A 72,089-nucleotide genomic window follows, 5' to 3' on the forward strand; every position below is an offset into this window, starting at 1 on the left:
GAATACTACACACTACAGCCCATTTTGTTATAAATACAGATTCAATTGTAAAAAAAGTCACATGTTTACTATACATGTGGAAATGGGCCAAAAAGATTCAGACAAATGTTTCGGTTCGTTTTTGGCTGACTTGTTTTCCGGCAACAAATTACGTTCCTTGCCTATTCAGTGCCGACTTAAATTGATTTCTTGCTCTCATTCACACTCATGTTTTTTCTAGAAGAGCAAAGATGAAGAACAAGAAGATCTGGAAGTGGTCAGCAAAGAAGGTAGGGAAACAGAGAGCTTGAGAGAAAGAATGAAAATGTGAGAGAGTGAGTGGGAGAGAGTGAATGTGGGCCTATTGTAGCTTTTTGCTTTGGTTTTGTCCGATTTGTGGGGTCTGGCCTTGTTTCCATGGCTTTGTATGAATCACAAAAGTTTCCAAAATTCAGTTAAGTCTAATGTTCACTATACTGAAACGTATTACCAAAGAAAAATAGCTGAAATATTTGTAGCCGTAATAATACTCAGTTGTCACGTAAACATTTTGTTCGATTCCAAGTACCATTGCCCAGTGCATTTATAATAAGAGAGAGCGCTATATTTTGTCCTTGTGTAGGATTACAAAAGGTGTATGCCTTTTGATTAGCCAATCTTTATTTGTTATGTAAACATCTATAACATTGCAATCTAATATAATTCACTTATTTCAATTCATTTTTATCATTTTTTTTCTTTACATGGCTAACACTGTTGAATTATATACCTATAATAATTTATTATGCTGATACATGTAGACATACAGTATGATACCTCAATATAGAATAAAATGTAATTACCCGATATGATGGGCCACAAATATTTACAGAACCTCAGTAATCTGAATTTAGCCAGCTGAAGTGTATAAATATCTTCACAGTGACATATTCGTAATGAAAGGATTGGTTGAGATGTACATTTAATAATTCCCAGTGATCATGTCCCGTTCACCAGCTGCAGTTTGAGAAAATGATATGCTTAAAGTATCTGGAGGTGGATAACTATTAAGTATGCATGACTCATAATGTGCTCTTAACTTAGTAATTAGGGGTTTACTTTATGACTAGTAACTTTAAAGTTTAGAATTACTATACAGTATTTATGACTTTATTAATTGGAACTAGCAGCTCCCTGAGGGTTTTTTTTCTTTAAAAAAGCGCATAAAACGGTATACTTCATGCTCACATACCAGTAGTAGACAATTAATACATTAACAAAATATTGTGTAATTACTTTCATATGTATTCACTATGTTTTAAAAAAAATAATTAATACTTGCCTTAGGGAGAAGCTGCAGCACAGAATCAATGGTAATGGCTTGCCACACATGCACACAGTTTTTTTTTTTTTTAATCTCCAGCGCTATAACTAACTATATTAGCAGTAATTATATCATATGTAAGGAGAGTTGTGTGACTGAACTGCAGAATCCCCCCCATACATTTGCAAGGGGGGAGGTGGCTTCTCGACTATGTTACGCATTAAAGGGCATATGATGGCTGGGGTTTCCCTTTTATATATATTTATATATGAATACTGTATGAATCAGTAGGTTTCGTTAAGAAGCACTAAGCAAACCAAAAAATGAATAATTAAGTAAATGGAAGTGTGAGATATACTAAAATTGGCACTAACATGTTAAATTGTTGTGCTTCTGACAAAAATATTTATATGATTGAATGTTATTTCTATACACATAATCTATGTTTTTTTCCTTCACTACCAAAATTATTCATATAAAATATATGCACTTTTAAAAACTAAGAAGCAAGGCCCCCTAGACTTTAGGAAAGGGGGAATATGACTGCTGGCCCAGGTCAAAAATTCAGGCAGGCCAGCCGTCCCTTCATTGGTTAGTGGATGCAAGGACTGCATACACTTCACACCCTCCCTCCCTGTTGAGCTTAGGCCTAACAGCTGGAGGGTTGTTAGTGTGTCATGTTATTTTGTACTGGCATGGTGAGTTAATAAAGCTGTGACCAACGCACTTAGGCACATTGATGGCTCCTGTCGTTATTTATTGTGGGTGAATGGATTGGGAATTAGGACTCTAGACCTAAGCGGTCATGGATCTATCCATGCTATAAAGCATTTTAGCACAGCCAATATAAACAAAATAAATACTGTTTTTCTTATACTAGAACATTGTAATCCTATCTAACTTATTTATATCGACAAACAAAATCTAAATTTAATTTGGTCTTCTTAGAAATCCTAAAAATACATTAGTTAATATATATCTAGATTTTTACATAAGAAGATGGTATTCTCAAGTGTGTAAAAAGCAAATTAGATATATCTATACTTTGTACTGTAACATTAATTAGGGCTCAGGACACGCTTATTTTCATTAACATACTAATGGCCACTAGCCACACAGCGTCTCCAGTCAGATTTTCAATATCACTTTAGTTCACCTTCAATAGTTTTTGCTGTAAGTTATTGATTACCCATAGTATTTGTGGGGAAACTCAATAATACTTTAGTATATCCAGCTGAAGTTCTATTAAACACTTAAACATGCTGGCTAACAATAAATCAAATGCATTGATCAATACACTACATTGGATACATTCATTAAGCCGTGGCAAGCCCTCTTTAAGACATCAGTGCTCCACAAGTAATGTATAAGTTACAAATCTAATCACAAACCCCCTCCTCACCCCAGTTACACCACTGCCCTATTACCCAGGATGTTTTCCAATGTGCTAAACCATATGTACCATGTCTGGATTTGTAATTGTATGTGGCTTTTGCTTTATTCTGGGCATTCCATAAATGTGATTTAGTACTCATATCATCTGATTCTATCTGATTTTATGAATGTTTGTACTGAGGACGTGTTTGCTTCTGCACTATGTTGCAGCGCATATTGTATTTTTTTATTTATTCTTCAGTAAATATATATATTTTTTTAAAGTTGCAAAAGGTGAGAGAGAAAAAGAGGGGGAAAGGGGGAGAGGGGGAAAGGCAGAGAGGGTGAGAGATGGGGAGAGAGTGAGTGTGTATATATATATATGTATATGTATGTATTTATGTATAGGTCTATAATGATAGAGTGCACATGTGTTTAGAGTGTTAGAGTGTGCATGAATTTTTATAGTTTAATAGTTTAAGGTACTACAGTGAATGTGTGTCTTTCATGGGGGAGGGGCACTGAAAAGATACTGTACCAAGGAACCACTAACCCTAGCCCCACTCTTGCTACAGCTTATTGTTTAAGGAATTCACTGTTCCATGTAGTAGCAGGTAATCACATGTACTAGCAAAACATCCCTTTTTAGGCAGCATGCATCCAATTAACGGCTGCTTCTAACATAACTGTTTAGGTAGCAAGCATCCATGTTATTGGCTGCAGGGACGCCTTTAATATTGCTTGAACCCTGAGCAAACATTTGCTGCCCACCTCCCCCCAGCATGCAATCATGCCCAACACAAATAAAAACAAAAGTACTTTATACACCGCCTCTGCAGATTAGGAGGAGTCGTGATCAGTGCTGGCATTAGGTGTTTAGGTGCACTGTGCAGGGGACACCTGTGCCTGTGCAATCTTTGCCCCCAAACAACCTGCCAGTGCCATATTTTTTCCCCACTTACACGTCCAAATCCATGTTATCACACACTTGTACGTACATACAGAAATACATACTCATGCACAAATTCTCATTCATTCACTCATTCACACATACTTGTTCATTCAGTCATTCACATATACTCATTTGTCTCATCTCAAGTACTTCCTGCCACTGTCACAGAAGCCTCTGTGCCATGGGCTCCTGGTGGGAACTGAGTGCCAGCCTTTTTCCTACAGACTATGCGCCCTGGTATTGAGTGCCATGTTTTTCAAAGTACCAGAGACTCTAAAGACTGTGGAGCTTTGGGGGCGCCTGCATTTTGGGACGCGGTCTATGTGTGGTTTTACTCTCCATCTGGCCAGGACTTACAGGACAGAGAAGACTTTGGCCAGTATTTGCACCTGGATTTGATATCCACCAGTTTCCAGCCAGAAGTCAGGGGAGCGCCCATGTTTACCATCCTCCCCACATAGTACAATAGCAACCCCCTACTGGGCTGAGGTGGGCTGACTGCAAATACTGAGCTGTGTGCCAAGGCGGACCTGATGAAGAACTTTGTGTGGTTTGTTGTGTCTTGTTTTCACCTCAACATGAGTGTTGTCTGATGCTTGCAGTGGGCTGCTATGACCCTTTATTGTCCTTTTCAAGACAATAGCCACACTGTGTAGCTAAGCTTAGGCTAGCCACAGTGCCAATGCAGCTCCGGTGCAGCTCCATCCCCCCTTCTCTCTACAACGCTGTTCTGTCTGGCACTGAAGGGGTTAATCGTTGGTGTCCCGGCAGGAGGAAGCAAGGTTTGGCGGGAGAACCCAGTCGGGCTACAGGGTGTCCCGTCATACTTGTTCATTCACTCATTCACATACAGTATAATTTGTCTTATCTTATGCACTTCTTGCCCTACCCAGTATTTAGGATTTAACCCCTTAATGACAAAGCCTGTACATGTACGAGCTCATAATGCATTGTTTTCAATGGGTTTAGGGACCGCCCATTGTCCTTAAGGGGTTAAGGATGCATCTAAAACAGCTGACATATACAAATAAGAAACCACATGTAGATATGGGCAAGGAATAAAAAATGACATACTTTGTCTGGGTCATAGTCTTAGAAATGCCCATATTGACATATCTGTTTAACATTACTTTAAAACATATACTTTAAAATTATGCAAGTCTACTGCCAAGCCACATCTCTCTAAAACAATCGCAGTAATTTACAAATAGCACAAGCTATAGGTAGTTTGATAAATGTTGTGATGGTGACACTTCCCCTTTAACAGCATGAGACAAATATGCAGTACTATAAACAGTTATCTAAAGCAAACATCTTTACAAGACCCTATTAAATATGTCAGAAATGTATCTTTTACAGAAAATACCTATAAATGCAGGGAGGATGTTTAAATAGAAAGGGACATGGGGCAGTATCCCTTTTAGTGTTTAAAAACAGTAAGCTACATGAAATTCTGCATGTGTCATGATGTAACTCTAGATCAGGTCTAAAATGGAAACATTATGTAAGCATGAATTACTGCAAGATGAGTCAATGTAAAATGAAGCCTGTATAGAAAAAGCGGTGATCTGGTCAGTGATTACGATACAATAGAATCTATGGTATTTTTTTAGACATAGTAACTCATTCATTCCCCCCAATGGCAGGATTCTGGATAAAGCCCAGTAGAAATGATTGGCATGATGGTACACTAGTACATGTTAGGTGGACTAGCTGACAGTCAATGGGACAGGACAGAGTGCTGACGTGACTCTCCCTTTACTGCAGCATAGGGATATAGATAAAACATTAAGATACATAAACAGTTAATTTGGATTACACCCCTCTAGGGTACAAGTAATTACATTAAAACTCTTGGCTAATGTTATTGTGTACTGGAGTATGAAAACCTCTAAAAACATATAAAACCTTATTAGATCTAATTTTCAACGTGTTTAGAGAATATTAACAGCCATGGCTAATAGCAACCAGTTGCTTTATGAAAGATCACAGCAGACGCACAGCTTTAACCCTGGTTCCAAATCACATAATACCGAAATTGTCACCTGTAAGCACTGCCTTCTACACCTAATGTATCAGGTTCTCTCTGCCTGTTGATAACATGTTAAATTTGGTGAAGCCTTCTAAAAACAAATACATTGTATTTCTTATATACAGGGACCGAAAAGTCAAACCCCAGAGTTTCAATCACTTTTAAAATGAACAAATAAAATTAAAAATTGACATTAAGGAATATCGCATTTGTAGAACTTCAGAACCAAAAACCAGACAGTTGGACCCAACACATAAAGAATAATTAACAGATTTCATTATTAACAAAGTTGTATTTTAGAAACTTTACCAAAATGTTTGACTAACTTACAGATATGATGTTAAGCAGTGGTTTTAATATTCATGGAGAATACAACTATTTTTTAATTTGCAGAATATGTATATTAGAAACTTAAGCATATATCAGATAGGAAAAGAGGTTTGTGGGCTAAGTATAGCCTCAATATGTTTCTGTATAGAAACCCAGCAGAGACAGATTTAGTGACAGCTGTCATTCTCTTCCAGAGGTCCTTCTCCCCACTTTCGGCACCCCTCCCTATTCCCACAGGGTGGAATGTTGACCACACATCCCTGGGATCCGTCACCTGTCTGAATTCATCCCGGTGTCAGGTTCATATATGGAAAGACCACTATGGCAACATGTGACAAACTGCTACTAAAAACAGCCTCAGCACTCTTCAGCTGATCCTTTAAACAATGTGTCCCAGCTAAGGAAACTCAGGATATATGATCGGTCGAGTCCAGGAATTATTGAAGGGAAGGGACCCGGAAACTGATCAGTACGGCATATTTTTCCTAAAGTCTATCTTCCTTGGACTGTCTGGGAGATGAGCACTTCTTTAACGTATAGGCCCTCGTCCAAAGAGCAGCAGACTATGGATAATCTAGAAAAGCAGCTCATTTGCCCAATATGCTTGGAAATGTTTTCCAAACCGGTGGTAATTCTACCTTGTCAACATAATTTGTGCCGGAAATGTGCCAGTGATATTTTCCAGGTAAGGTTTTTATATATCATTTGGGATGCTAACAAACTAGGTAAAATAATGCAAATAAATTCCCAAAATAACACTAAACCAAAGCAAAAAAAAGCAAAATGATGTAAATGTCTTTTTTTTAAATGTAATTATAAAAAAATTGCAGAAATCTACAGTAGTTGTGTTAAGGTTAATTTTTCTAATTTTGAATTTGTGTATTATTAAAAATCAATATGTACATTCTTACTATAAGAGGTTTGTTTCGGGACAAGGCTAATCATTTTTTATACTACATTGTGACTTAAAACAAAAGAGTTTTCACAGGGTAATCAACTATAAGTGTCTTAAAAGTTTTAGAACAAAAAAAGAAAAAATGAATCAATAAGCAAGGAGGAGGTAGAAGGGCAGCGCAATGTGACTTGTGAAGCATTTAGTGCACAGTCTGAATGAGTCACAAATGTCAGGGCTACCACATTACACATTAATCTTGGTAGAGTTAAAAGACTCTCAGGGCCCACAGCAGTTTTTATCTTCACTCTATAAAAATGGCATATATATTAATCCAACATGGTTATAACATGGTTAGGTCTATTCACTAAATAAAGTTAACGGAACAGTTTTCAGGAGAGTTGTGTTCCAGGTCTTTCATTGTATTTCAACCCCAGTAAGTTTCTTCTACATAAAGACAAAGATTTCAAAGATTATTTTAATTGGGGTATACACTAACACCTTTTGGGGGGGCTGTTTGGTTGAACTCAGGCTCTAGATGAACTCTACTTTGATGCTTCAGCTTTCTTTCAGTTTAAGCTTTGGTGTCAGCCCTTTATGAGGATCAGTGTTGATTAAGAATGACTCACAGTAGATTGGAGATACTTAAATCCCATCACAGATTTAGCTCTGCTAGATTTTCTCCTTACTTAAACATAATTTTTTCTGAGCTTTTCATCTCACTTTAGTGGTGAGAACAGGGTGTCATTTTGTAACTAAATACCAGAAAGGTGACAAGTCTCTAACCTTCATATTAAATGCAATGCTATTGAATATACAGGCTTATCCAGCTATCTGAAAGTGGAGTGTTCCTACGAAACATTTTGTAAGCCGAAATGCCGTAAAGTGAATAAGCAATGAACGCTAATTTCGCTTTACATCTTTTTTTGCGTAAAAGTGAAAATCATCTTCGGTTTTCTTCCGTTTCTCGAAACAGATGTAAAGCAAAAGTTGGAAAGCGGGGGATGGCCATACAGTATTGTAGATTGATGTAGTACTAGATTTAGCAGATAAAACTGTTTTTCTGGGAGTGTGGAGAAGACAAGCTCCCATGTCTTGGATCACTTCATGCTCTGAAGAGTAGAAGAAGCAAATTGTGCGGTGTCAAACATATATAGACTCCTTCAATATGTATCATGAATATATAGACTCCTTGTAAATGTATCATGAAGATATAGACTCCTTGAAACAAAGGGTTATTCAGCAGTGAGTTGAACCTTCAAACTCCTGCTTTGATGAATAAACCCCACAGAAGTGCATAATTTAAGGGCAGATATGCAGATCCATTGGCTCAGTCTGCCTTTTTTCTGCCTGTTGAAAATGTTATTTGGCGTTCTGCGATGTCCAGGACAGACTTATTCTAATGCCAGAAGAAGTCCCACCATACTTTTATGTCCTTTGGTTGTATTCAGGAATACGGAATATATGTTGTGACAGATATATAATAGATATGTAATATTTAACAGATATGTAATATCTGTCACAAAAAGTCTCAAAAATAGTAATGGTACCGTTTATTTGTTTCATGCGGATACTATCTACCCATGATCTTCTGATATTTGAGAAGCTAGTTCTTGTGACCTGAAAGCATCTTGGAGATCAGAATACAGCACTGATTGCATCACACTTAATGTAATCACATCATTATTTATGCAGTAAATGTCCTAACGACAGCCACACAGTGAGGTCAAAATAGCAATAGGTGTGTTTATTTGCGACAATGCTCTGGCTTTGCGTACAGTGCATCTGATGTCCCCAAAGTCCAGCTAGGAAAGATAAAACACAACTGTGGTTGGGAAAACAGAAACTAAAGGACATCCATGTAAAACTGTTTATAACAAAACCTACTTAGCACATATTGATAGTTACCTTACAGAAGATATAAACAAGCATAGTTTCAGACCACCCCTGTGCCCCCCCACCCGGTTAATCACACCCAGAGTCCCTTTGTTCCCTCCTTCACTGTGCCACACCTATTTTTTCCTGCTCCATGTAGCATAACCCCCATATACCATATTGATCAACTTTATAAACACATGCAAACCCTAGTTCTAGTATAGATCAAATAAACCACACATGGAAACATAGCAGGTACGGATCAACTGAATAACACATCCATATTGCACGCATTGGACTTGCCCAGCACTCGGATTACAGACAGACACAGGACTTGCCCAGAATGCATACACAGGATTTGCCCAACACCCAGATTGCACCCACAGTAGTCTCCTCTCAGAGTCTCGGGTCTCCAGTTGCACAAACTCCAGAGAGCACTGAGAGGTCACGTGACCCTGTACATTGTCTGCTTCCCCCCGCAGATAGAGAGGGCTAGTGAGGGATGATCTCCCCAGCCAGTCCCCAGGGCAGAGCCACAGGGAAGGTGGCCTCTGGGGCGTTTTGTGCCCTGTGCGGCCACCGGTCCCATAAACAGGCCACATATGGGAGGGGGGGTCATTGGCTCCCCTTTAAATGCCTTCACTTTTATTAACTTCTGCTTGAAGACTATTCCTATTATCTACCACTCTGTAGATTTACATTATCATCTCTTCTCCAGGCAGTTGTCCTCTGTTATATGTACCTCTCTTCTGCTTTCCGCAAAGCAGTAAAATAACTTTTCATTTGACTGTTGAAGTGAGTTTAAAATTACTAAAAAGGCAAATGACATAAAATAAATGAAGCACCACCATATTGTAGAACATCCCAATCATAATTCTCACAACTATATACAACATATTTATATTTTTTCTTATATGGGAGTTATCCATTAATGGGAAACATGATATGACCATGATATTAGTACTGGGGTTCAGCCAGTAATGGCAGATTGTATATCATGGGAGCTGCAGTCAACAAAAAAGCTAGTGAACATTCTAGGCCACCACAAACTCAGTCTATACTTACAACTCCCATGAAATTCAGCCAGCAATAAGGCTGACTGAATATTATTGTAGATGCAGTCAACAAAACTCAGTGTTTGTAGTGAAGACTTAGTGTAGACCCCCCATGCTCAATCTACAATTACTAGCCACTATTCTCAAAATAATCAACTAGCTGCTCAACATCACAGCTCTGTAATGCACAGCAAACATTCTGAGGAATTTCAACAAAGAGTGTAGTTAGAGGGTAGTAAAATAGGGACATAAAGGCTTGGAACCAAAATGACACTTTTTTTTGTAGCAGCAGTTGTGCCCAACATTTGACACTTGAAGTGCTTTTAATACAGTTCTTATGATGTTCTGCCAAACAAAAATTCCACAGCAGCTGCAGTACCAATCCATAGTCATATAAACTAACATTTGGTACTCTAACTGTTGAGTACTCACTTGATGTTTCACATACCAGATTGGCTGAGAGTCATGGGAAATGTAGTCTTAACAAATGATGTCATATTCCGGCGCTCAGCATGACGTGCCAGCACCATGACCGAGCTAGAGGCCTCACTTTAGCGTGCATTTTGAAAAAAATTAATTTCCTGAGGTAAAAGCTGCAGCCCTGCTTCTGCAGTTCCCCCCTCTGTGTTCTAATGATTGTAAACAGAACCCGACCTACAGCATAGTGCTGGAGCTGACTGGAGGTGAGCAAATAACGAGATACAGTATGTTCGGGCAAACATATCTCCTGCACAGAACGTAGCTGGGGCTTGGGCAACAGGGCAAATGGATATGGGGATTCTGGAGTTCCTCTAATGTTCTGCAAATTATGCGTAAAAGGTGATGAAATACCTTTCCTTATTAACAATGTGTGTTTAGTTAACAAAAGGCAAAATAATTGTTTAGTAAAACTCAAATATAGTTTGGTAGAATAGTAAATTCAATGACATTTAATTAACAATAAGTGAAAAAGCAAACATCTAATGCATTGTTTCTTACATTTTTGGCAAGAACAGGCCTCCAACCCATATCTGCCAACAAGAGGTGGAAATACAGTAGCTTCTGGAGGACGTTTCCGCTGTCCCTCTTGCAGACATGAAGTGGTGTTGGACAGACACGGAGTGTATGGACTACAGAGAAATCTACTGGTTGAAAATATTATTGATATTTATAAACAGGAATCTACAAGGTAACAATGTATTTCTTTATAACAGTAAAGCTTGCTTTGTTCCATATAGAAAAGGAAGAATAAGATTTGTATTTTGTAGGCACTTATATTAAGCACCACTTTTTAACTACAGTTTACTACACAAAATTGAACTTTATATAATTTGGTGGTATTGCATTAATATTATACATTATACATTATGTTTATTAAATTATACTTTTCTTTACTGGCCTGGAGGCCACGATTGTTTGTTACTGTAAAATGTATAGGTATCAAATCCAGTTCGCAAACTACAGTGGGGATTATCAGTACCAGACTGGAGTAGTAAAATCGTTGATAAATCACAGGCATACGGCCACATACGGCCCTTTTACAGGAAGCAGCCACATGGTAAGAGTAGATGGCATTTGCTGTTGGACACCGGCATTTGTCTAGTGGGCCTGATGACCAGCCTGGGGGATTGGGGATTATATAAAATTAGCAATTCTAGACTGTACTGGCACTGCAGGTCCTCTTTATATTCACATGGTCCCCATATAGCATTGCCTCTTATCTGCCTATGAAGCTTCTTGTAGCAGTACCTAGTTTTCTTAAATTAAATTAAATATCCACCTTTACCAAATACCATAAATCTAAGAAAAAACATTTTTTTTATTCCACTGCCCACTCAGATACACTCAGTGGATAGGGATAGGTTCCTGGCTATCATATAGAGCACTCGTACGTTGGCAGCCCATCACGCCCCACCTGCTTAAGAACTACAACTCCCACACTATGATCTTTTGTCTCCATGTGGTCCAAAAGATAAAAGACTGATTGACTTTGGTTATTCTTAGAGTAAAGAGGCAACAGCTGAATTGCTTCAGCCACTGAAGTGCCAAAAAGGAAGCCTTAATACTGGATTACTCACTTAGAAACATAAAAATATGTTTATTTCATAATGAAGGCCGCCACCAAACAATAATAACTTACAGACTTGTCTAGCAGAAAGACATTTATCAGTTCTGGAGGAGCATCTAAGGTCATCAGTAGCACTTTTTTTCTATTATGACAACACTTGCTTATGACACAAAGTAACAATGAGGCACTTCATATTGGGGAACTCTCTCCACTTTTTATTTTAGTCCCATGGTCAACTCCAGTTCCGCTGGTGTTATTTCTCGTCTGTTTTCACAACTGGATTTGAGGTTGTTACATTAAATTCTTGTGAGTTCTTTGATGATTACTTTGCTGATATATTATAACAAACCTAGAGACACATGTGTATCGTATTTTAACTGGGCTCCTCCTGGTTTTAAACGCTTGCTTAGTTGAGAGTTTATTTTTCTGCATTCTAATGTTGCTCAGCACAGAGTTGTTTTAAGCCTCTACTTGATTACTATTCCTCTTCTGTGGAGATCTCTTTTCTTTCGCTAATATAACTGGTGACCCAAATATCAAGAGGCAGAAATTGTCAATTACTTGGCAACCTAGTCCATAAATTAAAGGGGGGTTACTACTTTTTATTTTGAAAATTAAATAATGACTTCCATAAAAATTAAATATAAGTAAAAAGTTTTATCAAAGATACACTGCGGCCATTATAGACATATATAGACAGTATAAAGTATATGATCAGGCACAATGCCAGATGGGCCACTGGACTACAAAGCTCCACATTCACCCAATCTGCCAATCATGCAATCTAAAGAACCCTGCACAAGATGACACATAAAACCTGTGAAAACACCCAATAGTGCTACAAAAAGTATTGCACTGACAAAAAAGAAATGTAATCAACAAGTGTGGGTACTACTAAGTCGAAAAGTACTAAAATGATAATGATAAACACATAGTATAATACTGTAAGAAAGAGGGCCAAATAAAAATAATAATGGTCAAACTCACAAGAAAGGCTCCAAAAGTAAGGTGAAGCTGCATATAAGCAGGACTTCCAGGTCTATAAGGGAACACTTATTCAATGGTGTAAAAAAGTAGTATATAGCATTGGGTCACTGCAGTCTACCTGTCCTTCACCATCAGCGCACTTATACTCGATCTCGGAAAACCTCGATGACAGAGAGAGAGGCTATGGCGTCTCTCTAAAGTAAATTCAAATCACTAATGCATTTTGTCTCAAAAGACTTCCTCCGGAATGATATGGGGAACTCTGGCCAGCCAACCCTGAGAAGTCACAAAGTATCTGTCTTTCAATGAATTTCCTTCCTGTACTTATTGGATACAGTTTTGTTGATATTACATCTCTAATGTACTTGCAAGGTAGAACCAGAGGTCAGATCAGGTACAACTCACTTTAATTGAGTTAACTGACAATAAGTCTGACGGCTACACACTACTGAGGATAGACTACCAGATAAAAACAGCCAAGCTATATGACAACAACCGTCATTGGATCATATGGCTGTTCTAAGGCTGTTTCTAAGGCACAAACACCAATAAAAACAATGAAAGATAGAAGAAAAAAAAAAGAGATATAAAAACAGTGTATGCATGTAAGTAATGTGTAGAAAGACAAAAGAAAATATTGAGCCTGTTAGAGAATAGATGCCTGAGTGTGGTAAGCGTGTACAGTATGTCCAAGTGTAAGGCTATTAGAAAATAAAATAATAAACAATATATATAACAATATATTAACCTTTTTTATGTATTTCTTCTGAGTTTTACTTATATCACTAATATTCAGTGATCTACATCGTAATAATAATAGAGTTATTTTATTTAGAACCGAGTAGGCCTCGGGGTGACAGTAGACGTTGTAAACAAGCAGATGTAGCAATACCCTGGCCGAGCCAGACAGCTGCAGGGTTTGTGTGGACCATCACCTGCTTGCCTGTGGAAACACGAGAGAGTAACAGATGGACATCCTCATCATATGATTGAGGTCCAAGTTTTATAAATATACCTCTTTGATTTACTAAATGGCTGGGGCCTTATGTAAACCTCAGCATGTACAATCATAGGTCAGAACAGGATAAAAACACATTTCACGTTGTCCATCAATCACCGGAATAACTTTAGAACTGATATTGCAAAACGTTCTAACTTGTGACTATAACATCATTATTGACTTGGTTCCTTGTTGTTGCTATTATAATTGTAATATTTATTCTGTTACAGCTTAACGTAAATCACCAAAGTAGTTAAATTCCACTAATAATGCTTTCACAATTGTAATTTTTAATATTTTTACTTTTAATTTTGTAACACTGTATTTTTACTTTTAAAGAACTGTCGCCAACTCACAGCTTTTAGCATCACTAGCATCACATTTTAGCAAGTTTAATTTTTGATATTTTATATTTAACACCTTAGGGACAGCGGGTTCCCCTTAAACCCATTATTGACAATGACATTGCAAGTTCATATACGGCTTTGTCGTAAAGGGGTTAAAAATAAGGGACTGTTTTTCTTCAAAGAATACATGATATGTAAAAGAATATGGCAGAAATAGCAGATGTGATCAAGGACAGGCTGTCCAAAATTCTTAAAATAGGGTTGGTCCAACTTTGAGCTCCTGACAGAGACAGAAGCATGGTCATGTAACACGATATCACACGACCCTGTGGTAATAGTGTGGCTGCTCACACAGTGTGCGAGCTGCTAGAAAAAAAGCATCATATCATGTAAGGGTATGATGATGTGATAAAGTGAATGAGTGAGTGTAAGCATGTGTTTGCATGAGTGTGTACATATAGGTGTGTTAGCATGTGTATTAGTGTGTGTGTATATGTTAGCATGAATGTGTATGTGTAAGTTTGTGAATGTTAGTATGTGTTAGCATGAGCGTGTAAGTGTGTGTGTTAGTGTGCCAGTGTGTATGTTGCCTATGTTGCTGTGGAGGAGCACTTGGCTTTCCTGGCCTGTTCAAATCCTTTGTGTGTATGATCTATTTCTTCTCATCAAGAGACTTCTCTTTTCCTTACTCCACCATCATAAACATTTTAGAAACAAAACAGTAGTAACTGAATGAGGAGGACAAATCATACAAATCCTGAGAAGGGAATTTTATTGATAAATATGAATGTAAACCAAGTCAGGTCTCATAGCTAAATAATACAAAGGGTAGTTAAAGTGCAAATAAATATATGGAGAACTTCACTTAGGACAACCCAAATACAGATATTTAATCAAAGAAATAAGCATATTACACTGTAAAAAGATAAAACGTAACCTTTATTAAAATGTATGAAATTTATTATTTGAGAAAACAAATGCATTTGGAGATTTAAAAAAAATTAAAGGAGAGATATAAAACCAAATCTGGTCATTTGAATCGATATATTTTAACCACAGTGTGGCGGAGAAAATAAATAGTTTGTATGTCATATGATTTTTTAGTACAATATAGAGTACATATAAGAAAATTGTTATATGCCCTCCTTTACAAAATATTATTTCAGATAAGGGGTTAAAATAGGTAATATCCTATTGTGTATATATATATAGCTAAGTAATATAATTCAAAGTAGTAATTCTGTGGTTATCTTCCTTCTCAATGGGGATCCAGTCTGACTAAAATTCTGTTGACTGGAGGAGTGAGAGTGCAATTGTGTTAGAGAGCAACAAACTATTATTGGGATAGCCAGTACAAGCATTAACCTCCATGTAGCGTGTTTTACCTTCACATTGTGAAATGAATATGTGAACAAATGTTTCTATAGCTATTTATTTTGTAATCTAGAAGTGTAATTATCTGTTGGTTATGATATCCGTTTTATTGTCTATTGGTAATAATATTAGTTAACAGAGGGAAGGCTCCATAAAAGTACAGTACAGAAATCCATTAAACAACATCATCTCTTAATAAATCTAGCCTATATGATATATAAGCCATGGTCTATCTAAACCTACTTTCTAATAAAAGCAATCTCATGGTACTATTCATTTTGTCAAGAACCGTCCTGTTGAGCTCTGACCTGATACATCTTTGCGTTTTCAAATATCACACCAAAGAGGATTCCATTCTGTCTTTGCAATTGCCGGGTCTGGGTAATTGCGGATGGATGATTTATGTTCAATCACTCTGATTTTCGTGGGATGATTGGTTTGGCCTATATATACATCACTGCAAGGACATTTGATGAAATAAGGTGCTGCCAGTTACAAAAATTCATTGATTGGAACTTTGCGGGTTTTGTGAGCGAGTGTATCACCCTCCTTAATAAAGGTTCATTCTGGCATTTTTAACGCAAGAGATAACCACTATTAGATATCCAAACAAGTATTCATTTTCTCTTAGACCCCATGGAACTAAATTCGAATTACTCACAAATAGTAAACTTAAAATTGTTTTGCTGTTACTTAAGTTATTTTCAATCACAGTAAATAGTTGCTTTGACTTTACCCCCTCATTATGTTACATATTCTTTTCTGCAAAATGCCAATTGCCCAATTGTAAAAAGCTAATCCATTATTTTATTTGTAATGCTTTATACCAGGCCATACAAAGCTGGTGTGTGTATGTATATATATATATATATCTATATATATCTATCTATATATATATATATATATATATATATAGATAGATATATATATATACACACACACACCAGCGTGCATGCAGTTGAATAAAACTATTCCATGGTTTCATAAGGTTCGATTAAAAATATAAATGGGACATACTGGTATTCATATATACAATATATATTTTTTTTACAAATAAAACTAAAACCTAACTTAGTAAATATTATATTTTTATATACATACAATCATAAATACAATCATTTAATAGGATGAATAATAATAATAATTGTATAAGACAACAATGGGAATGTTTTTTAATATGCCCAGAGAATTAAAGCTCATGCAACTTAAATCCAGGAACAAAAGTGTTAACTTATAGCATGTGATATGTATTGACACAAAAACGTTATTATTAATTGCATATGTAATTATAAGACCTGCATTAGACAAATTGGACGGCTATAACAGCAATTACTGTAAACCAGTCTGTGAGCAGTGTAGGGTGGAAATGAAAAAAAAGCCACTGGGGTGGTAATTGGCTCTTGCAAGGCAGCTTAACTGAGCTACAGTATTTTTCCATTAGAATAATCGTACCATTAGTCATTAATAATACTGGTATGTATGATTATTCTCTCACTTGTCCACTGCTGCTAAGTATTATTTTCGCTGTACTTTTGTACAACTATAAAGAGCTCTTGAGATAAGTACAAGACATAGGGAGAATGGTAATTTCTCTTGCATTTCTTGATTTTGTGAACATTACTGCTATTGGTATATTTTTTAAATTAAATAATTTCAAAAAAACATATCATAGGTACTTGTCCACAGTTAGGTTTTTAGGCCTAGGGCAACAGGTCCAGGAGGGTGGCAGCTCCTCTGCTGCATTACAGGATGCCTCAGGCGCCCTGCAACGACACTACGCAATGGGCCGGTTAAAAGGGAGATACAGCATCCTGGTAACTTTTTGTCAGTGTAGAGCTGGTATCGTAACAAGGCACAATAGGCATATACCTGGAGGAGCATACTAAGGAGGGGGTCAGCTCCGGGTGCCACTCATCAGGGTGAGCCACACTGGTACACAGGGCTGGTCCAAAATTGTTCACAAAGGGCCAATCACTGACCTGGTCTGGGCCAGTCCAAGTCGGGCCAGCCATTTGTGAACAATTTTGGACCAACGCAGGAACACAGCAGTTAAATGTGAGGCTGCACTTGCCCAGAGCAGTGGAAGAAATCTGCATGTGAAGCAAGTGAGGGAAGGAGGGTTAGGTAGGGGGTATGCATGTATGACTATATGTACGTTAGAGTGAAAGTGTATAAGTGTTCGTGTGTGACCATGTATGCGTGTGTATGTCAGCATGGATGTGTATGTGTAAGTGTGTGTGAGCATGGATATATAAGTCTGTATCAGCATGGATGCATAAGTGTATGTGAGCATGAATGCATGTGTAAGTATGTGTGATCATGCATAAGTGTGTGTGAGCATGAATTTGTATGTGTGTGCAAGATGGAGTATGTGTTAACATGACTGTGTAAGTGCGTGTTAGCATGAGGGTATAAGTGTGTGTTATTGAGTATGTGCATGTGTGTTGGCATTAACATGTGTAAAATTGTATGCCAGTGTGTATGTGAGTGACTTAGGAGGGCAAGGGGCTGACGAGGGGATGCCAAATATAGGATGTGCCCCAGGTGCCAAATACTCTACGTATGCCCCTGACCTGAAGTACCACTGTTTTAGGTTTCCACTGCTCCTTTTGTACCACCATTATTACATCTATTTTTTTTTTTAAATGCCTTAGACCTGGAAAACAAACTTTAAAAGTAACTGGGACAACATTTTGGATCAATAAAGTCCCTTTAAAGTGCACTTCTGCCCGTTCAGCTATTTTATGAGTTTTGGATGAGTCAGCAGATTTAATGAATACACCTTCCACTCTAACATTCACACTTTTTTTTCAGCAAGCCAGGAAGTGGAGGTGTTGATAATATGACATTTGCTCATTGGATACTTCTTGAAAGCAAGTGATTAATTAGAGCTTCACAATTCTTTTCTTAACTCCACTCAATAAATAATGTGATATTTAAAAATTGATCATGTTCCCAGTGAGAGATCATAAAATGTCACAACACTGATTAAAAAAAAAGAGAAACAGAACAAAACAGTGATGGTATTTGGATTTGTCCCTATGTACATTAACATAATTTTACATATAGGTACGCTTACATTGAACGTGATATGGCTGCTGTCTTTTCCTGCTTAAAAACAATCTGGACTCTCTGAAATACTACTTAAATCATTAAGCACCTGATTTAGAATTCTGATTAGAGTCTGATTTGAATCCCTGAATTTGCTGAGAGTCTTGTGTGAAATAAGAAAATGTCTTCTTAACCCCCATAACATGTAGCTTTCGATGTCCTAAAGTTACTTAGCAGCCATGTGTTAGAAGCAATTAGGTTACATTGCTGTAGTAACTGTAGTAACTCCCTATATTAACTTGGACTCTATCATCGACCAATATGCAAGCGTGACCAAATTCAAGGTTGACCCTGCATAATTTCTAGTTATTTGATGAGTTAATCTTCTGGTTTGCAACCATAAGCGACAAAAGAGATGTTTTGTCAACAACAGGCTGAGAAAGATGGAAGTTGTAGATAGGTTCTCAAAAGTTGCCCACTCCTTAAATAAGGAGATATGATGTATATATACGATGTTTCATCTAGTAATGTGTTCTTTACTGCTTTCTCGTAGACCTGAAAGGAAATTGGATCACCCAATGTGCGAAGAACACGAAGATGAGAAAATTAACATATATTGTCTAAACTGTGAGGTGCCAACCTGTTCCATGTGTAAAGTCTTTGGAGTTCATAAGGACTGCCAGGTTGCCCCACTTACTCATGTTTTCCAAGGACAAAAGGTACTTTTTAAATGTTGGAAATAAAACAAATTGCCAAAAACTTTCCGTGCCAGAGAGGTAAAGAAATTGTTACCCAGAGGGTCATATATTAAATTTAGAGTTTCACAATGAGATGAAATGGTCACGCTATGCCTGAATTCTGACCCTTTAAAGATAAGTCCCATGGAAAATATTGTGAATTGTCTGCAATCTTTTTTTATATAACGTATATGGGGGAACTATATAACCATCATTAAATATGTTGTAATTAATAGATTAAAGAGGAACTCCATATGCCTAATGACCCAATAGGATAATTACTATTAATTTTGAGGCTTAGCACCAGTTCTTTATGGCTATTTATTTCACACATTACTTGTTGCTCACAATTAACAATTGTGCTTCTGCTTTTGAAAGGGTGATTATAACTATAATGCGTGCAGCTAGTGTGCTGTGCTTATCTTTTGAATTCATTCTGTCTCTGAAGAGATGAAAGATTTTCTAATTGTAACTTTTTTTACATTTCATTTTATGTTTTTTTTTTTACATTCAGATATTGCTGAAACCTTCTGTCCCACCAGCTAATTCAAATAATAAATTGATCCCTGCAGGCAAAAGTTTTTTAAGCCTGATGACCCATAGGAACTTAGTTTAAACCATTTATTTTAAATATACCAGCAACCCATACTAATCTAGTGTTACAATTTAAAGATTATTGTTTACTTGATATTATAAAAAGTTATTGAACAGCGATACTGCAGTGAAAAAAATAGATAAAAGGTAAATGCACTTTAATCATATGCACTTAAAATTGACATGGTGTCTACTCTACAAATGTATGAATGAAATTCTACAGAATCCCCCATATGCAATTGTCCTTTTAACTTTTAACTTAACTATTTACTGTACAGGATGTATGTTTGGCCAAACACAAATCCTGGCATAAGATATGTTACTGACAGTCAGCTCCAGTGTTGGCTTGGTGAACGTCCTGGAGGGTCTAATGAGTCCTCTTGTGTGCGCGTGTGTGTGTGTGCGCATTTATGGGTGTGTGTGCAGAAAGGGCTTCCATTAATTTCAATGTGAGAGCTTTCCTGCCCCTGATCAGCTGTTTCAGCAGAGGAGTTAGGGAGACCTGGAAACTACTTCCTTACATGCAGTGGCGTCGCTACAGGGGGCAAGGGGGGGCAATTGCCCCCCCTAGGTTAATCCTTGCCCCCCCTGTTGCCCCCCTGCCGAATTTGGAATAAAGTCGCAATGCGACTTTAAATCCCGTCTTTTTTTTTTATTTATTTTTTTTAATACGGAGGAGAGAGACGGTGCGGCCCGCGTAAGATCGGCAGCCAAGGCAACCGATCTTACGCGGGCCGCACCTCGAGCCCTGCTACTTACCTGTGGGAGGGTCTTCTGTACTGTATACAGGAAGCGGAAGCCAGCAGAGAATGCAGAGGGAGGCCGCGCCCCCTGCTGAAGTCTGTGAGCGGCATCGAGGAGCTGCAGTGCAAGTAAGGGGGTGGGGAGGATGTTTGAATGAGTGGGGAGGGTGTTTGAATGAGTATGAGTGTAAGTGCTGGAACCTAGGCATGATGGGACTGTTATTGCTGTTAGCAATCACACTCCTATCATGCCAAGTCAGCCAGTACATGCTGAAACCTAGCTAGCTGCCCCCCTTGTGTATTGATGCTGCCAGCAGTGTGGGGTCTGCACATCACTTACAGCTACCTTGTACCAGCATGTAGTGGCTGACTTGGCATGATAGGAGTGTGATTGCTAACAGCAATCACAGCAAGCACAGTCCCATCATGCCTAGGTTCCAGCATTTACTGGTTGGATGTGTAAGTGCTGGAACCTAGGTATGATGGGACTTTGATTGCTGTTAGCAGTCACACTCCTATCATGCCAAGTCAGCCAGTACAAGCTGAAACCTAGCTAGCTGCCCCCTTGTGTATTGATGCTGCCAGCAGTATAGGGTCTGTACCAGCATGTAGTGGCTGACTTTGCATGATAGGAGTGTGATTGCTAACAGCAATCACAGTCCCATCATGCCTAGGTTCCAGCATTTACTGGATGGATGTGTAAGTGCTGGAACCTAGGCATGATGGGACTTTGATTGCTGTTAGCAATCACACTCCTATCATGCCAAGTCAGCCAGTACAAGCTGAAACCTAGCTAGCTGCCCCCCTTGTGTATTGATGCTGCCAGCAGTATGGGGTCTACACATCACTTACAGCCACCCTGTACCATCATGTACTGGCTGACCTGGCATGATAGGAGTGTGATTACTAACAGCAATCACAGCAAGCACAGTCCCATCATGCCTAGGTACCAGCATTTACTGGTTGCCTGGGTATGATAGGAGTGTGATTGCTGTGTGGGCAGTGTGGACGCAACCTGTGATCTATGCCTGTAATTCTGGGGGTTTTAAATATACCTTTTAATGCTGTGTTTTTATATGAATTCCAATTGATCTATACCTGCAAAGCTGGGTTTCTGTGTTATTCTGTAGAGCCATATCTATATATTTCCATACATTATTTATGTATACCTGCAAATACAGTGTTTGTATGTCTTATTCAGCTGATTAATACCTGCAATGCTGTTTCCATGTATTTATTTGATCTATACCTGCGATGCTACGTTTCATATATTATTATTGTATACCTGCAAATACAGGATTTGTATGTCTGATTCTGTTTATTTGATATATACCTTCAGTGCTGAGATCACAAGTGAATATCAGTTGATCTATACATGTAAAGCTTGGTTTGTGTGTTAATGTGTTGATCTATACCTGCTATCGGCAACTGGGGCTAATATTAATATATATGGGCAGCAGGGGCATCAATACACAAGGGGCAAAAACACTAAGGGGGGTATAAACGACAATGCAGTGTGAAAAATCCATCCTGACGTAGATGTCTGTGACATAGATTGTGTCCTGCTGTTTGTGTGTTTTTGGTTATCAGTGTAGCAGAGCCTGTCCTCCGGTGTGTGTGTATCGGTGTTGGTGTGGCAGAGCCTGTCCTGGTGTGTGTGTTCAGTTGTCAGTGTGGCAGAGCCTGTCCTAGGGTGTGTGTTTAGGTGCCGGTGTGACAGAGCCTGTCCTGGTGTGTGTGTGTTTGGTTGTCGGTGTGGCAGAGCCTGTCCTGATGTGTGTGTCTGGGTGTCGGTGTGACAGAGCCTGTGTTGGTGTGCGTGTTTGGTCATCTGTTTATATCCTTACAATAGGACATATTTAATTTATACTTATCCAGAGATAAAATGCCCTCCTGAAGTTGTAGTGACTTCAGGGGACAAAACGTTCAAGGCCCTGAAATCATTTAGTGGAAAAGTTATTTATTGTTATAATATTTATTTCAATGATTAGTCGCACTCAATTGTGGCTTCAGGCTTCCCATGTTGAATGACCAAGTATTATTTTAGCCCAATAACAAAAGTATAATTCCATAGCACATTACTTTTGGAAATTATGAATGGCCCCCCCAGTTTGACTGTGGTATCTTGTGTGCCCCCCCTATATATTGTTTCTAGAGTCGCCACTGCTTACATGGAACATTAAACTGTCCCTTTAAGATAAAAACTAAGATCCTGAGTTCAGGCTTCTCTATAATGGATAGGGACCCAACTTGGATACTTTATTCTATGTGATTAACCAAGTTCATTTACTTTTTAGTCTGAACTCTCGGATGGGATTGATATACTGGTTGGGTGCAATGACAGGATTCAAGCAGTGATAAGTCAGTTGGAGGAGACGTGCAAGTCCATAGAGGTGAGTGTACCCGCTGATGTGAGATCACCTGTGTATTTTTTTCCTAGGTCAATCCATATATACAGTCATACGGGTTCTAACATGCACATGACAATTTTGCATTTACAATACTAATAAAATATCTCATATTGCAGTTTCTTCTTGTAATTGGAGAGGATGAGACATATTGGTTATTGGGAACCCTGGAAGTGGTGTCTTGTGTGTCTAGTGTAGATTGATTGTTTCAACCTTATACCTATACCTTCCAAAAGGCCAAAAAGGGACAGATATTTTAGAGGTCATGGATAATTTTAGTCAAAGCTTTAGTGTGGCCTTATTATCAATAAATGTCAAAGTTTGGGCATATTAAAAACATATAATTGAAAGTATTATTGCTTTTGAACATTATGATACCCTCTTACCTTGCAGAACAAGCATGCCTATTACACTTTATTCCGTAGCTTATGAATATTTCCTTTGAAAATAATTTCATTCAATAAATGTGGTTTGGGTTTATATATGATCTTCAAAGCAAAACCAGAAACTCAAAAAAGGAAAATGTAATGGGACTTACGATATGATTTTAACAGAAATATGCTGAATTTCCCGTTTATCATTTTGTCATGTTTGATTTGCTAAGACTTAATTATGTTAATTGTGGTAAATTGTGTGTTTTGAATGTTGTTGTCCAATAAGACTTATCAGCCGTAAGCGGTCAAGCGAATTCCGAATGACACATCCGTTAGAAAATAGATAACCCCCCTTAAAAAGACTTAAATTAATTCCAGCGTAAGAGTAGAACTAAAAAAAGAGAAAAAAAAGAAGAATGCAAAATCATAGACTGATCATATAGGACAGGAACTGCTTAATTTATGTTACATATAATGCAATCACGTGTTGCTTATGTCACATATGTATAAGACATTTCCTGTTCATATACCATGTTACCATGTTTGATCTATGTTTCATAGCCTCGCTGTATGTTTTCTTGCACTATATCTTTACTGTTAAACCTGGGGCATCAAAGAATATAGGCATCTCCTCCAGGGGCATAACACTGGCCCCTATAGTGCAGGAGGGTTCTTAATGGGCCACACAAAGCATAATTAGTCCAAATCTCTCATTAATAGCATTTTTTTTATTACTAAGTGTACCCAAGTTGTTTGTTAACATACTACTAGTTCATATTTTAAGCAAAATTGCATTTATTTTCTCCATAATATTTAGACCCAAAAATGGGATACATGTGGGTAGGGGGCCCCTCGGTACGGCTTGCAGGGGGGTAACCAGGAACTTGTGTTATGCCAGTTATCCCCTCTACAGGGTAGTTTTTGTCAAATATCCATTGAAATTAGGTTGTTTCTTTACTTTTTGCACAGAAAAACACAGTTTTTTTAGACAGAAACATAACTGGACGTTTTCCTCTGACATTTTGTTCACCCTGTTTCCCTACACAAAGTGGTGTTTCTTCCCTGCAGAGTTTTAACACTGATATTAGGGAAAGTTTACATTTTTTGCTGTTGTTCTTTAGCCAAGAAATGTTGTTTTGTTTAGAAAAAAAATCAAACTCACAGATGGAAGGTATCTGCAAAGTTTGCATTTGGCAGGTTAATCCCCACAAACTTGCCAAGTCTCTACTTGCTGGAAATTATTGATGATCATCTTGTTATTGTGGAATAAAAACACAGAAAATAATATACTGACGCATCAGTCTAGGGAATTACTAGGACACGCAAAAGATTACCATTTACATCACACTAATCAACTACTTCTTTATGCAATTAATCCAAATAATTAAAACTTTTAGTAACTATTTACAATGCTGGACACTCTCTTTTTTATCTTTTAATAACAATTTTCATATTGTGAAAACGTTTTTTAAATATCACTCCAATGTATGGTGTATTTTTCGGATGTTAGCTTCATTGGAAACGCTCGCAACGTATACGTAAATACACATAGCTCATTACATGATGTTAAAGTTAGTGATACAGCTACAGTATAGATATATATATTTATATATAAATACAGTCAATATGATATATTATATATATATATATATATATATATATATATATATATATACAATCTGGAAAGTAATCCACTGTAAGATTTTTTTCTTATTTTTGTTATGAAGTTTTTAGGGAAATCTATCTTGGTGGATTTAAGGGTTTACATGATATGTTATAGACGTGCCTTGTTAGTCTGACATTTAAAACACAAACTATTCTATTTTTTGGTGTTTCCATTTATTCTAGTAGCCTGGCATGAATCCTGCATGTAAATTTAGCTATTCTCATTTTTCAAATGACAAGTCTGCTAATTATTACTTCTTCCTGCACTATGGCAGGACATTCCTATATGTAATCTCCATCTTGACCAGCCAAACAGGCAACATCTTGCAGAAGGATTGTGATCAAGTAGAATACATAAACTGTGCTAAATTTAAATATACCTCTGCATACAGTAGAACTGAGAAGTTCTTTAATTATGTGTATATCATGTAATGCACAAACACACAGATCAGAGTAGAGTAGCCTCCATAACCTCATCTCACTTGAAGAAGAGAAAGCCTTACCCTCTACTTGCTTGAGGGCCTAATTTTCATACTCCTGTCATATTGACGTTTTCCATGCATGTACAATAAATCTTTAAGTTGGTTCAATAATGTGAAAGCCAAGACAAAATCCATAGCAGCAGCATTCACGCACTTAATGCTTTTCTCACAACCAAATTTTACTATGTAGGTATAATTTAAGGCAGGTGAAGTGGAAATTCTCTGCCTGACATCTTCAAATATCTTGTCATTTCACAATAACTATATCTTCCTTCATAATTTCCTTCTGTTTATAAAATCTAAAAGTTTCTCCACTCAGAAATTGGTGTCTATTATCCTTTTTACCGTTATATTGCTTCGTTATATGAAAAAGTAACACATATAATATTGTTTCCCGGCACTTCTGATATATTACACTTCCACTGATTTTATTTGAGCTCCATGAGTTTCTTTATTTTAACAAAAGGTTGGACAATTTGCCATTCATTCGAAGTGTTCTTTACGTTTTTTTTTTTCTGATGTAATGGCGGACATTATAATAAAATTAAGACGTACGCAGCAATGTTAATTTAAAAAAAAACTAAAGTTAGATGAAGACATTCTGTCCTGTATGCCACTAGTGCCCGGACGCACTGAAACAAGTAGAGCCACAACACATTACTATATGACATTTACAGACTCAAGCGGAAGGAGAGCATCATTTATTTTTCTGTCTGACTCCCTCACAGGTCTGTTCCTTCAAACTGCTTAAGGCCAATCAGTCACCAGTCAAGTCACGATTAAATCCATGATTCCAATTAGGAGACTACCTAAGTCATTAATTATTCTTCTACAATCTGCCAAATTTGGCTGAAGCTATCAAAAAGTGTTCAAACCCCTTTCTACCTTTTTAATTCCTGTGGAAAATGAAAGCGCGGTTGGTGCGTGTGTGTGTGTGTGTATGTCTGACGCATTTTCTAAAAGTATTTTTTTATTTGTAAATTCCGTATGATTTGTTGTATGTAAATAATAATCCAAAAATATTGACAACATGTGTTATAATTCTTGCATATTACTTGCTTTGTACACATTGTGCCATACATTTTGTTAGCTATATTTTCTCCTAGAAAATATTCATATAGTTATTATAGGCTGCCCAGTATTGTTAATTTCAGAAATAAAATTAGATATTTAAGTACGTGTTATAAGACATAACAGAGAAGAGAGATTTCATACTTTCATAATCCAGATAAAGGATCCAGCACAGTAACATAGAAACACCCATCAAGTTCAACCTCGCTGTTGATCCAGAAGAAGACAATTTCCAACTTCTCACTGGACCAACAAGCTATAGCTAAGAGTGTCCTTATAACCCACTATATGCCTGTATAGTATATTCTGCTTTACTAAAAAATCATTCAGTCCATGTTTAAAAGTATCAAAAGAATTTGTGGGACCTCTGTAGGTAGTAAATGCCGCAGATTTATTGTTCTTTCTGTACTTTATCGTTATAATAAGTTCCTTATTTGCCACCAGAACATACTAGCAGGGTTTCTGTCGTTCATGGAAGTTTGATATTACACCAAGTACTCCATTAATTATGGAAGGTTATGTTTGCAAGAAATGTTGCTGTGGCAAAGGCTTGTTGTGGATTTTGGTTGAGCCCATGACACCGAGAACGTTCTAACATGGAAAGATATAGTAAACTAATTTCCAAGAGTGACGTTAACTCAAAGCTACTAGCAGTGTCGCTGTACATCATCGCATGCACAGACCAAAGCCACAGATACCGATAATCATGGTATCATTGTACCAGATCTTTATTTTAGGTTATTTTTGCATCATAATTTAATGAAATTAACTTTAAATATTGTGAAGATTACCGTACGGATTTCTTTCAGTTTTTCGTGCCTCCTGTGCATGAACGACCTTTTCTGATGATTTTCAACTTTGTGTGGTAGGTGGTTGGAAACTTTTCAGCTCCGTATTCCCTGCTTTGGAGTTTTAATATAATACAAGAGCATTCTTGTTCTGCACGTGGGATTTGATGCAGGGCTGGAAAATGACAATGAATTTACCATTCCTAACACATCCCCCACTGTGGCAATTATGGAAATCTGTTCTGGAAATAAAATGCTACTATAGCAGAGATTAGCAGCCTCTAACATTTCCCGATGCCATTTAGGAGACAATATCAACTAAATAGTGTACTGCGGAGAACCTGATACTAAGAAACTATATTGTTCCTTCTTGCAAATGTCTGTATGAAGGTAGGAGGATGGGTTGGAAAACCGCTAGCTCTGCCCCAAATGTCAAATTATTATTATGTTTATTATTATGTTTTATTGCCTTAAAACCAACTAATTTGCCTACTAGCCCATATGAAGTTGTAACGGGAAAACAATCAACAAATACATTTTAAGAGGGAAGTTGTGATGACACAGCCAGTGGAAAAAAAACTTGAAAAACTACCCACAGTGCTTAACATTAATCATTATAATCAATTATTAATTAATTAATTAAGAATATAATTATCAAAACAGCTAAATATTATCAAATAAAATATACCTTTTATTTTAAATAGCCATTAAGGCAACCAGTGCCAAAAAGACAGCACATAGCCTTTGTAATGATCTAACTCCTGAACTAAAAATTGCTATCTCTAGACAACTGCTATCTCTTTACTTTACTGAGAGGGTGGTAGATAAGTGGAACAGCCTCCAACCAGAGGTAGTAGAGGCTAATGCAGTAAGGGAATTTAAACATGCATGGAATTGGTATTTTGCTATCCTGAATCTAAGATATGACCCGAGGATTGATTAAGGTTTGAGCCTTTATAACGGACATACTAGATGCGTTGAATGGTTCTCATCTGCCATCAACTTCTATGTTTCTATAAATAAGGGGCAAGATAAAACACTTCAGTTTGCCGAATTACATTCCTGGGCCCACTGCTTTCCACACGAGAACGCTCAAAACATCTATTGCTATCACTTACCAACCAATTCTTGTGCCGGTAGTTTCATTACTGAAAATATTTTTAGATGATGGACACTCAACATAGGCTCACACATATTTTGTCCTAAATGGATAAATATAGGAGCAGGGATTGACCTGAAGGAATGTCACTTAGCTAATGTGTTCCTACTTGTTTAAGCGTTTGGCCTTTACAAATCAGTTCCTGAGTGGAAGCAGGTGACTGTCACCAAGAGGAGGAGGAAGATTTACTTTGTACACAGAATTACTGAAAATCTAAGATGGTTTCCGCTGACTCAGTTCGACCTTGTACAAGGTTAACATATACTAACATGAACATTGTTTAATTAAAGGGGCTGAGGCTATAACCCGAGTTAATGTTCTTGCGTTTGTGCTACACTGTATCTGGTTCAGAGCCTGGCAATGCATGGTGGCAGCTATAGTGCGGACTTTATGCTTGTGCATTAAGGAGCATCTGCTGTCAAAACATGATAGTCCTGAAAAAGATCTAATGATCAACTGCAATAACAACAAATGCACCAATGACACATTTTCTGTGTGGGCTCCAGGGCCATAACTTCCACAGGGCAAGAGAAGCAGCTGCCCCAGGTGGCGCTGGGTGACGAGGGCAATTGAGTTTCCCGGAGTGCCTTTTTCTGAAGTCCATGCCTGTTTCTTTTTTGGAAGAGGAATTGATATTAGCACCTCTGACCGTGCCCCAGATGCCAAGAATCCTAGTTATGGCTCTGGCGGGCTTATCAAGTGTGGAGAAGTATGAACAGGAGAGTTTATTTGAGAGAAGAAATGTTGGAACAGCAGGGCATAGTCTAAAATGAGGGCTAGAGGTTTACATGCAATGTAAGGAAGTTTTATTTTACAGTGAGGGGGTAGGTAAGTTTAGCAGCCTCTGGTGGCAGAGGCTAATACAGTGAGGGAATTTAAACATGCACAGGATAGGCACAAAGCTATCCTGGTTGAAAGAGTCTTACATCAGTAAATAAAAGGCAGACTAAGGTGAACGGTTCTTATATGCCATCAAAGTCTAGGTTTCTATGTAACTGGAACCTACTGAAGCTTCTGATCCATTTTAGCATTTTTACTTTCATCCATAACTAGGTGTATCAGGACTTTCCTTATGCTGAGTCTTCCAAGTCTGGGTTGGAGCACACGTGTTCGTTCTTGAGGGAACCCTTTTCTTTGTATTCAACAAAATGAGTTTATCTCAGTCCTTGTATTCAACGAGATTCGGCCAATATTTTTTGTTGTCAGAAATCCCATACGTTTGTCTGGTTGCCATGGAAACAAGAAATACATGCGTAAAAGAAGTTGAATAGGGACTTTGAGACCAATGGATGGAGAAAAATAGAGTCAAATTAGCTATATTACAGTTATAGGGTTAAAGTTAAGGATAGTATCGGACTGGTTAAATTATTTCAATTAAATTAATTAAATCAATTAACTAAATTAATGAATGATCCTAATTAAATAAAAACTTTAGAGAGTCTTAGACATTGTGAGAAATGGCAGCCTGAGGCTCACCAAGTCTCACACAGAAGAATCTCACTCTGTAAAATGCTCAGATGCAGCACAGCAGTGTCACATAAAGCAGTCACAGTTAAATGAACGGATCCCCTGCCTGCTCTGCTCTTATATAGGCTCTCTTCATTACTAGTCTGATTTTTTCTTTTCTTTGAAAGATGCAGCACAGCCATTGGACAAGGTCTCAGCATGATGTGACAGGAGTGAGCTGATTGGACAAACGAAGATCAGCTCACTCAATGTCTCTCCTCCTGATAGTGTAGTTAAAATGGCTGCCGCAGCGACGGAACAAGCGAATAAATGAACAAAGATTTTAGTATGGCGCACATTCTATTTTCGTTTCTTTCGTCCAATGTCGCATTTGTTCCTTTGTTGCAAAAACATTAAATTTGAGTACGTAAACGCATTTGTTCAAAAACGAATGCGCAAGTCTGTTGACAACTAAGTCAGCTTGGTTTACCTTATCCCACTAATAGTCATCCCGATGAGGAGAGGGCAATATTAAACCCTATAACAAAACATTTTAAGCATGCTTCCGGGAACATTGCTTCTTCAGTATCTTCAGTTCAGTGTGGTATTTTTTGCTTCATTACATTAATTATACATATAGTACTATATAAGACTTTGCAGGCATTCATACAGTTTAAATATTCTTGTTAACAAAATTCATAGTAAATGCTAATGCAAGTGAAATTGTCTTCATGTCACATCCCTGGAAACAATTTCAAATGAGTTTTGCCTTTAATGGCTTTATTTAGGTTTTTTAATTATTTCATTTATTTATCACTGTACAAGTGTGTAACCAAGCCACACATAACCTTGCCACACATAAATCTTAAGTTGTGGTAGCATTTTAAATGAATAAGCATTCTATAATAGCCATGTATTTAATAACCTGTATTGTAATTTCTTTATTCAAAAATTCCGCTCAGTACATCACGGGTGATTGATTGTTTCTGAGGTGACGTTTTAAAGGGGCATTTTAATTTAAGTGTACAGTAAAAGCAATCATCTTTTACTTAAACCTTCTATTTTCTGTGTGTCACGTGGTTGGTAATGAAATGCGCTGGCGACTTGGTCACACATCAGCTAAGGGCATTGTTTTGCGAGCTGGTTTTATTTGATGTAATGAAAGCAAAGTGAATGGTTATTGGATTTAAATGTGAAGTTTATGCGTTTGCGATGGGGTCAGATAAACACTTTAAAGGGGAAGAAAGGGACTATCAGAACCACTTTCATTCTTAATATCTTTCTTCACATATGTGTAGCTGTGATATTAATTGACTGTGGCTTTTAATCTCACAATGCTATTAACTGAGTTTGTTTTGCATATCTCCAAATCCAACATATTGATTATTGACCTTTTTTTTAAGTTTAAGATGTAACCTACTGTTTGATCGTGTGTGTCCTTTAGGAAAACAGCAAACGACAGAAAGAAAAGCTGTGCGAAAATTTCGATTATTTGTATGCCATTCTTGAAGAAAGGAAAAGTGAACTTACGCAAGTTATCACCAGAGACCAGGAAGAGAGACTTGAACATGTAAAGTCCTTAATGAAAAAGTATGCTGATCATTTGGAGAACGTTTCAAAGATTGTGGAATCGGGAATACAATTCATGGACGAGCCTGAAATGGCAGTTTTCTTGCAGGTGGGCACTATAGTGTGAATAGATATATGTTTAAGCCAATATGAAACTCCCTACTGACAATATAAATATAATACATACAGGAGAAACCTTTCATAAGGTAGCTCTCTAATGAATGCTACATAGCATTTCAAAACAAAGTCTGAAGAGGCCAGACCTATTTGATGCCAATTATGTAACAAAATATATATTTTTAAGATTTATTGGAGCAGGGCAGTGTTAAAATGATGCAGGGTCTACTCTGACTTGCTATGGGGGCTCCAAATACTACAAGACAAGAAAAGCATTTTGTGGTTACTAGGACTGCTATGGTCACACAGGGGCGAATCCATACCCTGACCTCAGGAAAGGTACTCACACTAATACACACACATCCATATACTCACACTAACACAACCAGACACTAATGCTAACATACATGCCATATTTTTGGTCTACTGCATAAAATAATGGAGAAGATCATTCACAATTTTACATTTACAACTCCCTTAATCCGTAGCCAAAAATATATGTGTGTTGCTGTAGTTCAACATCAAATGGTGGGTTGTAAGTGCCAAGTCATGTCTTCAAATGAAAAGGAATATAGAACATGTTTATTAGAAAATGGATAAATCTGTATAAAATGAGGCATATGTCCTTCCCATTCTAAACTCATATTGTACCCATAGCCATTGATTTACATGCACACTTAATGTTGTATAGACAGGATTTAAATTTACATTGGTTTAAACAATTTGGAGAGTCATGATTCCTGAGCCACAGATGACTACTCAACATTAGGAGACTTAAAAGCCACATATGGCCACTAGAGTTAGAACATTACAGCAAAGGGGAACACATTAGTCAACATTAAAGAAAAACACAATACTGTAAGGTCATAGATCAACAGTAAATGAATGAAGTCACAGACCAGATACAGTAAAATGTCACTACAGAATTGATGCATGATTGATTATTGTTTGGTAAGGAGCACAAGAAAACCAATATAGTAAAAGGACATGTCTGAGGCGGCACTACGTCAGAATAGGTAGGAATATGGATAAATAAGAAAAGCTATAAGGATAAAACAATCAATATAATAAAAGATAAGCTGAAGGTCAAAGAAAATAAGAAAATTGGTGACAGTAAATAATGGCTCATATTTGAAGGACATAATGAAATCAGTTTAAGGACAGGTTGATTGTTGAAGGACACAAGTGATTTCTTCTAATTGGTGATGGCTCATTTGTTAAAGACACAAGCAAATCAGTCTAATAAAGGATGGACAAATGGTCAAGGTCTAAACATCTACATATAAATGTGGGATCCAGGAACAATGCTGCAGTGTGGTGAACTATTGACCGTGATGCCAGGAATTACACTCCTGAGCTGGGATTAGAAACCACAGAGCATGGTTTAGGACAAGAATGCAGCTCAGTCAACACCCCTACCAGTAGCGGCAAGTCAATCATACCAAGAGGACTAGGTTGCTAACACAATATTACAATACATAAACATTTCAACATTCACACCAGAAAACAAAAATGGAAACATGTAGGTGTCTCCAGACAGAGAAACTGTTTATGTGAACAGATCTGCTCTTTCATTATTTGTGGTTAGACTTTGGTTTTCTGGTTAACAATTTTATAAATTGCTTCATATAAACGTAGGATTATCAATGGTAATAGTGCATATTAGTTACTCCACAACTAGTGTATTTAGGGAGTAATTGCAATGAATTACTAGAGTTCACGTGTCCTCTGCTTCATACAGCACTTCGGAAACAGTGGAAATTTACATTTCTGTTCAAAAAATAAATTCAATTAAAATAGTGTGAACTATTATAACAATTTGTTTTATAAATAATAGTTATAAAATAAATATATACTTTTGCCATCTTCTACATACTTCCTGCTTTTATAGTGGGCTACTCAACCTTTTTTGATTATTTGTATGCCATACACAGGAGAGGTTACACCATAGTCCCCCATGGGCATTTAATTAATTAATTAATTATTTAATATTGAAAATCAAAATGCTCATTACCAGCACGGAACAATATTATCATATACTTTATGTGCCATGCAGTGATTTTTTTTGGTATATCTGCTGAACGTCACGTTTTCTATAGTAAGTTAAGTATGGCATCACCGACCTCTACACAGACAATAACTTACGGTCTCCTTATAGTCATGACTATTTAAAGTCGCAAGCCATATTTATGTGGCCTCATTCAGCTTCACCACGTCGATCATATTGTGACCGTTCTTGTAGCTGCTTTTCAGAATAATGTTTCAATTATAAACAAACATTTATGTAATTACTTGCAATTTATAACCACTTAACTAAATTCATGAGTCTCACCTGGTAAAAATGTCAACCTAAAATGAAAAAATGTTCCAAGGTAAATACGCAGGTCTACGTAGATTGCTAATTTATTTCCCACAAATGAAAGGATCATATAATAACTTTCAAGCTTTATTTTGCCATGAAAGTTTATTTAGCCAGCTCCGTAAGATTACGACACACCACTATTTATTTATAAGTGTGAAAATATTTGTTTGAGGTACCTGAGACTTAGAAAGAACTACTGTGTTGATTCTACAGCTCAATCATGTCCACTCTGTGTTTGAATGCAACATTAACAGTTGATTATTTATTCACTTGTGAAAGGCCAAAATTGATGTTTTGATTTTTGTTCTCTTCACAGAATTCCAAAGCTTTACTACAAAAGTGAGTAATCTGTTTTAGTTCCTCATTAAATGTAATCACACGCGCTCTTTAGCATGCATCTAGAGTAATCCCTGTCATTGTACATTTTTAGAATCACAGACGCTTCAGTGGGATTTCAGATGGAAAAGGTACCACCTGGATATGAAAGCATGAATCATTTCACAGTGGACCTTAAAAGAGAAGAGCAAATATTACGAGAGATAGACTTTTATCGAGGTATGCAGTATCTTTTGTAGTGTTCTAGACTGTTTGTTGTCCTGGCCAAAAAGTAGACCATTGATAACTTGGAATTCCTGTGTTTTGATCTCACCAAGAGGATAAAGCTGTGTGCCATAAGCATTAGTTGCACTGCAGATCATTTTATATATGACCATGAATAAATACATTTAAATATAGTTAAAATACATAAATTTAATTTAATATATTTAGCCTTTCATTTAAAGGTTTATAATTGTGTGTGTCTCATCATGGATGTGTAATTGTGTGTCTGTGTGTGAGCATAGATGTGTAATTGTGTGTCTGTGAGCATGAATGTGTAATTGTGTGTCTGTGAGCATGTATGCATAAGTGGGGTAAGATGGAGTGTGTGTTAGAATGAATGTGTTCGTGTGTGTTAGTGAGCATGAGTAAGTGTGTGTAATTTGTGTAAGTGTGTTTACATATGTGTGCCAGAGTGTATGTAGGAAGGGGGCCAGGGGCAAAGCAAAGGGGGCCAGGGGCAAAGAAGGCAGAGACCAGCTGTTTGGGGGCCCTGGGGCAATTTTCGCACCAGGGCCCTGTGGCTTCTCGTTACGCCCCTGGATGTAACAATGATGTTAGAATTCAGTAGCTAGTTATGTCCTGTGAAATTTTATGATGTTCATTCATAATCAGAAGATGAAGAGGAGGAAGAGGAGATAGCAGAGGGTGATGATTCAGAAGAGGCCCACACAGAATCATCTGGTGAAGAAGATTCTGGACAGCCAGTGATACAGAGGCCTGAACATAACATCGAGCTGATTAGTATTCCTGAAGAAGTACCTCCGTTACAAGAAGTCAGCCTAACAGCTCCAAGTCCTCCCACTCCTACGGTAATACAATTTTACCCTGTATAAAAAAGGCTTCATCTTGAAATGTGTATGAGTTTTGTGACAATGGTGTTGAAGAAATAGTCTTTTTTTATAATGACTATGCACATGGAAGAACAATTGATATATTGGGAGTAGATCCATTTGGTGTGATTTAAACAATTTAATGAGGATCCAGCTCTTTCCACTAGGCCCGGTTCCACAATACTGACATCTTACTGTGTGGTTAGTTGCTGATATTTATATTTCGCTGCCATTTTGGCACTTGATGTTAAACAAACAACCAATGTAGTTCAGAAAGTTGACAAGAAATGTCTCTAACTGTATGACAAGTTAAATGAACACATGCAATGTGAAAGATGGCAGATACTGCTATCTTCATGGTACTGATGGCTCTGACTCTGACACTTAAAGATAAGAGTGCGACCCCTGCCACTCTTATTGGTGTTAGATGCTACTGCCTGCTATGATTCCGGTATCTGATATCGTATGCTGCTGCTTCTTTATCACTTGATGGCTGATGGGTGGCAGCTCTGATGCTGTCAGTTAATGAAGGGTAAGTGGCTTTTTTATTTGCGTAGTTCATGGATGATGAATATTCTGAGATTATTCATGGTGTATAATTATTACAGTTAATTGATTTTACTCTTCTTGGCTATTGATGATTAGGGTATACATTGGTAATAATTACAAGGCCAGTTAGCTTTCTGTGAATATTTCTACCACCCTAGTCGCATTGGCATGTAATAAAAAAAATGACCATTTAAGTGAGTGCCAGCGGCAGGTGATGGATGTTGCTTTTACATTGTCATCAGAAATGTAATTCCATCTTTAAAAGCGTCCTTTTCGGATTCTTTAAGAAGAGCAATCTGGGCCATATATGTACCCAGTATGATAATGCAATACAATATTAATCATGTGCAAAAATCTCTCCAATCGATGCCTTGGTATTTAATAGACCCGACATCTGCCCTTATTATTAAAGTCTTCACACAATGCTTGATCCATCTTGGTTCAGGCAGCGGCCTATTTAGGATCTACCTGGCAGCGTCTTGCTTGCACAACGTGTTTGTTCTGATTGCTGGTACAAGACCTTATATCTTAGCACTCCACCCCAGAAGGACACAGGGTGCTGGGGATGAGATATTACAAAGACTGTACTGACTAGCTACAGAGATCAGTCATGAAAATTGGCCAGTTACAGGAAAAATCTCTGATGTTCCCAATTACCAGATTGAAAGGCAGCATACCAGGGATGTCGATAGCCCCATAGGAATATCTTCCCCAGTTAATACAGCTCTGGACCTGCTGCACAACATACACAGCAGGATATAGGATGCAAAACAAAATGCAAAACACAGAATGCAAACCTAAAACCATCAATACAACAAAAAATGTGTTTAAAACATCTTACTGTAGAGAAAACACTGAAGATGAAAATATTTCCTTACTAACCGCTTCCTAAGCAAACAAGAAACCTGTGAGGAGGCAGCAAACTCCTTCAGTGTCTCTGATTTTACTTCACTTTATTCGATCTGGGTCCTTTGTCTGCTGTGGTCACGTCATTCTGACATTCGTATATTCTTCTAAACATTATTTATGCACTTAAAACAGAATTTTAAACGTGAACATTGAAACTTGAAATATATAGGACCAGAAACAAATAATCCTCTAGTCCACTGTTTTGTGTGAGTGTCTGCTATGTGTTCAGCATTTTAACTTTTTCATTATATCTAGTAACAGTTTCTTTTGTGTAGTATAGCTTGCACCACATGCATTAGCCGTATAAGAACATGGGTTGCATACCAGAAGATAACCTTTTGTTTTTCACTTTATCTGTCCTGATAAAGGGTGATGTTGAGCCAAGTGGCATTCAACAGACCTCGGAGCCTAACATTCAAGTGCTCTCAGCAACAGAAAACTCCGATCCCTTGTTTTACCCTAGTTGGTATAAAGTCCCAGCACGGCAGGACTCCAGCCCAAACAAGGTGCCATTGAGTGATGCTCTGGGTCAAGTAGGTTCTTCAGATCCTAAAGAAATGACTGTAAAGAAAGCAGACCTTGCAGCTCCAACATTTAAGGAGGGTACAGCAGTGGCTGGTAAGGAAACCAGTTCATCTGCAGAGGCTCCAAAGGTCAGTGATCATTTCCATGTTGCATCTGTGTGCAATGACCGTTCTTTTTTCCCTCACCTAATAAAAAATTTTGAGCTGGACCATTTGCAGTAATCGCAATTACACATATGAACATGTAGATGATAATAATAAGAAATCCTCTGGAATGTACCGTATTTGCTCGATTATAAGACGATCCCGATTATAAGACGACCCCCCAAAATCAAAATATTAATTTAGGAAAAAAACAAAAAGCCTGAATATAAGACGACCCTATAGGAAAAAAAGTTTTACCAGTAAATATTAATTCATGTAAATATATTTTTTAAATTTCCTTTTATTTGCCAACCTGCCCCCCCCCCAGTTATGCCACTCTGCCCCCAGAAATGCTTTATACCCCCCCTATTTGCCACTCTGCCCCATGATATGCCTTATACCCCTATATGCCACTCTGGCATATAGGGGGTTAAAAGGCATATCATGGGGCTGAGTGGCATATAGGGGGTTAAAATGCATTTCTGGAGGTATATATATGCATATCATGGGGCTGAGTGGCATATAGGGGGTTAAAATGCATTTCTGGAGGTATATATGCATATCATGGGGCTGAGTGGCATATAGGGGGTTAAAATGCATTTCTGGAGGTCCAGAAATGCATTTTAACCCCCTATATGCATATCATGGGGCTGAGTGGCATATAGGGGGTTAAAATGCATTTCTGGAGGTCCAGAAATGCATTTTAACCCCCTATATGCCACTCAGCCCCATGATATGCCTTTTAACCCAGCATGTACTGGCTGCCTTGGCTTGATAGGAGTGTGATTGCTGCTAACAGCAATCACACTCCTATCAAGCCAAGGCAGCCAGTACATGCTGGAACCTGGGGATGATAGTAGTGGGATTACAGCCTCCCTATGCCATGCTACAACCCCCACCCCCCTTACACACCCATGCTATCACACACAAACACACATTCACAAACATTTAAATACTCATTCATTCCATTCATCACACATACTTCACACATTAATCACACATACTTACCCAAAAACCCTCCCCCACCCCCTTACCTGAACTGCAGATCTCTCACTCGAAGACTTCTGCAGGGGACCGGCTGTACCAGCAACTTCTCTGGCCCCGCCCCCAGAGGAGGGAGGGGGAGATAGAGTTCTGTGAGGAAGCTACAAGCTTCCTGTCCTCCTGCTTCTAACGGAAGAGACGCTGCTCGCGACCGGTAAGCAGCATGGCCCCAGCCATTTTTGGGTCTGATTAGAAGACGACCCCGATTATAAGACGAGGGGTATTTTTCAGAGCATTTGCTCTGGAAAAAACCTCGTCTTATAATCGAGCAAATACGGTAATAAGAATTCCATTATTGTATACCTGTGAATAAAAACATATATTCTTATGCAAATCCTATGCATCCAGGCATACCGACGAAATACAAATTTACAGGAAACTTTCACACATAAAGAATTTATTATGTAAATTTAATATATGCGGATTTAGCATATATGATCTACAAGAAATAGAATCCTTTTCACACCACAGACTGAAAGCTGAAAAGTACTCAGACCATATAAGGGCCAGGCATGGCCATAAGATGACTACATAATGTCGTGTTGGGAAGAACGATAATGTACTTAAATGCTCACTTATCTCTGTCTAAAAATATATAATTCATAATCTGCCCACATTTCCCGTATGACCCCCCCTTCAATCTATGCACGAAGATTACCCCTGGCGGTTACTGTGAAACTCTAAGGGAGCAAGTCTCATGCACTGCAGAAGTACTTTTGATATTAAGAGAAACTCTGTGCACAATAAATGCTATTTATGGGGTGTGAAAAGTATTTGTACATTTATTTTCACATATTTTATCTATCGGCATACACAAGGCACAAAGTGAACAGTAAATGGAAATGAATAACGTTTCATAGTGGATATTTATAGCATTTTTTTTCTATTTTCACGTGCAATTACATTGTGGTACTGGTTGTATGCTAAATATTGTCTGGAGCAAAACCATTAAGAACCTGCTATACTAAATGAAGAAAACATTTCAGTTGTTTTCTATGGTAAACCTTGGTAAAGTTTCTTGCAATTTTGCCTCATTCTAAACAAGAACACCTTAAGCGGACGTGGTTTGTGGTTTGTGTGCACCAACCACATAACAACCACGTAACAACCATCAAATTGAATGCATAGAAAGGATGTCTTATATTTTATTATCCCTGATACATTTATTAAAGTAATTTTATTGTGTCCTATAAAATATATTTATAACTACAATATAAATAGTTTTTAAACAAATAATTCAACATATGTGCTGCATTGCTTAATTTGTATTTAACGAAATCCATCATTTGTGCTAAATAAAAATCAAAAAGCACACCTATATATAGAAATATGTCTAAATATAAGAACATCTGGCCTTCCGTTCATACATAAAACTTTGCACATCTGTTCACAAGAAGTGAGATTTCATTTTTAAGGTAGTATTTTTTTTTGCTATTAGGAAAATACAGATCCTTACAGATCTTCACAAAATAAATATGTTTTGGAGTGTTGGATCATTTTTTTTGCCATTGGTCCCAGTTGATAAGCTGTATTCCACACCTAAGTGCGTTAATGTCAATGGTGAAGTATGTTTCTTATTTCCTCACAGGAGTTAGCATTGAGCTTACAAGTTCTGGCTTTATTTATCATACTACACGAGCTCTGGAGTCAGTTTCAGTACTTGATTTTTACTATCCTGGGTAGGAAATATTTTGTTTTATCCCTTTACTAATGCATTCTCATCATCATCCTAATTACTCTGAAAAGAATCCTATATTTATAACTCTTTACGCAAATGAATCTGTGCTACGGATGCTAATATTATTTCGATATCAGGGCTTAACGCTAATTGTTTTCTGATAAACAGTACATCATTGTGTTGCTGGCATTCCTATTTAACAGTCAAAGGAAGGTGCAACTATTAATCCCTTATCTCCTGTGTGGGACCTGTTCCCTTCCAATGGCATATATGCTTTCTTGCTTCTCTGTGTGTCTCTGCGATAGCAGGGATATGATGTCATACTTTAGCCTCTCAGTTATGAAGCATAGAATTGATACTAGAAGTACTATTTTGGCTCATATGAGGCGACATATTCTGACCGAGGTTGACTAGGTCCAGGTGGGCACAGCCACAAACCTGGGAGGCAGATTGCTGCCCCAAAGTAAATATGTCACGGCCCCTATGGTATTATTATAAACCTCCAAAATCTTCATCTTTGGAACCCAAATTCCTGTGACTCACCCTTCTAGTAGCTAAGAATGTTTGGTGGTTTGAAGAATATGTGTTTCACAGGCCTAAATATCACAATAATGTGTATAGGAACTCAAGTACAAAGTTGGTCAAAAAACAATAAATGTTGAGAATCGTGTTATTACTATGCACTCCTATTAATGGGCTCAATTCATCTATGTGACTAAATCAAGTCTCAATCAGAAAATGTTTTCCGTACAAAGTGTGAATGCAATGCCCCAGACTAAAGGCACACCATGACTATCACTTCATCACACCACAAGGTGCCGCTTGAGAACGGCCAAACCACTTAACCACCAATTAAGTCTAAGGAAAAAAAACAAACAATGTTGGAGCTCGGCTAGGCCACAGTAAATGCTGATTACGGCTAACTTGCAACAACCTGTCCAAATAACCTATATCAACTCTTCCAAAACCATTACACACGACATTTTTTAACATATCATACATTTTACACTTTTATTAGAACAGGGTGATTGGGGTTAATAGGGGTGATATGTGGACACAGGTAGTGCGCTTAGTAATGTGTAGTGAAGGAGTAGCAGTGTGGTTGATATCTTTTGGTACATACCATGTGTCAGCCTTAAAGGGTTAAATTGGTAAGGCTTATTCTTGCTTGACTGCGTATGTGCAGTGTGTTTAACTTGATCCTGTACAGTGTCTACATTTTATGTTTAGTCAGGTCTAGGGGTGGTTAGAGAAATCATTTTATAGGGTGAAATGTACGGGCAAACGCATCTCCGTTTTAGGTTCTCGGACACATCGCGCACCTCATTCAATCGCTTTAACGGAAGGGTTTTTTTGTTATTGTCATTAAATCAAACCCAATATCTGCACAAAAATTAACATGGCACATGCAATTACGCCAACATTAATTCCCTGAAAGCCGTAACCTATTTAACTTTACATGCATTCCAAGATTGAAAAAAAAAATGACATGTATGGCTGTAATTACTGCCGTTTTAGCTGTCCATGTACACATGCTGTCACTAGTTCCATAAGTGTTATAGGAAGAGACTTTAATGGGCTTACACAAATAATATTTAGCATGTCGTGTAAATGAATTTAATTCTGCACTTAAAAAATGATTGTACATAGCATTTTGCATTTCCAGAACATAACATTGACGCCATAGTAGGGTGTATTTAGACTTAAGCATACATTGAACGGGCTAATGTGGCTAATCACTAATCAGGCCATGCATATGGTCTGTGTGGCCCATTCGCACCTCTTTGCAATTAGCTTCCCATTAAATACATTCTTTATTTACATTGGTAAAATTACAAAAATGAAATAAGTGATTATAGCAAAGTAGAAGCCTAATGAATGTAAACAGCGTAGAAACGACATCTTTGTGGTATATATGTGTGGGAAAAAATCTGTGTATGATTCTTTTTATGATAACCAATCTAGGTTGGCGCACAGGTAACATATATTCATATAGACATAGGCGTGTCTATTATTATGGAACTAGAAAAAGTGCAAAGGAGGGCTCCAAAATTATTAAGGGGATTGGAAGATATTAGTTATGAAGAGAGTAAAAAAGTTAAAATTATATAGACTACAAATAGGCGTCTCAGAGGGGATATGATAACATTATATAAATATATGCAGGGCCAATATAAAGAGCTCTTCAGTGACCTGTTCATTAACAGAAATGTACAAAGAACAAGAGGTCACCCTCTGAGACTGGAAGAGCGGAGATTTCATAGACGACAAAGGAAGGGATTCTTTACAGTGAGGACAATAAAGGTATGGAATTCACTGCCAAGGGTGGTGATGTTATCAAATACATTAGATGCCTTTAAAAGGGGTCTGGATATTTTTTTAGCATGACATACAGGGCTATAAATCCGATTGCCTTTTGGAGTCAAGAAGGAATTTTTCCCCCTGATGGCAGATTTTACCTCCTGAATTGACACCGCTTTTGACAACGAGTTCTTGGCTAACATCATCTTTGTGTAGAATAGAGGCCAAGTGAACAGAGCTGCATCAATATACAATTTTCCCTCGAAGTCGGATTGTGGCTTATCATTTTAAATTTTAAATTATGGAAGTGAAATGAAGTAAAAGATTGGGTGCTAAAAAGGAATTTATTCCGCCATATTAATCGTAGGAAAGTAGACAAACTGTTTTAATTCTCAAGAGTATTTGGCCTTAATTGTTAATTATAGTTCAATGACGTATATTTCTATTTCAATCCTTTAAGTAAAGGATTACTGTGTAAAACAACTGCAGAAAGCAGTTTTCATTTTCCAATATGAGTAAGGTGTGAATTCATGACTAAAAGATTGACACGCTCGTTGGTGGATTAAACTCGGTGTAATGCTATGGCCCACAGGAATGAAGGACGCACAGCGTAATTAATTATTCCAATGTGGCCTTTTCTTTTTATTTAAATAAAAAAATCTGAAGCACTGTGTACCTGCGCAAGTGCACAGGTACATAATAGAATAGCAAATTAACACATGTCCTGAACAAAATAAAATAATAGCATTCGAAAGAAAAATGCAATCCTGTCTAAAAATGTAGCAATATATAGAATTTGAAAGAAATTCTAAGGTAGCCACTCTTAGGCTATATTGCTGTATAATATCTCCAATAATCAATAACATGTATTCATACATATTTGACAGGATTGCTAATCCTGGTGGACCTTACTGCTGCTTTTGACGCTGTAGATCACCATCCTCCCTCTTGACGATGTTGTTCTCTGTGACACTGCTCTTTCCTGGTTCACATCCTACCTTTCGGATTGTACCTTCCAGTAAATGTTTCTATTCTCTTCCTTGGTGTCACCCTGACGCTGACGCTCATTCACCTCTCACATCAAAAAAACTGTTGCCTCCATCTAGCATGAGATGCATCTAAGGCTCTTTTTCATGCCCTCATTATTTCCACTCTTGACTGCTGTTACTCTGTCTTAGCTGGTCTACCCATTTTGCCCCTTTATGGTCCATCGTGAACACTGCCACCAGACTTATCGCCATCACTCTGTCATTCTCTACACTGGTTGCCTGTACACTTCAGGATTCAATTCAGAATCCTGACTCTCACTTCCAAAGCTCTTCATAGCGGCCCCTCTACTTACATCCCCAAATACTCTCTTAACCGGTCTCTGACTCATCCGATGATCTTCATCTTTCCTCTAATCTGATTTCTAGTTCTCATGCAGCTTACAAGGTTTCTCAAGAGCTACCCATGCTCTGGAATGCCCTTCTCTTGCTTTTCTGTCTCTCCTTTGTTTTCACTCCTTCAAAAAATCCCTCAAGACCTACTTGTTTAAGGATGCCTATCAACCGACTGTTCAACTCCCACTTACCTCTAGCTCGCCTTTGCTAGTAACTCTCCTGCTTTCTGACTGTACTTATGTCCAGAAAAATTATAATTATTAATGTAACTAGTGTGGCTGGTATATCACAAGGAGTAACACCTTTACCTCTTGTGTAATACACCCTGCTTCTAGATTGTAAGCTTGTTTGAGCAGGGCCCTCCTTACCTCCGGTATCTGTAAGGCAAATGCTCTGTCCTGTTTACCCATTCTAGAGCACTGCAGAATATGATGGTGCTATATAAAATAATAATAGTAATAATAATAATAACTTCAAGCACTGTTGTTTTATCAATACATTTCTGTACAGAGGAGTTTCCTATTTACTTCTGCTATACTGAGTTGGGGATGTGCTGTACCCCATCTGTGCCTTTGGCATGAAAGCCTTTTAGACAGGTTGGGATATCAGCTTCAGCCGTGAGGAGAGGCTCAGAAATCCTGTAAGGGAGGATGATGGAGGCTTACATTTTTTGTCATCAACAGCTTTAAATTAAATGGTTTTATATATTCCCCAAATATTCATGACTGGATGCAGTCGCTAGAAATAACGGTAGGACACCCATGAGAGAAAATAAGAGCCATAGCTTTATATAAAAGAGATCCATATGGCAGAGATCCAAAGGTGTAGCAAGCATTTTAAGAGTCTCTGGCTTTTGGAGTGCCACCACCCCAAGCCTTGATGTTGGCACAATATCTAGGTCCCACACTGACAGGTTATCTGCTTTGACATTTCATCAGAGGATACAATTACAACCTGATCAGTACAGTATTTGAAATTACAAACTAGGAAAAAGGATACGGTGGATAAGACAGTTCCTCCTCGCCCATAGAGCAACTCCCTAGCCATTCATTCCTTAAATGAATGTTATGGTCTGTTGACAATGAGGAGCTGTCTTCCCAACATCCAAGAGGTCAGGGTTAAGTCGGGCAGTCGTAGCCCTCCTTCCATCATGCACTCAGCAGAAGCTCCTTCTTACAGGAGATACACATGTATTGTATTCCTTTGTAAACATTGAATTCATTGTTATATGTATATGAACGTGATGTAATTACCACAGACACCTATAAAAATGTACGTTTTTATGAAAAGGCTTTAACCTCTCCCCTACTCATATACTCAATGTTGTTAGGCTGAGTCACACGCCTGGGAATACCAGCTACAATAATGGAATGAATGTGCAAACAAATTGAAATTACTGACTTGTTGCTTTTTATCTAATATTTGATATATATAGTGAGTCCATAACGATAGGTATTGCCAATGACCATTTCAACTTTAAAAAGCATGTGAGCCAGAAATAAGTTTAAACTTTGGGAACATAATTGGTCATAGAAAAAATGTTTGTGTTTTTTCGATACTTTGGCAATTGTGGTAAACTTGAACGCTGGGAGATTTTCCTAAACTAAATATACATGGTGAACTGAATTTACCAGTCTTCTGATCAGGCCTAGGATTTGACCCAAATAATCATGGCTGTCACCAACAGATAAGGTTTGTAAGGCCTCCAAAAACAAAAATTGTACCCCTGACCAGCAACAGAGGACCTTCTAGAATTCCACTCAACCAAAGGAGACTGTCTACCAGCTGGTCTAGAACAACTGACCTCCATAACCATTGCTCAGGAGTCCTAAACTCTCAGGGGTAGACGAGTTTATATAATTTTTGTACCAGATGTGACAGAGTTGACCAGCTTTTACTGTCTATATTAGCAGAAATGTGAGTTAGGCTTTTCTGTCAACTCACGTACACTGACATCTTAACGAATAGCCCTCTTTGAGTATGTAGTTTAAAACCTCACAATGTTCAAAATAATCCAGCTAAAAAAATAGGTTTCAACGTGTGGATTATTAGTTGCAGCTAATTACGTGATAAATGTGTAAATTCCTGCATATTTACAGGTTATCACAAACAGTGAGGCATATTCTAAAAAAGACAACACCAACAACACGGTGCTGTCAAAAGACTTGGTCGTGCCTTTTGCTCTGAAATCACCTGTATTCCCGTGTGTGATAGATATATTTCTGGGAGTGACGTTTAATTTCAGCAATAAAAAAAAACAAAACAAAATAGTTCCGACAAAAACCTCGGAAAACGCTCTTATCTGCTGCCTAATGGCAAAAGCGCCTCTTTTGATGCTACTTTCCTGAAATACAATATAAATGCCCAATTTAATACCTTTCAGTGTTCTGCTAATGCACGGAGTAGCATGACATGACACGTTAAAACATGCAGGACTGTTTTCCGAGTATGCAAAGTATTTGAAGCCAAGTGCAGAAGTATTTGATATCTGCATGAAATTGTTCACCTAAAAAGACTATGGTATGTTTTATCTGATTTCAAATAAAACTCTTAGTGGTATTTCTATGTTATTAGTTAATCCACCTTTTATACAGCTGCTTACCGGAAGTCTTTTACAAGTAGCCATTTTGACCATAAAATGGACTAAATTATAAGCATGGGTTTCATAAGGTCACACGAGTAGATATGGTAAGCCCAGAGATGCTTATATCCTTCACGCCTCTGACACTGGAATGCTTGCAATTCCCTTATGGTGTTATTACGGACAAAATGATTAAAAAAATATAAAGAACATCCTTAATTGCGTCATTGACTGAACGCGTGCTGTTAATAACTGTCACAATTCGGTTGCGGACTAATCAGACTAAGCGTGTCAATAATCAATATGAATTGAAGTCAGTCAAGAATTGAGCACAGCTTATGGTATTAGAGAACGGTATTAGAGGGTTAACATTTTGCATTCAGGTTAAACATACTATGAGATTTAAATTATCCAAGAATGGTTTTTTTTCTGCCTTTATGTCCCTTGGTGGGATTCAGATGTTGTACGGAGGATTTGCTAGAACGCTAAAATACAATGCGAATGGGATGCCTGGAAAGATCATAGGTAATGATATAACCATTCCTCTGTTATCCTAATCCCTCTGTACAGTTCCAGATGAGATTTGGTTCTTGGACCTACAGATAATCAAAGAGTTTTTACGGTTAATGCCATATAGGTCTCTAGTAGACCATCTAGTACTTATTTTACAGTGGAGGGTCTGAGAGATAAACAATGCGATGGATTTTGTACTGGAGAAGAAAAAAGGTGAGAAAGAAGTAGAAACCTGTTAAAACAGGAGGGTGTTTTTCTTTGGAGCCCACAACTATATTATTGTTTGTCCCAACCTGGAAGTCTATGTATAACATAATATTGTATTTAAATAGAATGTTAAAAATATCATTCATATCTGCAAAGGTTCCATGGTAGTTTCTTGCACCTAATTACATCAACAGTGACCTTCCGAGACTCCATAGGGGAAAGAGGGAACATAAGCCTCCGTAGATTTCCCTGATACAATTCTCCAAATAAATATTTTATAGGTAGAGACTTTCATTGATGTTGTGTTGAGTTAAAATAAATGTAATGAATGTTCTCAATCAGGGCTAAGCATTAACATGGTCAGCCCACGGGCAAGGTGATGAGAAATCTACTCTTTCTTTCTTGAACATCTTTCTTACGAGCACAAGGCTCATAAAATATATATATATATAACTTATTTCAATGAGACAGACCCTATTGTTGGCTCTTGGATGGCAATCAATTCCCAAGCTTTCTCTGTTTCCATGTGGACATCTTTTTACTGTACTTTAACTCGGCTAAATGTTAAAAGAAATGTATGTAACCGCTTAATAAATCTGCAGCTGTCAGATTGACGCCGATGTGAGCTTCTGTAATAACCGCAATGTCACATTTTCAGCCATTTGTCATGTTTGCGTCAACCTGTCTTGAGTGCTTGTTTTACAGCTATTCTGGTTAATATAGAATTATGGGCGTTATTTAATGCTGAAATATATGACATTCTCAAATATATGTCTTATTGTAACAACCACTTATATGAAGAAACGAAATATCGAGGAGTGGCAGAGAAGAGACTTCTCACTATATATAATATAGAGCCCTTGCTGTAAAGTGAGAGACAACTTAGGCATGGTAGTTACATTAGACTCGGGAGAATTATATACGAAATGAAGAAACCTCTCCCACATCAGTGTAAGACATCTCAGCTCGTGAAACAATCATGGGCAAACAGTGTCCAGGTGAACTTTTATGGAATAGTGTCTAAGGTTGAGTTCAATTATTTTGATAATCATACGTATAAAAATTGTCCATGAAACCTTTAAGTAATCTTCCTGATCTATGGCATGACAAGTATGCCAATGATCCTTCCTGTCACGTCTTCATGCATTACCATTACAGATTATTTTGGTGAACCAAACCAATCATGGGAAAGTCTTAATAACAATAGGACGCGTTTTTCTTTCTGTGTATTTCATAATCCGTAACAGATTGTGTGCCAAAGCTTGCCTGCAACAGAACAATTTAATGGGAAATAAAGGGTTTATTTAAAGTGATCTTCTTGACATACTGGGTTTTTTTTTTATTCCTACAGACCGGGTCCAGTGAATCCAAGCATGGAGACTCTGAAGACACTACAGGATCTAATCAGACAGAAAGTACAGACACGGAACGCCACGTCTTCTCCTTTTCCTGGCTAAATTCCTTACCAGAATAACTATTTGCCGAAGAAGAAGTTCTATCTCTGTCCAAAGAGAACTCTTTAACAGATAAGCAACGGAGACATTTTAGTCAGTGGAAAAAATCTTAGTTTTTGTGGAATTTTGTCTATACGTATTTTCTACTTTAAGTGACATTATGAATTAACCTTCTGAATGCCATAAGGGTGAGCAATGCTTTCCTCTTCCCTCTTGAATCATCTGTCTTCATAGCAACGTACAGGTCCATGATGATGTTGACACAGCAACTGGTGCTGGGAATGGCATAAGCTTCTCTATTTCGCATGCCTACACCTTTATCAATACTCAAAAGTCGATATGCCAGCCACCAATGGCACTTTACCCCTTAGCCCTCCACAGTGCGAGAGAGAAGCTATTACTGCTTGCTATATGGCAAAATATTGTAGGGAGCTTTGTGTTTCTCTGAAGGCTAGGAGTCTGACGCACAAAGCTCTTGTGAGAGATGCTAAAATAGAACTAAACTATATGCCCATTGTGCAGTGCTATGGAATATGATGGAGATATATAATAAATAATCATATGATTGAAATGGGTAAGATATTTAATATCCCTAAGATAGGTCGTCATTACAGAGGACTTGACATTTTCTGTAGTCGTGTAGCAGGGCAAATGTTTTATAGAACTGAGATAAGTAATGCGTTCTCTGTGCCCTAAGATAAGGAAGCTTTTTAATCAATGTAGATGACTTGAAATATCAGGTGGTGCGTTATACCTCATTCTTATAGTTTTACAAAGTGTTGGAGGTTTAAAGGAACATATCAAAGCAGTTTATATGTTTATGAGGGGATATCTGTGAACTCGCCCCCCCTTTTCCATAGTGAAGTAGAAGTTTTAGGGAAAAAGCATCAAGTATCAGTTTTATCAAATAGAAAACAAAAAGCAGAATTCTTTGTGCTCACGTGGTAGTTTTTGGTTATTTAGCATAACGGATTTTGTATTTGAATGAAAAGAAAACTGAGTCTCTAAAAGGTCTTCTCTGTGTAACTATAACCGGTGTGCAGTTGAATATTTTTGTTATTCTTTTTAATCTGAATGCACATGAGATTTTTTTTTTTTGTCAATTTGTAAAAGATCTCTGGACCACCTCTACGTCGCTACTTGAGTGTAAATGAAACACTTTTCCACAAATAAATTAAAATGGACAGTTATAGCTTTGCAGATTTTATTAGAAATATAGATATTAAACATTATATTACACACCAAAGTTGTGCGAGCTCCGAAAAGATGTTTTATTATGGAAATGTGTACAATAAACTTTTTGATGCAAAATAAATTACAGCGATTTTCACCTCCCAGAGGAAAACCCATCAATTTCTATAGATTAAGCTAATTCAGTTCCGACACTGAAGCACAAACTTTTATTCCTAAGGAAATATGTTACATGATTAACCCCCCCCCCAGAGTGTAATGTAAAAATAAAGCAAATTATGCCTGCTAAATTTTTTTTTAATTTTTTGTTTTTTACTGCAGTCAAATACACCCCGTGCATGCTGACGAACAGATATAGGCTGTTACCCCCCTCCCCCCCCCATGTTGCCAGGGGGTTAGCTACACATTGCTATGTAAAATGTATTTCCCCCTTCCGGACAGCCAAAAAGGGTTAATATGTGCATCCTCTAGGTCTGAAGCTATATAAAAATAAACAAATGGTATCAGGGCAGCACTATGGTACATAATACTGTATAGTTTGTGCTAAATGCAGGGGAAAAAAATCTCTTTGGTGCAAGAGTATATATTATTTCCCAATGATGTCCATCAGTTTTCTGTTGCTGTGGGCTTGCTGGGCTATCTGCTCGGCTCTGGCCATTTCTAGGACTTCTCTGAGCAAGTGGAAAGTCAGATCCAAGGAAATCGGAGGCTCTTCTGCTCGTTTTCCCCTTTCCGTGGCTTCCTCCTGGCTGCTGTATGGACTTTCTGCTCTATCCGAAGCCCCAAGCCCCTGCTGGCCGTTCCATTGCGTCGGCTGCAGCTGTTGCACGTCTCTGACAAAGTTACCGGCCAAAGACTCAGGTAGCCGACTTCCTCCAAGCAAGCTCGGGGAGTACTTGTGCAAATTGCCCAGACGCAGGAAATATTCTTCTCCCATGCGAAGTAAAAAGGGCTGGTACTCAGGTAAGAGAGGCGGGGGGACTCCGGCAGAAGATGCTGAAGACTTACTGAAAGCTCTGCACTCATAGCAGGGGAGGAGTGAAACCAGAAGTATTCCTATAGATACCCACAGCTGGAACTTCATGTTATTCCCCAAATTTCAGATCTGAAACAAAATAAATGCGCAAGAGATTCCTGAAATGAAGGCGAGCGAGAGAGAAGGAGAGATCCCATAAGAGAAGACGTGAAAGCAATTGCGGACAGGACAGTGTAAGCAAGGTAAGCATGATAGGAAAATGAATGAGATTAAAGGAACGGGGTGGAAAAGAGAGGGGAGAGAGAAGAGAGCAGTCATTTCTTTAGTGTGCTCGGAATAGCTCTCCATGGTGCTGAAATGAATTCACATGGAATGACAACCTAACATGCCATATGGGGTATAAAAGCATTTCAAACTATTTCAGCATAAGGAGATATGTAATGTTATGTTATGTTATAAGTTATGAGATTTATCCTTAAGTGATAGAATACAAATGCTGTCATAGACAAAAATCTGGGATAAAAACCCGCAAGAATTATTGTGGCAGGTGAAATGAACAAATTTATAGAATGAATAAATTTGATGCATGCAGCCCCGACAAAGAAGAGAACTGGAAATATAGTATAGAACAGAAGACGCTAACAATGATACCTGTTGGTACCGAAAACGTTCACATTTCAGCTTATATCCAGATTTTGCGCAATAAAGAAAATCAAACATGTTAAACTTACTTGCTAATTGAAAGGCTGGATCTTCTTCCTTGGGGTAAAGCCGGGTGCTTGCGGAGACAGAATTATTGCAGCATAAGTAGGATTTGGGAGTCCTTCTGAGATTTTCTTTTTCTTCTTTAAGGTGCTGATATATCCCGAACTCGTGAAATGAATTTCTTACAAAACTGAGCCTTGATGCTGGATTTTTATAGCTAAGACCCTCTTGCAGAATCACGCACCTCTTGCCTAATAAGCTGACGCTTTCTTGACAACTATTGCGTGCTGATCCTCTACTGAATAAATAATGCCTCCTTGGAGCAATGGGCAGAGTTTTGCTATCACAACAATGAATCTCACATCCAATTATGTTCCCAGATATTTATCACCTCCTTAGTGACGTAAATGACACCTAGAGTGGAAACAATATTCACAAGTCTCCCATTGACAAAAAAACTTGAATGAGATTTCCCTTGTGTGCCGAACAAAAGCAAGTGACCTTTTACTACCAAACGGTCAAAGGAAAAAAGGTTTTAGCCAAATCCCAAATCGAGGTGTGGTATCCTTTCCCTAAGTAACGAAAGAAAACTCCTCTAACTTAAGCAAGAACAACAAGAGAGGGTTTTTGTATAAGAGCAAAAAAAATAAAATACATATATTGGGCTCCAAGGGAAAAAAAGATAATCAACAAATAAAATAAAAAAGGTAAAATATTTTTGCACGTCTAAAAAGTATTTTCAGTAATTTAACTTAATCAATATGTAAGGCATTCTAAATATTTACATAGAAATACCATGTCTGTTTCCCCAAATCTATGAGATAAATAATTGTATTAAAATGATGATGTCATAAGTACATTAACACAAACAAAAATTATTATAGGAGAAAGAATCGCATTCGTAAGAGCTCGCTATAAACAATTTTGATAGGTTTTTTTAAGGAAAACCAAAATTCTAAGAAATACCCAGGTCTGTGATTTTATGGCACCCTGTTCTTAAACGGTTCTCTAAAAAGACAAAGTATAATCTATGTTCTAAATTGCACCACATCCATTACATGTTCTCCGACACATCTCAGATAAACTCTCTTGCTATTGAATCTGTCTCATTTACTAAAACAAACTCTGCAATTACCTCCAGTATTGCACATTAACCAATTCCAATTCCTTGAACCATTGCGTGAGTCAATATTCCCCAGCAGTAATGGATGCGTGTAATATGCCTGCGCTGCCTTATCTGCTGTGTCTTCACTCATAACCCCATATAAAACTGTCATGTATTGTATTAAGGTCCGCAGATCGGACTGTGTTATTGTCTTCTTCTGTTATTCATATGAGTGCATAAAATTAGTCAATTCAAAGTCATACACTTAACTACATATTGTTGGGGGGGGTCCATATTAAACATAGAAATACAGAATTTGATGGCAAATTAGAACCATTTGGTTCTTAAAGAGTCATTTATCTTGTCATAGATTCAGAATAGCCATATTCTTATTCCATGCATGCTTAAATTCCATCGCTGTATTAGTCTCTGCCACTTCTGCTGGTGGCTGCTCCCTGTATCCACCACCCTCTCAGTAAAGTAAAACTTCCTTACATTACATCTAAACCTCTGACCCACTAGTTTTAGACTATGATCTCTTGTGCTAACATTTCTCCTCCTTTGAAATAAACTTCCTGCCGGTATTTTGTTAAATCCCTTTGTGTATTTAAAGGTGTCCATCACATTCTCTCCCTTCTCTCTCATTCAAGCTCAACCTATTGAATATATTAACCTTTGGAGTTCCAGAAGGGTGTACATCGCAACATGTCAGACACACAGGATTAGATACACCGCAGGCTTCTTCTTTGTCGTATCTGCCACGAGCGAAAGAGCCTAGCAGTAGCTGTGTCCTCTGGCATCACAATGGTTAATGCTAACTTCAGCAGATGTTGCTTGTGCAGAGGATCCGATTGATGTAAAAACAGCGGTGAAGCCTACAGGTTTTTAATGGTTCTTCTTATCCAAACCCCCTCCCTCTCCCAAAAAATGAATGCAAATTCTTACATTTGAAATATTGTCGGGTAAAATGTACGTATTAATAATGCAATGTCTACACTGTTGAAGTCCTGTGATGACTGCTCAAACATCAAGGTTCTGATGTAGAAAGAAGGCAGCACAAGGGTTAAGCAAAGGAACAATTTACATAGAAACCCAGACAGATAAAGACCATTCGACCCGTCTAGTCTGCCCATTTACCTCATCTAAAGGATTCAAACCCCTATCAGTCCTCAGTCTGGTTCCATAGTGTGGAAAGCTTTATCTCTATCCCACGCATGTTTAAATTCCCTCACCGGATTAGCCTCCACCACTTCTGCTGAGACACTGTTCCATTTATCTATTACTCAGTAAAGTAAAACTTCCCTTCATTACATGTAAGCCTCTGACCCTCTAGTTTTAGACCATGACCTCTTGTTCTAAAATTCCTCTCCCTGTGTTTTTTTTAATTTCTTTAAGTATTTATATGTTTCTATCACATCTCCTCTCTTTCTTCTTTTCTCCAATCCTGCAAAGCACGTGCCATTTTTGCAGCCCTTCTCTGAACTCTCTCCGATGTATCAATATCCTTCTGGAGATGGGGTCTCCAGAACGGTCCGTAATGCTCCGCAGACCTGCTGACGTGTCTCGGCAGTATTGTAATATACTTGGTATCATTACCCCCTATTCTAAATATGTATTATTATCTCTAATGTGTAGATGCTTTAAAGCCCAGGAATTAACCCCAGATTTCAGATTATAAATGGAGGGTCCAGACTATCACTTTTGTTTAAAATAACAATATTTACACCAACAGGTAAAGTCTCCCGGGAGATTATTGGGCATTCATAAAAACACTCTTTATTTGCATTTGACTGTAAGATCCCGTCTCTTACATAGGAAAGTCGGCAATTCTCCCAGCTTTCAATGCAACGATGTGTTTAAATTAGAACTTCCCCACTTCAGCCAGTAAATATTCCCATTACACTTTACTACTACTCTCCCCTTCCGCCATTTATCCTTTATACAGTATGTAATGTAGCAACTATTGTCCTTCAACAGAATGGATACTTAACAACAGGTCAGCACTCTTAGCCATCTCTTTACCCATTTACCATCCCCCACATTATACGCTTGCTGCAAATGATCTTATTGTCCTTAGGCCTTTCTGCAAAACACACAGCTCTCACTCAATTACCCCCATTATATTATATTCTGCATGTGGACCACGAGGCTGCCAAGAGGAGCACCTATAGTACTTACTCACTGCTTCTGTGTCGCCGAATGTAACACAACTATAGATCTCTATTCTTAATGAAGCCATGCAGACAGAGGCACTGAACTGGTTAATATCCTTAAAAGCAGGTGGTCTGTCTAATTTTTCATTTGGCCACATGTTATAATAGTAAGTTATTGTTAACAAATATTTACATTATATATTATTACCGTATAATATATATTATATATATTGTAAGATATATATATATATTTATATATATATAATAACAATGTCTGGTACGGCCATGACTGTATGCACTTGTAATTATTCTGCTAAATGAAAGCGCATGCACGTTGTAAAGTAATAGTTGTCGTAAAGTGGGGGCTGTAGTGGCCCACTTTGCCTTCTGGGTAACCAGCTACAGCTCTGATTATGTTTTACATTCCTTAGTCAATGGATTACAAAATTGAGATGCTCTCCCAACTATTTGGACGGAGAAGGAAACTTGATTACTTTTTTCCTGGCTGAGCCAATAGGTTTTGGAAGGGAAAATTGCTGCACTCCCGTGACTGAGTGCTACAGTGTGCGGCTACCAACCGGATACACACGGTTGCATACTGACACATGTATAAAAGTATTAGGATGTGGCTGTATCTACCCAACTACCGTACATCATCTGATGGCCACTGACCTTAAACTGCCAGGGCCGCTTAGTCATGCCCAGTCCGGTCCTGCATATTTTGAACACCTGACCCCCACACCTATATAAGCTTGTTGGACATCCCATTGATAGGCATTCAACATCCACTTTTCTGGGGAGACTTTCCACAAGATTTTAGAGTGTGTCTGTGGGAATATGCACCCATTCAGCCAAAAGAGAACTTGTGAGGTCAGACACTGATGTTGGCTGAATGGGAACAAATTCCCACAGGTGTTCAGTTTGGTCAGGGGCATACCCAGAGTATTTGGCACCTGGGGCGGATCCTGTATGTGGCACCCCCCCAAACACTTTAAAACTGCATAGCTTCTATCGTTATATACTGGCATAGACATTGAAGGTGGTACAGCATTACTGTTACCATTATATACTGAGGCAGACATTGACGTGGTACAGCATAAAACCTACCACTATATACTGAGGCAGACATTGACGGTGGTACAGCATTACACCTATCACTATATACTGAGGCAGACATTGACGGTGGTACAGCGTAATCCCTATCACTATACATTGAGCCAGACATTGATAATAGTGCAGCATAACTCCTATTACTATATACTAAGCCAAACATTGATGTGGTGTAGGCCTACCACTTCATTGTCTGGCTTAGGGATGCACCAAAACAAAACTTCTGGACTGAAACCGAAAATGCATCATTTACCTGTCCAAAACCGAATATGACCCCCCCCATCATAAAAAAATCTCACACTTTTATTTAAAGTAAGTAACACAGCAAAATAGAAAAAAAAATCAATAACAATATTAATATATATATGATTGTTAACAGCAATCACACTCCTATCATGCCCAGGCATACCCAGATTCCAGCATGTACTAGCTGACTTGGCATGATAGGAGTGTGATTGCTGTTAGCATGTCACATGTGCACTGGAGGCATAGAATCAGACATACAAATCCCGTATTTGCAGCTATACAATAATAATGTATGGAAACATAGCAAGAGATAAAACTACAGGCATAGATGATAGTTTGCACAACCCAAAGCCAGCCCTGGCGGCCACACTGCCCACACAGAACCTGACCAGCACCCAGATTACACATATAGGATTTACCATCTTTGTCCCCAAACAGCATGAGTCAACTTTGTCCCCAAACAGCCCGGCCTGTGCCATCTTTGTCCCATAAACCCCTGCCTGTGTCATCTTGGTCCCCAAGGCTCAAACACCCTGCTTGTGCCAAGTATCTATATACAGCTATCATATACACAAACACTTTAACAGTCACTCACTAATTCACACTTTCATTCACATAATTAATTCACACAATCATTTATTCTCTCACCCATTCACACAAATTTACACATTCATTAATGCATTCTCACAAACTCATTAATTATCTCCCTCATTCAGACAATTCATCCACACATTCATTCATTCTCTCACTCATTCTCACTATCTACCTTTCCCCCTTTTCTACCCCCTTCTCACTATCTACCCTCCCTCCCTTCACACTATCTACCCCCCTCCTTTCACACTATCTACCCCCCCTCCCTTCATACTATCTACCCCCCAATCCCTTCAAAAACCTATTCCCTACCAAAACCTATTGGGTCAACCAGGAAAAAAGTGGTCAAGTTTCCTTCTCCATCCAAATAGTTGGGAGAGCATCTCCATTTTGTAATCCATTGACTGACTAAGAAACGTAAAACATAATCAGGGCTGTAGCGGGTTACCCAGAAGGCAAAGTGGGCCAACTAAACTTATTAGAAGGGGTGTCTACATACTTTTAGTCATATAGTAAAAGGCAAGATCAAAGATCAAAGCCCTTAAAGCAGGAATAATGTTCAGAATAGCTAAATGGTTCACATCTGCTATCACATTTCCTGTTTCTATACGCTAAAGAGTAAATAAAGGATTTGTGAGTTTCAGCACTGAGCTTTACAAATTATTAAAAATTATACAGTAGTAGTCAAACAGTCATTCCTGATCATTAGTATTGTTTGTCAACTAAAATCTTTTCTTCATTAGTACAGTAAATATTTTAAGTGATACCACGGAAGGTGTTTGGTAGGACGTTTCCTATCAGCAAGCAAATTATGGGACGTAAACCATACATCCAGCAGGAATAATATTAAAAAGAAATCGGTAGGATCAAATTATGATCAGGATATTCTAATTATATTACTTTTTTATGATTATTTTGAAAAACATTTTGCTTGTAAATACTAGAATTTCTATATTCTAGAATATTTGTATTCTGTCATCTGGAACATTTGGAAGTTATGTTAGAAGCATACATTTTACCGGCTTCTAAATTCACTTATCTTCCCCATAATCTGATTCCTTCAGTGCAAAACTGAGTTTCCAAATAGTGTGACTAAGAAGTCTTCCAGGGCACATGCTTTTACACATCAGACAGCCTGCAGGTGGTGAGAAACAGCTGACCTTTATATTTATCTCATGAACACCACAAGATCTTCTATTCTTGGCCTTCGATAATAAATGACGGAGAATGATCTGTCAATACCATTGTATAATTTCAATTTAGGTTGCATGAAATAGTTATTGCAGTAAATTCTAATTTATGATGTACTCGTTTCCTGCGAAATATAATACTTTTTACACGTTGTATGTATATTGTTAAAGGGGTCTTTTAAGGTTAAAAAAGACGTGAAACATGATTTTTTTATGGGCATTGCATAGCTTTACAAAGCAGGCATAAAATGCTGTTCTTTCATACTGTCTGCACCCACATTCCAATAAAATTAACAAGTGAAAGGCAAATTCTTTTCATTCAGACAGCATATCTGAATCTGACCTTGCTCATTATACCCGCAAAAAACAAATGTCACTCACAAAATAATGCGTCAAATGAAATCTTATACTACCTAGTTTTTCACAGTATATATCAGAACATGGCTATATTCATTTTGCAGATTCCAGGATTCCTAATATCACAAACAGATCAAACCCATCGATGTTTAGTTCCAAATACCCATTATTGGCCAAGATGAACTTCATCTTATTCATGGGGATTGACAACAGACTTTAAAATTGGTCCCTCCTTTGGAACTATAACAGCTTCCACTCTTCTGGAAAGGCTTTCATAAGATTTTTGAGTGTTTCCGTGGGAATTTTTGCCTGTTTATCCAGTAGAGCATTTGTGAGGCCAGGCACTGATGTTGGACAAGAAGTCCAACTGTTCCAGTTGATCCCAAAGGTGTTTGATGAGGTTGAGGTCAGGTCAAGTTCTCCCACAAACTCATCCAACCATGTCTTTATGGACCTTGGTTTGTGCTCTGGGGCTCAGTCATGCTGGAATAGAAAAGTGTCTTCCCCAAGCTGTTTCCACAAAGTTGGAAGAATAGCATTGTCCTCTTCAGCATACCAAGACATTTTGGACAATTCGAACTTTGAGGCACCTGTGTGGTAGGTGGGTCAAAACCTGCACATACGCACAAAAAACGCAGAGTGTCTCAGTGGGTTAAAATACAGTTCAGTCCTATTGATTTAGCTCCTTGGTAAGTAATATAGCCATGTAAAATAAGATAGGACTCGCCAAAATTGGAGTACATTTGACTTTGTGGGAGGCTAGGCAATATATGGCCATATAGTGTGACGAAATCCCTAATATTTGTCTCAGATATGCGCTTTGAAATAGTATTTTGTGGTTTGCACTGATCTTTTGCTTTGTTGTGTGTGCATGTTTACATGTTCATATAAAGACTTTACTGGATTAATTGACAATATATGAAAGTGCTTTGTTTTTTGAGGGGATTCCTGTGACTTAAGGTGCAAAACAGTGATCTGGACCAATGATCTGGATCATACAATAAAGAGAGAAACTGATGCACTTAAGATACGTAGGCTTGCTCTAAATTCTTGACACTACAAAAATGACACAAGAGACATGGTGTTCTGCTTGTTGGGTCTGTAAGCTATATGTATTCTTCCAGATATTAAGCAACATCTTATGTTCAGGTCCTAGGAAGAGAACTGGAGACAAGCAATTTGACTTTGCTTCCTTTGACCAAGCAGTAATATAAATGTCCTCTATACACAGACAATAAAAAGAAAAGAACATGAAGCCAGTCTGAGGCTATTCAGCAAAGGTCAATATTCTCAATAAAGTAAAGAGACGGTGGCCATTATAAAAGAAATACAGGAAAACCTTGATAAAAGTAAACAACAATGTCTCAGCATCCCCACCACCTTAGCAATTTCATTTAATAAAGGGTAGCAGAACATATAATGCGTATGAGAGCCAATAAACAGAATGTTATCTTTTAGGCTGTGGTCAAAGAGGTCCCCAGGTTGTCATAGTAGCTAAGACCCCATGGTTGTTTTTCCTTATATTTCCATTGTTTGGTCTAAATATTTCTACCCTGTGTTATTTTGTAACTGACCCTCAGCAACTATCAGAACTGGAATGTGATTTAATCATCTTTGTTGTTAATGGGAACTGTGATATATGACATATTCCAACTTTTGTAAAAAATGTCGGGACCCCATTATTATTAAAGATGTGCCTGTCACTCTGCTGTCTTTATATATGAATTTGTTTTTTTTTGTTTGTGCTTTATCCCCTGATTACAAACACTGCTTTTGGTGACAACCAAAGTTCTCTCAAGGAATGCATTGTTAAGGTTGGTCATAAAACATTGTTTCATAAATAAACTTGCAATTTAGCAATACCCTTCCTCTAAATTTGAGACTTTTTTTTATTTTTACCTCAAAAAATCCAGTTTCGCACAACTCACAGGAATTCATTCTCAGTAATAATGTGTATTTCAGCTTTTTATCTAACAAGACCTCTCTCAGACCTTGAAAGCGTGTATGTTAGTATATCTATGAAGGTCTTTTGTATTGCCCCATGAAAAGATTCTGCAGCCCACACTAAAGCAAGCTAATAGGGCAATTAAATAAGAAAGAGAATATGCAGGTCATCCCAAGATTACGTCTGAAAATGAGAAAACTGCATTATCTTGACTCATACAAAATATGTTCTCCTCAAGAATATAGTTAGAAAAGAAAATTGTTTGGGGCCATTACCTTTCAGATTACACGTGCGTTAGCTGCTGAATTAATATCTCATATTCATCAAACATATAAATAAAGCGCTACATGTTTATATAGCTGTATCAAACTAAGGACAAGATTTAAAAGAACACAAATCTTTTGGTATATTTTTATTATTAAAGGGACATTATATGACTCTTTATATATGGGAATGTCAGAGACACTAGGCATATACCTTCTCAAATAAGAACCGAGGGTTTCCTAAATGTTATGCTTTGTTTTCCATATGTCACTCAAAACCTGAAAGTCTTACCCAGTATGTTCTATACTGTTTTCTATTATAATACAATCAGAGCATGTCTATGATTATATTTTGGTGTCAGACTTTCTATTTATGTAGATATCCACCCGACTGCCATTCTGAGAATATACTAAATAACATATGGGAAAGCTGTAGCGTAAACATATTATTTAGAGAGATCTTGCTATTTTAATTTTATCCTTCTTCTATAAAATCAGTCCTTGCTTTCAAAGTGTGTTTTTTACCCAAGCAGTGAACATTTAACGTTCCAGAAACATTCGAGAACATCAACTCTTAAATTGAAAGCCTCTGCAGATTTGCCTATTATCACAAAATTAGGCAACCTTTATATTTTACAACACATATTTATGTTTCTTTTAACATATTTGATTCACTTTATGTTCATATACGGTGCTTATCCTCTATGTATCTACACAATTATATAGAGTACGGATACAGTACTGGAATTGCTTTTCAACTAATAAGGGGGTTCTTACTGATGCTATAAGTCCACACCAATTAACAAGTTTGGCTTTAGCCTGTTTATAGGAAAATCTGCCAAAAGTACACCTTTCAGGTTGCGTATTGTTATACGAGACTTTTTAATTATTGATAAACGACAAACATTTAAAAAAAATCACAAGTTTGAGTTAACAATTAAATTCATTTTTACATTGTGTGCATGGCACTGGTATCACTTTTACAAGTAGTTGAAACTTGTCTGTCTTCACTGTTCATTACAATTCATTTAGCAATACTTTATTATACATTAACACATATTATTTCATCCCATTGCCACACATGCAATTTTCTGTAACAGATTGTTAGTTAAGACTGTTGTATAGATTAATACAGAAGGTTTCCTCAAGGGTTCTTGCATCTGCTGTATCACTTAGACTCATCATGCCCCCTTTATTATCTCCCCATGAATGTTAAGTCAATTAAATCTTATCTCGCCATTTAATTATTTGTATAAACCTTCCCACATTATTATGTTTCCCTATTTTTTTTGTGGTGGATCTCAGATTACATCTTTTTCTCACTGTCTAAAGTTTGAGCATATGGGTAAAATGTTACCTGATTGTTCCAAGACTTATTTTAACCTTTGGGGAATCACTGACTGAAGGGAGAGTTTACATTATAGTTTACAGGAGAGTTATTCATTATGGAGAGCCAATGCTGGCAAGATTCTCCAGCAAGAAGCATTAAGCTGGTCCTGCATAATGCATTATTCAATGGGTGAGGGGAATAAAGAAATGTCCCTGATTTAAAGGGACAGTTCACAGTCCCGAACAGTCCCAATAAAGAATGATTCATATTAAAGTAGTACTTTAAAATACACTCTTTGAAAATGTTCTTCAGCTGCCCTCCTCCTCCTCCTCCCTAGTATGATGATTCTGAAACTGAAATCAATGGGACTACTTTCTACACATCCCCTCCCCGCAGTGTTTGCCAAGCCAGTGTTTAGACCTGAGTGCAGGCAAGTATATCACACGCATGGAGATACGGTTGGCCAAAAACAGGTCATGGAAAAGAACAGGGCTGGCAAATGCATATGGATGGATACTACAGAATAGATCCCACATGTATATGCCAGCCTATAATTTATAATATTTCTAGGCAACCGACGCTTGTAGATACCTGGATACCTGTCTTACTTTATCAATGACTTGGGAAGAAATGATATATTTAGCATAGGAGATCAGTTTATGTATGCATCAGTCAGGGTTAATAAAAACAGAGAACTAAAATTTGAGATGCTCCCAAGCAGGGACGTACCGTAAAGCATGCTATGAAGAGGTTGACTGTTCTTGGTCCATATTCTTTTTGGATGGCATTTCACCCTTCGAGGATCTCTTGGGCTCCACCCCAAGTATAAAGGTGAGTTCAGACATGGACCTCCTTGTTCTCTAGTGCCTAGAGGGATACTAACCATATCCCACTGACGAGGCCAATGAAGGCCAAAACATACATTTGAGGTGGTTGGTTCCCTCGGGCAGAGTAAATTTGCAAACATAGGAGCACTTTCTTTCTCATCAGTGACACCTGTCAGAGTGTAGAAGAGAGGGGTCATCCAGGTCATAAGGTGATCCTATGTAGGGCTGCAACAACTAATCGATAAAATCGATAATAATCGATAATTAAATTCGTTGGCAACGAATTTCATTATCGATTAGTTGAATCGATTATTATCGATTATAAAATGAGGGTTTTTTCACAGCAAACGCTCTGAAAAATCCCCCTCATTATATAATCCGTTTAGTCTGACTCACCGTCTCACAGCAGCAGCTCCTACTTTCTCCCCCTCCCTGTAATCACTGTGACAACTGGCCCCGCCCCTTCCTTCTCCAGGCCAGAACCACATGGCTGTGACACTCATCTAACTGTAAGTATATGTATAATATATATATGTATGTGTGTATATATATATATATATGTGTATGTGTGTATATATATATATATATGTGTGTATATATGTATGTAATATATATATATATATATTTGGGCTACTGAAAGTTAGGGGAGGTGTGGGTTAATTTAGGGGCAGTTATGGTTAGTGGGGTGTTTAGGGTTAATTCAGGGGCAGTTATGGTTAATTGGGTGTTTAGGGTTTATTTAGGAGCAGCTGTGGTTAATGGGGTGTTTGGGGTTAATTTGAGGCAGTTGTGGTTAATGGTGTGTTTAGGGTTAATTTAGGGGATGCTGTGGTTAAGGGGGTGTTAAGGGTTAATTTAGGGGCAGTTATGGTTAATGGGGAGTTTAGGGTTAATTTAGGGGAATCTAAATCCTGGGGGCAGTGAAGTGACATATCTGGGGGTATAAGGCATATACAGTATATAAGGCATATGTGGGGAGGGCAGTGTGGCATGTCTGGGGAGGACGGAGTGGTGTATCAGGGTGTATAAGGCATATCTGGGGGTAGAGTGGCATATCTGGGGGTAGAGAAGTGGCATGTCTGGGAGGCAGGGTGGCATGTCTGGGGAGGATGGAGTGGGGTATCAGGGGATATAAGGCGTATCAGGCACAGTGGCAGATGTGGGAGGCAGCGTGGAGTGGCAGATGTGGGAGGCAGCGTGGAGTGGCAGATGTGGGAGGCAGCGTGGCGTGGCATATGTGGGGAGGACAGGGTGGCATGTCTGGGGAGGATGGAGCGGTGTTTCAGGGGGTATAAGGCGTATCAGGCACAGTGGCATGTGGGGGGTAGAGTGGAGTGGCAGATATGGGAGGCAGCGTGGAGTGGCATATGTGGGAGGCAGCGTGGAGTGGCAGATGTGGGAGGCAGCGTGGTGTGGTATATGTGGGAGGCAGCGTGGAGTGCTGTGGTAGGCAGCGTGGCATATGTGGGGGGGCAGCATGGCATGTCTCGGAGGCAGCGTAGCAAGCCTGGGCTCAAATGTGCATATATTGGGGGGCTGGTTGGGAAATAAAGACAAGAAATGTATTATCAAAGTTTTTTTATTCTGCTGTTTGTATTTAACATCATTTGTTTATTAAATTATTTTAAATAAATGAAAAATTTACATTCATTTTTTTTATCCGATTAATCGATTAATCGAAAAAATAATCGGCCAACTAATCGATTATTAAAATAATCGTTAGTTGCAGCCCTAATCCTATGCAAGATATCAAAAGAAATTCAAACAACACTGTATGGATGAGAGGCTAAAATAAATATCCCCACACCCTCCCCTTTTACAAACAACATCCAAACCTAAAACAACTGATAATGACACGGTACCAATACCACACACTGGCTAACGTCATAAAATCAATGGCACCTTCTCAAGCAAGTCATCCAATGTGGTAAATCCCAAAATGTGTGTTTGCTGTCGCGGTTCAGGACTATACTTGGGTGTAACAGGCCAGACAATTAGACAGTGGATGAATTCACATGGACATAATGTAAACCGAAAAAGAAACCTGTACAAAACCACTTCTGCCAAAACGGACAGAGCATCACAGATCTGAGGGTCACCATATTAATGAGGAATTTGCAGACACAGAGAGAAAGGAGGATGTGGGAATATAAACTCATGATGACGGTTTACACTCTTAACTCAGGCCTAATCTGTGATAAAGAATTTATGTCACACTATCCACACAATGAATTTTATAGAGACGCATAATGTGAGACAGTCTATAACACCAAACGAGACTGCTTGTGCCAAAAGCACTCCAAAGAAGTCATACATTTGCATTCCCGTTGACATCACTTTATTAATGTAATCGCAATTCCAAATCTTTGTCTCTTGCTTTGACTGTCTGTATGTTGCTGTATTAAATGTATAATATGCCTGAACAAGAGACCTAGATAGTCTCAAAGGCTTGCAATCTAGTATACTTCATCTTTACCAGATTGGCACTTTCTATTTCTATAGCTAATATAACTCTATAGCATTTCCCATTAGTAATAGAATGTAATCCCTTCTCTTTCAGACACTGCAACCAATTTATTATCTTACTCATGGAAAGTGCTACTGATACCGTATCCCCCATGAGATAATGAGATTCAGTAGATGTTTCATTATGAGCGCCTAATTAAAATCTACGTCATAGTTTCTAACAATCTGGGTCTGCCTTCTGCCAAAAATGTTGGAGTTCTCTTTGCAATATAATTCCTACCATTAAGATTTCTGCCTGTTTTTATCATTTCAATAAGACTTGTATAGGATGCAAATAACAATAATCGTGTAGCTATACAAGAAGGCCTCTGGGAAATTCAGATTTCTAATGCTTCTCGGCCTATGCATGTGTTGTATCAATAATCAAAGCCAGAAGGGCTTGATATTATTCTAATACACAGAAAATCTCTCCAGACTTGTACGGCTGTTCTATCTTTCTCACATGCATGTCTTGCTCTTGATAAACTGTTTCTCTGGGGGATATAAACAAAGACTGTCTAAATCAATCCTCGCCAAGCCATGCTCTTCGACATTCATGGTTTCCCTTATTAAATTAGGCGTTGTCTTCTTATTAAATGTATTTGATACATTAGAAGCATTTACAATTTAAATATGCTAATAGCCTAGCAACAGAGATCAGAAACCTCATGCGCAAAAGGATTAATACCACGTATCACAAAATGTAAGCATCCTGAGACATGTTCGGGTGTTTAGAACACGTGACTGTCGGATAGCTTACTTGTGAATGCATGGGCTTACTAAACGTGCAGTAACCGAGTACTAAAATATTTAGTGAAATATAGAAATAATTTCAGGAATGTTGTGCCACCGAATCAGCTCCATGGTAAGTATGGTCGGATTAGAAAGGAATCACCAAGACTGGTGTACTTCGATGTAATGTGTGGCCAAACAGTTGTTAGACTGCAGTCCATGGAGGGGAGAAGGAAAGAATGAAGAGCAAGGAGTCAACGAGATGATGAAGGAAGAGAAGACAGTGGAAGGATATGAAGCGATACAAGCTGATACTTTCCGATTCCTCGGTTGTTGGAAGTCATTCCGCTAAAGGCTTTTGTGTTCCAGTTTGAAAGACAGCAAGTGCATTCTCTCATTTGTTTAGCCATTTTCATGTAAGATAGACGTGTATGAGTCTCTTTATCCCATTATCAAATGTTAACATTGTTTGAATAAGTATTCATGTCTGCATCTGAGCATAACAATATAATCTAGGTCAACATTTGTATAGATTTGTATATTTTATCAACAAATGTGCATCCTCATTGGAGCATGTTAACATGACAGCTTGACATTTAAAAGAGGAACCTATTATTCAAAAATGCCAATATGTGCAGACCATAACTTTAGAGGATGACACCTTTGATCTGATTGATCAGCATTTTTAGGGTACCATCAATCAAGGTAGAACCTGTGTGGAATTCTGATTCACAAATGCTTACCGCCATTCATTCAGCTGCTATTGAACTTAGAATGGCTTCAAGAATACAGATCATTTAAATGATAAACCAGTTAATAACAAAAGTTTTTTTTCATAATATTTCTCTCCACATTTGGTACAATATTTACCATTTTTAGTAGATGGAACTTTTCTTCCAAACCACATTGCTAAAGTTTCAGCAAATGGCTCCTGAACTGGATCTAACAACAAGGGTTTGTTTCCGTTGTTGCTTTATTCCAGTCACGCCAGGACCTTGTTGTGATGGGACAGGCTTGGCTTGTACATTGACTGTATGGACTGGGCTTTTGACAGTTAGCCCATATCTAATACATACACAATAACAAGGCAAAAGAATAGGAAAATACATTTAATCACAAAAGAAAAAACACAGCGGAGGAGCATTGGGACACCTTATTTCCCACATTGGGTTGCATTTGCTCTAAATTTTTTATTGGGTTGCACATTAGGTGCTTCGAATAAAAAGACGTTGATGTTATTTGTGCCTTAGAAAGTAATGTTGCTTGCAGGTCAGAAGAAGGCAGACTTGCTGACCTTTAGCATGCTCACGGAAAGGCATTGTGTGACTTTTCTAATATATATTTCTGGTTGAGATCACTTGACTTATGCATACACCAGAATAAAGTCATTGACCTTTTCCCTGGGCAACAAATCACTGCTTACCGCAAACCATTTTCCATATTGTTAACTTTAGGTGGCCATACATTTGGAATTTAAAATGGGCAAGAATACAGGTAGAAAGATTAAAGAAAATACGACAATGTATGAAGATTATGAAACAACCTATAGGTGAGCTGAGGTTTCCCAAGGTAAGTCCAACTGAAGCCTGCTAGCCAGAACCAAGCTGACAACGAGCCAGTCTTCAGTTCAACTGCATAAAGATCAGTTTAACTGAATGTGTGTCCTTGTGTTGTATTAATACCTTTGAAGGTTCTTGTTGGTTAACATCAGTTTTTGGTCACAATATTTGTATTGTGTTTTCTCTGTTACCAATATGCTTTAAATTACTATTTTCTTTACGTTTGTTCATGTACTAGAACCCATCCAATGCTTGTTGCGACACCATCAAGTTCAGAGCTTAGTTAGGCCATACAATTTTGGCAATACCAAGGGATAATTCTTGGTTTTGCATATGAGATTTATCATGTTAGGTGCCCTCAGTAAAATTCTGATATGTTGACCCCAACAGACTTGATTCATCTGCTCTTTTACGTATAGTAAAAGAGCTCCCCCTGTAACCTTGTCAAGAAGTTATGCTTCAAACGTTCTAGAATACATCAAGAGAATGTATAAAAAAAGTTCATCTGCTGGGATATATTTGCGAAAAAGAAGGCTGCTATTGTATGATAATGCTAATGGAGTCTGTTCTTTCAAAGAGTTTCATTTGCCAGAGTTTCTGCCAAAAAACAAGTAAAATAATTATAAGAATTGGCAAAGAAAATGCACAAGCTATGGGTAGCTTCATTTAATTAAGTAACGGGAGTTTAGGGGGTTAAAAAAAGAGGGTGATTGGATAAAAAAAGAACATGTGAAAATCGTAGAAAATAACGCAGTCCTCTGTGCTGAGCAATTGCATATGGAGTCATATCCCAGCACGCCGCATTTTCATGACAAGTGGCATGGAGTAAGTTCACTGTGATGGCTAAGCCAGGCAGAGTCCTCCATAGCGTGTATGCGCTGGCCCATGAAGCAGTGGCGGCTATCTGCCCTCAGTTATGAGGCATAGTGGCTGTTGTCATCCTGGAGCTGCCATCCTATGGCAAGGCCAGTTGTATCGGGTGATCAAGATACTGTTTCTTTTTAGCTATTCTACTTCTGGTTAAACAGTCAGTATGACTCATTTAATTCTAAAGAATAAAAAGCATGCTTTATGATTACTGAGCAAAGTCCTTGCTAACAACTAGTTTACATTAAAACATGTACTTTTTTAAGTCTCTTGAGGGCTTTCCCACACACACATATTGCATGTATGGATGCTTCATCATGTACAGTTTACGCTCGGTTTCAGGAGTGATTCATTCTCACTATTCCATACAGCATGATAGCTTTGACATGTGATGCTTAGTGTGTCGGTCTGAAGACATGATTCCTATAAGAACCTTTGGCTGTCACACAGCTTATTATCTGCTAATGAATTTAAAATAGGCAGAGTCATTCATTGCAATCACGCCTATATATATTTGAATCATCTCTTATGTCATATAGATGCAGAAAGTATTTAACCAATGTTTTCCTGAAACCAATATATTATCAGATTTCTTCTCCATATGATGCTTTTACTACTGGCTATACCATGTATTTGGAGGCATCCATGTATACACTACATCCCCCTCCAAAGCTGCTAAAGAGGACAGCAGCAAGTCTTCTGTATCATTTTTTGTATCAAGTTTTCTGTATCATCAGTTAACTTATAGTGATACTTAACTTGATCCTCATAACCATTTTACATATTGGGAGAAAAGTGGTGGGAGACTGAAAAAACTGGTGATGGAGTAAAACAAAAAAAGGAATAAAGCATGAAGCAGGGAATTTTGTCAAAGTCTGCGGTACTATATTTTTGTGCTTTTTTCACACACATTGTACTTCAGGTATGAATTTACAGCTTCTTGTATATTTCATTTAAAAACAACACCCCATGTGTTCAGCAATATCTCTTGAGTACAGTAGTGCCCAATTCATAGGTTTGTCGGGTTGTTTTGGGGCTTAAGTGTTACATTTGGGAGGTACTCATTTTTAAAGACAATTTGACATTTGGTCAGCCTGCCCTCATGTCCTATATGGCATATCTTTGAAACCAGTCAATTCAATTTACCCCATGAAACCATATATTTCTGAAAACTAGGCTGTTTCAAATGTTGATATTTTAACTCTTTCCATGGAAAGATACAGAGTCAATTTTAGGACTTGCAAACAATTTTTTTTTTTTTATTGATTTGTTTTTTTAAATTTTTTCAAACTAGATAGTTCCCTGATGGTAACATCACTTGAGAATTATTTTTACATGTCACTACATTTTTATTTATTTATTTTCTTATATATTTTACTAATCGCCATTTGCTTGTTTCATTGGGGCCCCTGTTATCGGCGATTCATTCAAGTTCCCAAAATTGGCTTAATTCTGTAAAATATAGATCATACGAATCTACTAAATATGCATAAGAAGCATATGACCCCAGATCTGTAATTTTCTCCTTATTATTATTCTCCTTAACTGAATCATTACAGGATTATTTTCAGTTTTAGACTCCAGAAGCACAGAGACAGACAAGAAATACAACATTCTATTAAAAAGTTCTGCAAATTGGCAGAATGTAAAATCTCCCTGAATGTGTAGCTCTGTTTAAGAAGTGGTAGATGGTATAATATGAAAGCACAGTTAAAATAAAACACAGCAACATATAGGGTCATAGACAATGGAAGTGAAAATAGGGCATTGTAATTTTTTAGCTACTATTGTAAAATATTCCTTAGCTGCTCCATATAATAAAGGGCAAACTATAACTTAAAATAGCATACTGGAAATCTTTTATGTATCATTCTAAATAGCTGCTGATTTAATGTAAAAGAGTAGAGAAGAGAGAGAGTGAAGAAGAGAAAGACAACATATTCAGATTACCATTTATTTAATAATTGCTGGCATCAACACTTTTTTTAAAGACATATATCTTTTGAAAAATAACATCAATATCTTCAACAGGGACCTGCTGTCAAAATAACAAACTTTAATAGAAGTAATAAAATAAGTAAAAAATAATTTCCATCCCACTCTTCGGTCCCCAGTCTATCTCTCTCATTCCATCATTAACTCCCCTGGTCCCCTCGTTACCCTCACACTCCAGTCTGCAAATTAAATAAACTACCACCCTCCCATCCTACAGACTGATCTGATCCCCAGTATATGTCCTATCTCATCCCCTCAGTAATCCCCTCCTATCCTCCGCTCTTTAAATAAACTCCCTCCCACCCTTCGGACTGATTCGGTCCCCAGTTCCCATTATTAATTTTGCTGGTCCCCTCATTAAATAATTTTAAACAAATGAAAAAAATGGCATTTTTAAAATCTGATTAATCGATCAATCAAACAAATAATCGTCCATCTGAAAATAATTTAAAATAGTTCCACCCCAAAATAATTGCACTGTCCCTTAGAAGCAGTAAAGCAGACCTCTGGGATAATTCAATGCCAAAAATGTATCGTAAAAGGGCCAGTTTAGCATCCCTGACACCATTACCATAGAAGAATACATACAAAATTACTCTTTGAGTAACTCTCTGTGAGTACTTTAGTATGCGTTCTTCCAAAATGAACAAATATATAAATCACAGAAGTTGATGGCACAGAAGTTATAGCCATGCTGCAAAATCTTCATTCTTTCTCCAGTATCAGAAATATCTTACCACTGATTGGTTGCTTGAGCTGGCAATCAGTAGCAGTAACTACTTTCAATACAATCAACGGTAATATATCCTGTCACCTATTGACATCTTAAGCAGTCAATCAGCGGCAGGAAAGTGTTCCCACTGAAATCCAAGGGAACACTTTACACATGTGCACTGGGTTCTGAACAGATCCCTGCATGCAGTGTTCAACAGAGCCAGAGCTTGATCTGACTGGAGGTGAGTATATCAAATGCTCACAGTTAGCATGAATGTATGTGTTTGCAAGAGTGTGTATGTTAGAATGAGTGTGTATGTGTTAGGATTAGTGTATATGTGTAAGTGTGTGTGAGCAAGTGTGTGTATGTGTAAGTGCCAGTGTTAGCATGAGTGCATGTGTACATGTGTGTTTTGTGTTAAGTGTACATATTGGCATCTGGGTGTGATATATACATGTATATATATATATATATATATATATATATATATATATATATATATGCGTGAGCCTATATGTGTAAGTATGTGTGTTTGAGTGTGTGTTTGTGTTTGTTTACCCATGTCCAGGTGCCAAAATAGAAAAAAATATTATTTATTGCAATATCACTTAGGATTCCTTTTACAGAGTAGATATCACTGCTCTGTATCCCAATAACCAAATGTATGTTACTCAACATCCCCTGATTAATACCTCATGCCTTCTGATCTCCCCCATGCTGACCACACTCTAATCGGGAAGCAGGGCTCCGTAGCCATGCATTGCTAATCGCATGTGTCTGATTAGCCAACAGCTGTATCTGAATAGACCGTCCTGGGTCTCTGCTCTTCTTTTCAGACCTTCTGCTACGTGTCAGCAATCAGCCATAAAAACAACGAAGCAAAGCTGCTATCCAGTAT

At 37.8% G+C, this 72,089-nt stretch overlaps 2 protein-coding genes across 5 annotated transcripts; one reads left to right on the forward strand and one right to left on the reverse strand.

Moving 5' to 3' along the window:
• The first annotated feature begins 6,337 nt into the window (after positions 1 to 6,337).
• On the forward strand, positions 6,338 to 49,089 carry TRIM55 (tripartite motif containing 55). 4 transcript variants are annotated; one of them, XM_053467290.1, is made up of 11 exons: positions 6,338 to 6,655; positions 10,788 to 10,960; positions 19,152 to 19,317; positions 22,970 to 23,065; positions 31,510 to 31,743; positions 34,430 to 34,452; positions 34,544 to 34,668; positions 35,326 to 35,522; positions 37,370 to 37,654; positions 40,302 to 40,392; positions 48,727 to 48,790. In XM_053467290.1, exons 1-11 carry the CDS (start codon positions 6,488 to 6,490, stop codon positions 48,738 to 48,740), a joined length of 1,572 nt encoding a protein of 523 aa, XP_053323265.1. In that variant the 5' UTR covers positions 6,338 to 6,487; the 3' UTR covers positions 48,741 to 48,790. The 4 variants fall into 4 exon arrangements, with proteins under 4 accessions (XP_053323265.1, XP_053323264.1, XP_053323263.1 ...); XM_053467289.1 differs by lacking the exon at positions 40,302 to 40,392 and having other exon boundaries at positions 35,329 to 35,522; positions 48,727 to 49,089; XM_053467288.1 differs by lacking the exon at positions 40,302 to 40,392 and having other exon boundaries at positions 6,339 to 6,655; positions 48,727 to 49,089.
• A 1,223-nt stretch (positions 49,090 to 50,312) lies between these two features.
• On the reverse strand, positions 50,313 to 51,861 carry CRH (corticotropin releasing hormone). Its single transcript, XM_053467561.1, has 2 exons — positions 51,728 to 51,861; positions 50,313 to 51,154 (listed from the first exon to the last, which is right to left on the reverse strand). The coding sequence occupies exon 2, from the start codon at positions 51,102 to 51,104 to the stop codon at positions 50,607 to 50,609; it is 498 nt and encodes a 165-aa protein (XP_053323536.1). The 5' UTR covers positions 51,105 to 51,154; positions 51,728 to 51,861; the 3' UTR covers positions 50,313 to 50,606.
• Positions 51,862 to 72,089: the final 20,228 nt, after the last annotated feature.

This window comes from Spea bombifrons, chromosome 5 (genome assembly GCF_027358695.1).
Source record: "Spea bombifrons isolate aSpeBom1 chromosome 5, aSpeBom1.2.pri, whole genome shotgun sequence".
In the NCBI taxonomy this organism is placed as follows: domain Eukaryota; kingdom Metazoa; phylum Chordata; class Amphibia; order Anura; family Pelobatidae; genus Spea; species Spea bombifrons.

Excerpts from the sequence above, each read along its gene's own strand:
- CRH (XM_053467561.1), bottom strand. The coding sequence starts at position 51,104 with ATGAAGTTCCAGCTGTGGGTATCTATAGGAATACTTCTGGTTTCACTC.
- TRIM55 (XM_053467288.1), top strand. The coding sequence starts at position 6,488 with ATGAGCACTTCTTTAACGTATAGGCCCTCGTCCAAAGAGCAGCAGACT. Across the intron at positions 6,656-10,787 it reads GTGCCAGTGATATTTTCCAG|GCCTCCAACCCATATCTGCC; the intron begins GTAAGGTTTTTA and ends TGGCAAGAACAG. Across the intron at positions 31,744-34,429 it reads AAATGGCAGTTTTCTTGCAG|AATTCCAAAGCTTTACTACA; the intron begins GTGGGCACTATA and ends TTCTCTTCACAG.